Here is a 72,089-nt window from a genome sequence, read left to right on the forward strand (position 1 = left end):
TTAAAACTTCTGAAGAGCCTTGGGCCAAATTCAGCCCCTGGATAGACCAAATACACAACTCTTACTTCAGTGGGAATTTCATGCTTGTTCTACAGCAAAGACTTAAAGTTACTATTTAATAAGCCTTCTGACATTTTAGACTACTTTTTCCTGTAAGAGCAAGAGGATTCACACATCAGAGAGCATTCCCAGCACCGACATGCCCCAGTGACCACTGCCTGCCAAGTTCATTCACTGGTCGTCAGGGAGCAATCCACCTTCCTGGAGTAGGTAGATTTAATTTTCCAAAATAAAACCTTACAGATTCAGATGTGGGTAGAAATGAAGAGGCATTTCTAATTGATGACTTTTATTAAATATTTATGGAGACCATAACTTTGCTTGGTATTTAAGTAGAGTATTTAGAGATTTATTTCTCTTCTTCCACCTTTGGAGTACTAACACAGATGTACTTTCATGGGCTTTGAGTTAGCTGTCTTGGCTCCGCACTAGCATCAATCACAGTTCTCCAGAGAAAGCATTGGGGTGTGATTCAGCTGGACGTTTATGTCCTTTTGTAGCATGATGTGTTGTTCTGATGAGAGCTAATGAGCCTCTGGGTATTGCACATGTTTCTGGCTGGGCTAGGTCAAGGTTTCCAAAAAATACAGTTTCCCACATCTTCCTTTCATAAACAAATGTAATTATAATACCAAGTAATAAAAAGCAACGTGATAGAGAGTTTCAAACTCTTTTAAGCAGTGTCCTTTCCTGCTCCCCTGCCTCCATCCATTTGCCTATACAGGCATTGCAGCCTGGGGAATCTGGGAGATAATCAACTATCCAGATATAGGCGTCTGCTTTAGGGTGAGTTGAACTACTTTTCAGGCTCCAGTTGTCTTGATTAGGTCTCCATGGACTGTAATGGGAGCTTAGACACACAGCTCATATTTAGAAATTATACACTGCAAGCCAAATCCTACTCAAAGTGCTCCATGTTGCCTTTCAGAAGTGGATTGGGTGTCCACACATAGGTACAGGTGTCATGTGCAGTACTGCAGAGGATTCCACCTGGCACCCAGGGGCCATTCCAGAAAGTTGACTATTCCTAAGAGCTCCTATTTGATGTCACCCAGCTATTGGTTTTATGGCGTTAGGTACCTGCGTTCAGACACATGAATTCTGCTTTTAAATCCCATGCTGATTATGTGACTCTAGCAAAATATCTCCTTGAGGTAGATACTGCTTTTCGATTACTCAAGACAGAATAAATATGTACCTTATATTTGGCAGCTTTTTCATAATGCATACTTTACTACAAAAGCATATCTGATTTTTCAGTTTTTCTTCTGTCTCATTTTTAATAGTGAATTCACTTTGAACCCATTCCTGCCTTTGTGTGTGTGTGTTTTCCTTTGATTTTTCTGTGTTGTGGCTATGTGTTTTATAACTGCTAGCAGGAACACATTTCTAAAGCTAGTCATAAACTATCTTAATTTAATTTTATTTTATATAATTATTTATCTTTGAAATGTGTTTGGGTTTTGTGCTAATGTTATTGTAGCTGTTTACTTAAAATGACGCATTTGATTCCACTAACAGCAGCTCTCTTACATGATGAGCTAATTTTTCATGAGTGTGTAATTATAGGCTCCTTTAAGAAATAGGGAAAATCCCTTCACTGTAAAACAAGTTATGATTTTTATACACATGGTTATCTTCCCCATACCTGAGGTGACCAATACAAATTTTCCTGATGGGTCTGTATTTGTTGGATTATTTTTGCTGAAGTATAAAACGAGCTGCTACCACTGTGATGATCAGTTTCATGCATCACCTGTTGATTCAGTCAATCTAAAGCTCATACTGAAGTCACATTTTTTTTTGCATGACCTTGAAGGCTTTTTGAAGAATTCCACAGCTGACAGGCTGCCTGATCTGTACATGTGAGGCTTTTAACTTCAGTCACGAGAAGACTAACTCCCAAATACTCCTTGTGGATTTGCCTCTGCTTACGTCAGTGGACAAAAACCACTAGAGTCAATATTCATCTTTCTGGCAATGCTGATGACAACAAAAGGTTGAATTTCAAGTACTGTGATATTTTCCTCAGAGTTCATAAAACAAATTTGTTCAGGAACAACTTCTCCTATAAACTGAATTCAAACTCCTTTTCTTTAGAAAGAACTCCTAGTTGAATAGAAGATATCTCATCATCAAAACTACTGCTACTTCTTTAATGATCTAATTAGTTTTACCTGCCAGGGTCAGCTTCATTGATTTCAATTAAAAAGAAAAAGAAAAGACCTGTCAAGTGACCTACTTCTTAATGTATTCAGTAAGATCAAGGCTGGAGCAGCAAAATATTTTAATGAACAAAATCCCTGTTTGCTAAAAGTAAAGCTATTACTGATTTCATATTGATCTGAAAAGAAAGGACAAAGTAGGTTACAGGATATTTCATGTTTTGTCATTAAAAATCAATGAAACCAAGACTGACCTACTTTCACTCTCTTGTGTTTACACTCAAAACAGATTAGATCGTTAGGGAAACGGTAATGGTCTAATTATTTAGACCGCTCTTAATTCAAATTGTAGAAGTAGATGAATTTGCTTAACTATAAATAATAATATGCCTTTATCTACATAATAGGATCTGGGGAGATGGTGTGCTGGGAATCAGACTATGGCCGAGAAGAGTGTTATTAATTTATGTCATCACCTCGCAAGTACCATGTAATGCTAAGTTGAATGGAAACATCAGAGTTCAGAAGGAAAAAAAAAAAAAAAAGCTTTCAGATCAGACTTCAGCAACGAGTGAACATCACAGAACCTCTCTTTGAAGAGGGATAAGCCGATAAAGCCTTTCTGATAATGTTGTGTGATGTACATCACAGACTGTGAACTGGTTGTCTAACGGCCATCTTGAAGGTCTGTAAAGCAAATAGCATATACAGATCAGTCAGATATGGGACTTTGGAGTATTACAATGTCCATGTCTATGCAGTTAAATAAAAGTAGTTGAAAGGGTGACCCTGAGCACTGGATCTCTATCTGACTGTTACCTTGCTCTGTTTTGGAGCACTCCAACTGACTGAGAAATTCTGTACGTGTTGGCAGCATGGCTATGAGCTAGCCACTGCCACTTAGTGTTGTTGTCAGGGATTGCTCCTCAACTTTTTTGTTTGGCAGTAGGAACATGGCCAGCGGGGCTTAATTGCAACCCAGGTTTACTGACCCTTTCTTAGATATATCATGTTCTAGCTGCACTGTCATAGCAGTGTCAGTAAGGGGCTTGTCTCAGCAGCAAGGACTTTGTGAATAAAGAGCTTTGGGGCTAGGCGTATAGACTGTTTAAGGAGACCAGCTCAGTCACTACTGGGAACTCTCTGACCTTTCTGGTTTCTTTTACTTAAAGTTTGTTTTCCTAAGTGAGTTCACTGAAATAATATACATTAGTGAAATTCATGCTACAAGCTGTCTGTAATGACTCAAGTCATCTTCTTTAGGCAAACAATCAATCATGCCTCAAATGACTGATGTGCAGGAGAAATCCAATCTCTTTTTGCTGTGATATATGCTAGTAATTTTTCCATCATTTATTTTTACATGTGTAAAGTAGCATCTCTTGTCTGGCTATCCGCTTTAGGCCTTATATGTGGCTTTATGGGTCCCTAGTGGTTTTACACATTTTGTTAAGTCTTTTCCATTCAGTTCAGCTGCAAAAATCCCAAGCAAACTTCTAATAAAAACAATAGTTTTTATTAGAACATCTTCAGAAGCATGTTCAGTCACTGGTTTGAATACAAATCCTTCACACTCTTTTGTGAAGACACTACAGCCAGGATTAGATGGGTCATGTGATCATTGTTTCAATGGACATGAAAGAACTTTCCCGTTTCACAGTTTTTACACCAATAGTGACAAACAGTAGCCTACTGAAGCCTCCTTATTATTAATGTAAGGTCTATGAACTTATGTGCTTGACAGCAATGTCAGACACAAAATGGGCTGGGCAGGTGTTCTGCTCTTCATTTGTTGAAATGTGAGATCCAGTTAGGTTACTTTCACAACAGTCTTCTGGGAAATCAGTGCATCTTAAAACCAGATGGTTAATATCATTTGTCAGATACCTTGAGTTTCTGCCTAAATAAATGCAACTGCCCCCCCCCCCAAAACAAACAAACAAACAAATAAACAAACAAACACCAAACACAACAAACCAAACCAACAACGAACAAATAAGGGAACAAAAAACCCTGCACAAAACAGAGCCTAGCATGCAGAACACATAGGCTGGGGTTTCTACAGTAAAACAGATAGTTATATAGTAATGGATGCTATGGTTATCATGCCAGTGCAACAGTATGGGTTAACTCCTGGTGTAATTACTGAAGGTGTTTGGTAACCAAAGGCTGTTTCCTATCTGAAGTACTAGCAAGGAAATTGTCTCACTCTTTGCATGACTGAAGAACTCACATGGAAATTGGATAAAAAAACAACTACAATTAGTTGCAAAAGAAAAGGAACAATTAGCTTAAAATGGCCTGAAAGAGAATGCTGGTAATCTACTTAGTAATACAATGAAACATATGAATGGTACAATAACTGAAAACCAAGAAAAGTCTCTTCTACAATTGCTGTTCTAATGCTGGCAAACACATCCAGGAAGCCTTCTTCATTTCTTGTGAAGTACAAAAGATGCTATATTTATGCTTAGGAAAGAAGAGTGTAGGTAGTTTGAAATTTTTGACTTCATCATGACATTTTCCTGTTTACCATCAGCCTGACAATGAGTTAACTCAAGAAAGTAGCGTTAGTATCAAAGAGTATTTCATTTCACATTTAATGTTCACACTAAGTTCCTTCTGGGACTTCAAGGCTTAAAAAAATAGCCCCGTATGAAAGTATTTTAAGAGTTCAGGACCTATTTATTAACACAATAAAATGTCTTTATTGCTACTTCAGAAACTGAATACTACCATACAGTTCACTCTGTGGCCGTATATTGTTATTTTGCTGTGATTTAAATAGCAACTCCTCTTAGGACTTCATAGGGGTGTTAAACATGTAGAAAAATACAAATCATCTTGAATTAAGTGCCATGTAGTCATCTCATTTGCATAAGAAGACTTTGAACATTCCTTTCTCATTGTTTAATAGCTGCTTGGTGCCCTGTATATGAAAGCAAGAAATGTGCAGTGTACAACATGTAAAATGAACATTGTGGAGGCCAAAGCTGGAAACAACATAGATGGGCATGGAACAGGATAAAAATAAAGAACAGATCTTACATTGAGTTCACTTCTTACCTTCTGAACAATGAGAAGTGCAGCGTGCATAGGCATCAGGTCCTCAAGAACTACACAAGTCATTTCAGACTGCAGAGGTCCTTGGCCTTACCCCAACAAGCTGCATTGGTCATTATTAACTCACAGGAAGGGTGGTTTTAGGGTCCTTTTACCTCCCAGTTATCTTTCCAGGAAGTGGTGTGGGTTGACTAGAAATGAGGTTTATAACTGATTTCTAAATAATAAACTAATTCTCTTTATTCAAATATTGATACCAGCCAACTGCTAAATTATGAGAAGAATGTTGACAAAAGCACTTGAACATTATTTGTTCTTCATATTTACATAGAACAGAACAACAGGAAAAGAGATTAATAAAATCATAAGGAAACTATTTCAGCTTAGATTATGATCAAAGAGGTTATAAACTTCTTGTTATTTCTCTTATGGCTGTGTGATGCTTGAGACGAACTTGTGCCAGTGGCCAGGTAACATGCCAGTGTCAAGCCATTCCATTAACCTATTCTGGGAGTTGCTAACATTTACACTACCTTTCTAGCACCTTTATGAACTTTATTCCTCTGTTATCTGCCAGCATTAGCATTCACTGTATTAAAAAAAATAATCATTTTGCCTTTATGTAAACAACAATAGACATAAATGTAACTTTAATTACTGCCAGCTGAAAATCTGCAAAAGCCCTAAAGCCACTTACACCACTTTTGACTTTCAACGTTCTATTCAAGTACTGTGTTTTCTTTTTTATTCTCACCCTAAGGAAAACAATACTCCATCAAATGGTGGTTTTCAAAAACCAAAAATTACATTTCTATACATTTTAATTTCTACATTTTTAGTCTAGGGGGTTGATGTTGGCTTTTGGCAGAAGCCGAGTTCTCATTTAGGCAACTACACTTTGAATCAGTCTTTTTCCTGGGACAAGGTTTGTGCTATTGTGTTTTGTGTCATTGTTTCAGGTTCAGCTAGTTCTGGAATCTCCATTTTATGGTAACCCAGAAATTTCTTAACAAGCTCTGTCTATTATTCTCTGAGAGGGTAGTTGTTCATGACCAAATTGTAAACAAGGTTGTTAAAGCATTCAAAATGCCTACTCTGAAACCTAGCTCAGTTAGGTTAGTATTACTGATCTTTTTGACTATTACAACACAAGATGAATTTCCTGAAAAAATGAGGCCAAAACTAAGACAGTTTTTCCAGGCAGCATTTAGCAGCTCATAGGCTGGTTTTGCTACTGTACACTCAGAATTTTTACTTAATAAATAATGGTAATCTCCAGCTTTTAATTAACTGCATAAATTGACCATAATTTTTATTTGACTTATGAAGATGGAACAGGTGGTACCTAAAATTCTCAAGTGGATCATCTAAGCCAAGTCTTCTAGGTGATTTGTTTTTTATTTTACCAGATATACATGTACATTATGTCATTTTTGTGTTGTCTTTAAAGGTATGTTGACTTTTTTTTTTTTCCTAAACATGATGCCGACTCCATCTGGACAGAAGTTAATTACATTTTTGATAAACAGATTTAGCAAAATACACATTCAGACAAGCATGGAATTAACATTCTGAACATGTTTCACATGCCTTTATAGTCAGGAAAGTCCTTGCTGGCTTAGCTGCAGATGGGATCTAACACCATGAATAAATGACCAGAGTGATCTCTTTGGGCGTTTGTTGGGACCGTGTCAGTCATGGTACCTACTTTTGAGTCTCTTCTAACTTTGCATGGGAAAATGTGAAGTTTTAACGAGAACTGTTTAGAAATGCCAGTCATTGAAATTCACCAGTGGAGGTAGATAGGTACTGACACGAGTTCCATTTTTTGCAACTTGAATGGCATGTCAGTGTCAGACATAAGTCTCTCTCATGTTCCTAGACTGTACATGAGATTGAATAGATAAGTAAAGGAACAATAATTTCACAGTTTATGACATCAGTTGCAGAAGGCGGCACTTTTCTAGGCTCGTCAAAATCCTGATTTTTTTTTTTGTTTGATGCATGCTGCCAACAATAAGTGAATACTCTTTTCAGTTTTTCTTTCAGCAATTGCCTCTTGTGCCTCTTCAGAATTTGTACATGGAGGAATACACTTTTTAAGTCATGCAGTCAATAGACAAGTGAGCATGTCCATCCTTTTTAATTCTCCATGGTCACCTAGAAGAGGGCAAGCTTTAGAAACCAATCTTCTGTGTTTTATTGTCAGCCAGTCATGCTGCTATAAAAAAAATGTATATACACTGTTTTTCAGACCAACAAGTTGGGAGTTAACACAGTTTAAAGTATTGATTATAACGACATCTTCATTAACTAACCCTATACTTGGCCAAGTTAGGTCTTGATTTGTGCTTTGGTTTCTGCCTCCCTTTATTTTCTTGGCTTTATTTAAGCAGGATGAAGGTCAAGTGTATTAGGTCATAATGATTAATACAGATTTTATGTTTTTAATAGTTAAAACTACGCAAGAAACAGTCTTACTTGAGGCTTTTGGTAATCCCAGTGGGTTCTGTCTATGAACATTTTTATGTATGCTCAGAGGCGTGGATTTAGAGGGAGACCTTCTAGCATTATGTACATGAGGGCCTAGACCTGTTTTCCTATGCTAATACTCGGCAGGCCCATGAGATAACAGGATAGCTATAATGTGCAGTTCTTGTGAATGGCAAGTCTTAAGGTAGGTGTCATTTTCTGACCACTGCACATCTCTGCTGGCCTCTCTGACATTGGGAAGGAATTTGGTTATGCAGATGCACTTGCACATGTAGAACAGAGGTGTCTGATGCTGGGTTTGCGTGGGAAAATGACAGTGCAGGCAGAGGTGCATCTCTAACAGAGGATGAAACTTGCTGGAGGTAGTTTTAGGAACCAGGAGTGTTCCTAGTATTTCTCTGGAGGGGGTGGGATTACTTCCAGCTCATCTGTGACTACAGCTAAGGAGGTTATGGAGGCTACCTGTATCTCTCCTTTCTGAGGAGTTAGTCCTGATAATTTGGTTGGATGTTTACACTGCTACTGTTTCAACGTTACTTTGTATCTGGGGAAAGTTTCCATAAGCACTCTGGGTCTAACACTTGAAGTGCAGGACCTCTCCAGATGGCAACATGCTCTGGGGACAGGGAAAGTAGCTCAGTGCCTCAATTTATGCTGATAAATAAAGCAGACAGGGACCAATCCCTGATCCCAACACCATGCGGCATGAATTGCCTTACATTCTTGTAGCTTAGTTTGTCCCTGGTAGAACAAAGTGGCTGTAAATGTGCCTATCTTGGGATTCCTTTGGGACACATGGAGTGCCTCTGAGATATAATTAATCCTTTGTGTTTGGGGAAGTGGGTTTCAGTTGAAAATGTCTGAAATAGTCCGAAGTCTGTGTAGCAGTCTGCTAGAATGGTTGGTTTTCAGCATGAAACTGAAGGTGGCATGATTTGAGGTATGCCATCAGCTGGGGTGAGGGTATTTGAAGGTGTAGATTATGTTGAAAAAGTATTTGAGGAATTTGGAGGAACCCACACACAGAAGGACTGGAAAAATGCTCAGGAACAGCAGAGATAAATGACCCCTATTGTCCTCCTGCCCTCCTGCTGATTTCCCAGACCATACCACCCTCCTTGTTATGTCCCTTCTCATTCTCACTGCTAGAGATTTTTCTCAGTCCTTCCCAGTACACATTCACAAGTATTATTAAATATCTTCTTTAGAAGAATTTGAGCTCCTTCTGAATTTTCAGCTATGCTCTGCTTTTTTTTTTTTTTTTTTTTTTTTTTTCCATACAGCTTAAAACCTTTTCCCCAAAGCCCTTGCTAGAGAAGATTGCATCAAAACATTTGTCTTCCTTCCTTCAGCTTTCAAAGGCTGGGTGTGAATTGATGATAGCAGGATAAGAGGCAGTTGCACTGAATGCTGATCTGACTCACATACTAACCAGCTCTTATTAAAGGCCTCAAAGTCAAAAGTTTGAATGACCTTTCATCTTCTCAGTGTGCTTATAAAGTGTGATCACTTCCATTAGTGAGCACTGATGAAAATTGTGCTTTCTCTTTTCCCTCTGGGCGTGCACCCACTACCTTGCTGACATAAATGCCAAAAAGTCGGAATAGCTTTGGAGATAATGTGAGTCATGAGTTAATTTCAGGTTCAAGCAAAATAAATGGGTGAATTTTTCCAATTTTAAGAAAAGCTTTTTGGTTTTCCTTGACTTTTTGTTATGATTTTTTGTACTCCAGAATGCTGTTTGTCAAGTTTGACGTGTTCAGATACTCACAAATCTGAAATGCCGATCTTAATCACATGTCCTTGTAAATTTTAAAGCACTTACATGAGATGATGAGGACGAGCGAGTGTACTTTTAATTCCAGCACAAGTGGCATTAAGCTGTAATATTAAGCAGAAAAGAGAATTATTGGAAACATACCTTTCTTTTACTACAACCATACTAATTGCATCTCAGTCTGGGACAGCTCTAAACACTATTTTAGCAGCATTTCTTATCAAAATCATGACAACATTTTAATTAAGCAGCATTTGTTTAATCTCTGGGTCTTTTAAACTGATAAAACCCTCCTTAACATTTTTTTTTTGTGTGTGTGTGTTTTGTTGTTGCTGTTTTGTTTTGTTTTCTGGCTCAGAAGATCCTTGCTGGATTGTTTCAAGGAGGCAGACATGACCAGCACTAAGATAGGAGGCTGGGTCTCCCAGCACCTGTGGAGCTGCAGCACCTTCCAGCAGAGGCAGGCCCTGACCCTGCTGCAGGGAGCTGCCCTTCACAGCCATGCCTGCTGCTTCTGCCTTCCTCTCTGCTAAGGTAAATGATCTCCATATATTTATGTGTTCAGCGTTCCCTCACCTTGAATTTCTGGCCAGTGTAAACAAAGCCCAGGGAATTTGCTAGCACCTGTGGCAGCATTAAAACTCAGACTTAACGTTGTGGCAAAGCACCTGGTTTTATACTGTTCAGAGAGGTATCTGGTGACTCTAAGAACTAATTTCTAAACAGAAGAAATACTGCCTTGCTATTCCTTCAGCGTACAGCCACAAGTAAAAGAAATGGTCCAGTTTATAACCAGTTAAGCCAGCTACTTTTCCAATAATGTAAAACAGTGGTGGTGTTGGAATATGTATTCCAGGTTGCATTCTGTTCTCTTTACTTTTCTCATTTACCTGGAAACAAACAAAAAAACAAATACATTTGTTTATAATATGTCAATACACTTTGCTTGAAATATCTTGGTTAGTGATCAGTCATCCTACGGAAGAAGGGCTGCACACATTACATTCCTCTAGGGACCTTGCTACCCTCTACACATGATTAAGGGCTGCAATGCCAGGCCTTTGGGAGGAAAGTCTGGAGACAAGAGAGGAATATATTTGATAAATAAGACAAGCTATCAGAAATTGTTTTTTCATCCTGAATAGTACATGAGACTTGTTCTAGCATGGGCAGTGAAGGACACCATCTCATAGCCTCCCTAGTATTTTTCCTGTGTGTTGCTTTATATTACATTGTAATAGATTGCATTACTTCACATTCCTTTAGGAAATGACACGTTGGATTTCATTTGGCATGGTCCACTGAAAACTGTATCTGATGGGTGGCAGATCTCACATTCACAAATGGCCTCTAGGTTTTAGAAGATGACTTGTTATATTCAGGTTCAGAAGACTGATTACTCTTAGTATAATTCTGAAGACTTCAGGGTGAGTCACTTGTTTCCCTTAAAATCCTTGTTTATACCGTACCTTCCTGCTGTCATGCTGATGTTTATACTTCTGCCACGTTTTGGAGGGGCATTCAGGAGGTACATTACCATGTTGAACAGCCTAAGACCTCAGCTATCTGGCTTTATCCTTCTAAAGCTGATTTCTGGACATCATATAACTGGGTTATTGAAACATAGTTTCTGCAGCTGCTTGTGTATTTCTTCACAACTAAATCTATGTTGTTGCATAGAAAAAGGATTTTTTTTTGGCTTTCTTTATGTTTTCCCAGAAAACTTTATACAGAATCGGATGTAGATGCTATTAAGTTCTGAAGGAGGAGAAACACCACAGAACTAACTAACACTCAAACATTTATTGTCAATGCAACAAAATGCACTACAGAAAGCATGGGAATGCTTTCTAAGTCACTTTATATACAAAGAAACATAATAGAGACACCATTTTGAGAATCCTTACCACAAAGATAGTTTGGATGTATTGTGTGGAACAAACATCACCTGTGACATCTGTATTCCTAGTGTGGTTTTCAGAAGAGTATTTCAGTTCTTTTGTTTCCCCTCTGATTTCTGTGGTGATCATTCCATAGGCTGTGATGTGACCTAATGGATAATGTAAATCCCATGATTCTTCAAAAGTTGGAATGTGATTCCTTGCAGCCTGTAACAAATTTTGCTATATAAATATTCAAAACACCATATCTGTCTGCACACAGTAGAGCGACTCCTGTTAACCAGATGATCTGAATCTGCCTGCTCTTCAGGGCTCAACTCTTGGTTATGATATGAACAGCATGAATATGGTCTCCTTCTCCATCCATTCCCTCTTGTTTTTTTTGTGTTGCGTATGTAAAATACTTTTTCAAGTATCTAAACAGATGCTTGTTATTGGCTCTTAATTTTACTGATATTCATAGCTTTTTTATTTTTTCAGATGAGGTTGAAGGGAATTCTTTGTTACCCTCTGCGAATTGCCTTCTTCTAAGATGTCTACCACTTCTTCTGCTCAGAAGAAGCAGAAGCTCTCCTCATTTAACAAACAAGAAGGAAGGTGACATTTTTGAAAATGGTAGCTATCCATGTAGTTCTGGAAATGTCCGCGTTATTTTTTGATCTCCATCAAAAAACATACTTTGTGCTATAAGGGATAATGGGCAAAAACATATGCAGCCATACAGCCAAGTGACCTCAGAAAGCTTGGTGCCCTTAGAGAAGGGCAAAAAAACAAGGTGGTTGGAGTCTGCCTTGCTGCTTATGCTCGGGACCAATAAAGTCTGTAGCATCCAGGATAGAAATACTTGGGAAATAATTTCTCTGTGAAAATCAAATGAATTTGTGGATTGTTATAATTAAATCCTACCTCTGTTACATTAAAAAGATGAAAGCCTTGAGAGAGTGTAAAAAAAAATTACTAAAAGAAGACTGAGAAAACCTGCTCTACACCCAAACAGAAGGGAACTGACTTTTCTTCTAGTATTTTTTTTTATTTTCTCTCTCTGATTTGATTAGTGATTTTTTATTTTTTATTTTTATTTTTTTCTTAAATTGAATAATGATGAAAGCAGCCATCTATCCTAGGGACAGACAGCTGACAGTAGCACTCCCAATGTTCATGCAAAACCAGAACAAATTAGGCAACTCTATTGAATTCTGTGCCTTTGAGTTAACTTTGCTTGGACTTTAATTCTACTCCCACTTAGCATATTCAAATATGGCTCCCTCTCCCTCAGTCTCCCATTTCTAAAATGGGAGAACATCTGCCCCTGGATGCAGGCAATCCCACTGGCTTCAATAAAAACTGCCTGTGTACAATTCTGGGAAGCATTTGGCCCCTAATGAGAATGCAGGAACATAGTAAAACAGATTGTTCTCGTTCTCCTCTCTGACTCAGTGGCCAAAATGAACGGAGTCTTCCAATTTGCTAAATACCTTCCTAAGCCGTTTTCTGAGAATATGAACCAAAATCTCTCAAAAACAATCTTGTCTGTTTCTGTGAGTTGTTGCAATGAATGAATGAAAGTATTTCAGTTATCTTGAGTGGAAAAGCACTTCCCATTATTTCCAGATTTGATTAGATGGAAAATCCAGACAGCAAATTGACATACATTTTATTTTAACATATGAGTTTATCAGTGAAGAAGCTGTATGTGTTGGAAGAATGCAAAAGACCATTTGCCATGTCTGACTATTCGTATAATCACAGCCAGTTTAACTACTGTCTATGCTCAAGCAGTACCATCTGTCAGAGCACTGATGAGGCATGTGTTTATATCACAATAAAGATCTGATGATAGCTTCTCTTTTGTCTTAAACAAAATTGGGAGATAAAACAGTGCTTTGGCTTATCATTTATGTCTACCTATCATTTGGCCTGTCATTTATCATTTATGTTGCTTCACAGGTGCCAGACCTCGGTTTGGAGACTGTGTTCTGGGGCATCACCATTTCCATCTATTCCCACAGAAATTAGGGAAACCAAAGAATCCTTTACCTCCCAGGACAAGTAGGTATTCCATACAGTCTCCATTTTAAGTAACAGCTTCTGAGCTCTCCTTTCATTTGTGTGGTGAGAGCTAGGACCTGATGGGGGCAATGGGACCAGCCTTCCAGGTAGTTTCTGCCACTGCTTGGGATGTGGTGGGTGATCAACCTCTGATATATAACACTGAGCTTTCAAAGCCATAACTGAATTATGTCCTACATCTTCTGCACCCCTGATTTTCAGACCTGAGATTATTTGTCCATGTGAATTCCATAGTTTGAGTTTAATTTAATTTGTAACCAAATATGCATTTACTAAAGCTGTCAAGATATTTTCCTTTTCTTCCCCCTTTGCCTCCTGGAGAAAGACCATTTATGTCATAAGAAGCTGAAAAATTTTCTTCCTAGGGGTTTTTCCTAGCAGAGGAAGAGTTCTAAATTAGAGCTGGACTAAAACAATTTGCTAAAATCATCACTAGGATCACACTCTGTAAATAAAGAACAGAACTTTATGCTGAAATAACTCATGCCTGCTGAAACATCTTGTTAGTGCCATAAGCTTATACAAGCCTTTTATTCCTTAGGTTTCAGGGCCCCTTCCTTGTCTGCTTTAGAACTGCAAAGGGTGGGTTGCTGCAAAGAACAAAGGCATAGCTGCATCTACTCATACAGAGAGAAATGGCTCCAGGGTGGCTGGAAGGATAGGGCATGCATCAGGGCATTACCACATGAAATAGGTAAGATCCTACACAGATTTCTGTATTTAGGATCGTGAGGTTTTCTGATCCTCAGTTTGATGTATTTGTGACTGAGGTAAGAACACTTCCATGCCTTATCAGTCAGTAAAATATTACAAGGTATTTTGGAGAATAGTGAAGCACAAATGTTTTCTGCAAGGATATGATCTTAAATAAATCATCAAATCTTTTAGTAAATACTCTTGCCTACATTGACAGTGTTCATTTAAAATGTCTTTCGGTTTAAAATGTATGACATGCAAAGATAGTTTGGGGCATGCAAGACAACCACATGGTGTTCCAGGCAGACCATCCTCTTTTCCCTTGCCATTTGCTCCCTTCTGCTCTTTGCCTTGGGGCAGTCCTCTGGCTGGTATAGATGCAGATAGCATGCCCTTCTCCCTGAAAGCCATGATATCCCACCTCTCACCCCCCCATAGTAACACTGTGCAACAAGCCTTCAGTGCTCCCAGGAGAGTCATCAGTAACTTCCATGCTGGTGCTTACTCTCTCTCACGGGACTGTGAAATGGCACCAGTCAGCAGCCTTTTCCATGATAATGTTGAACACAGAGGCTAATTACCCCCTCAAGACTCCCTGTTTCTACAGCTGCATCTGTTTCCCAGTAAGTAACATGGTATCTGCATACTTTAGGAGACAACTTCCTTCTCAAGACATTTGAAAACGTTCTATGTTTCAGCTGAAATGCTTTTTACAAAGCTTTTTGGAACAAGCTAACCTTTAACAGAAGTTTGTTGACCTGTGTTAAGTTCTTTCATAATTAAATCTGGCACACTCCAGCTACAGATTCTGAGTCACCTCTTAACATTATAGTAAGGAGCTACTGAGACCTACAGCCCTTTAAAATTGCAAAAACATTTTGCAAGACCATTTTCTGTGTTGATTGAGTTGTAGCTACCTTGGGAAAAATCTCTGAAACCTTGAAAAGAAACAATTTCTTGTCAGCTCAACGTGACACTATAAAAAGACTGAGTATTAGGAAATGATTTCATTAAAAAGGAAAAGAAGTCTCACTGAAACTTTGAGATGTACCAAATCCCTATTGACAAGACCTTTCACTTCGCGCAAATGAGATAGATGAAAACATCAATGTCATATTAGGTAAGCAACTAAACTGAGAGTGAGTTTGAAGAGTCAAAGGACCCACTGGGAAAAGCAGAGCATCTCTTCAATGGGCTGGAGAAATGGAGACCGTTCTTCAAATGGCTGTTTTATCAGAATGTTAAAAGGCCAAGCCTTTATGCTGCTATAATTTATGGATATCTCCTGTTTGTAGGACAAAATGAAACAGAAAAACTTAATCATATTTCTGCTGGAGGAAGAAAAGATTCAGCCTCTCTTATGTGCAAAAACTCAAATTAATTTTACCTTGATTGCCTGCTGTAATGTTACCAAATATGAATAAGTAGAGACAGTTGCACAGTGTAACTTTGGAACCACGCTTGCCAAAGACAATAGCAGCAGGAGCTCAAAAAGCACTTCTAAAATTAGGGCATGGCACTGTATTTCTTAGCTTCCTGTAAAGTGGAAAGCATAAAGCCCAAATTCTCAAGCTCTTCCCTCCTATGAGGAGTCTGGAGTAATTGCAATCTGGTCTCTTCAGCTTTTTTTTTTTTTTTTTTTTTTTTTTTTTTTTTTTTTTTTTTTCCATTTTGGCTATCATATGTGTAGTATCATCATGATTAATGAAGACATCATCATGCACTAAAAATGTTACATTTGACAAGTGATTCAATTAATGCATCAAATGCTGTGCTCAGTTCAAATTCCCTGAACCTATGAAGTTCACTTGAAAGCAAAGTCTTCCTTCTGGGCAATGCTTCCAACTTTCATAGGACTTTTGTGGTTTCTTTAATGGTGTGGAGAAATAATCACCCCACAGATGATATTTCTGGGGCTTTATCATTAAACCACTTTTAGAATCAAAAAAAAAAAGCATATTTGGGTTTTATTTCTGTGCAATAGTGATGACTTTTGGTGGATGCCTAATCTAGACTCATTTCCCTGACTGATAACCCAAAGAATGAATGACTACTGAACTGTCTACAGACCACATTAAAAATTACCTTGGAGAACCAAGTTGCTGTTGGGATGCAGTATGAGTTCAGGCTTTTTTCCTCTTGGTACTGAGTTTTAAATTATGACTTTATGTGGTGGTAATAGAAACTGTGACCAATTCCTACTGCAAAGCAGTGATGGAAAATTTAAACCACATAATCTTGTTATTACCATTTAATAGCTTTTAAAATATGTAGAAGAATGAACGATGAAAAGGTGGCAATGTTAGTGCTTAGCTAGTATTTTTACAATATTATTATTATTTTTTCTTCTGTATTATATTATAAACGTGTGGTGGGTTTGTCATTGTCTTGCTGCCAGTCATCCACACGGCTGCTCTCTCACTATCGCCCTCAACAGGACATAGGGAGAAAATAATATGAAAAAGCTTGGGGGCCAAGATAAGGACAGGGAGATTGCTTACCAATTACCACCTCAGGCAAAAGAGACTTGACTTGGGGAAGATTAATTTAGTCTGCTGCCAGTCAAAAAACAGAGTGGAATGGTGAGAAACAAAGACAAAATTAAAAATACCTTCCCCTTACCTGCTTTCAAAGATCAACTTCACTTCTGAACTCCCTGCTCTTCTACCTCTCCTTTGTTGAGTGTCTCAGGGGGACGGGAAATGGTGGCTGTGGTCAGCTCATAACATTTTGTCTCTGATGTTCCTGCTTCACACTTTCCCTGCTCCAGTAGAGTTGCTCCAGTGACCTACAGTTCTTCATGAGCAGCTCTGATATGGGTCCTTTGCATGGGCTGCAGTTCTTCTAGAGTGAATCCTCTCCACAGAGCACAGTTCTTCAGAAGCACACTGCTCCAGCATGGGTACCCCACGGGATGCATGCAGTTCCTGCCAGAAATCCTTCTCTGCTGTGGGTTTTCCACAGGCTGCAGCCTCCTCCAGGCCACATCTACCTGCTCCACGGGGGGCTCCTCCACCATTGGGGAAGCTGCAGCGTGGAGATCTGCTCCGTGTGGGACCCATGGGCTGCAGGGGGACAGCCTGCTCCACCTGGGGCCTCTCCCTGCACAGGCTGCAGGGGAACTGCCGCTGCCTGCCTAGAGCACCTCCTGCCCTCCTGCTGCACTCACCTTGGGGACTGCAGGGCTGATTCTCTCACATTTTTTCTCACTCTTTTCTCTCCTTCCCATCTACTGCACAGCACTTTTTACCCTTTATTAGCAGTTTTCCCAGTGGTACCACCAGCACTGCTGATGGGCTCAGTTGCGTCCTGTTGTGGGTCCCTTTGGAGCCAGCTGGAACTGGCTCTGTCCAACATGAGGGCAAACCCTGGCCTCATCTCATAGAGGCCACCCCTGCAGCCTTCCCCTCACTGTTACCACAATCTTGCCAATATGCTATGTCAAATGCAATACAAGGTCTGAAAATCTTAGTGGATATTTAAGATATGCTGTACTCAAAAGGTGATGCTGTCAATACAAGCTTCTCCTTAATGTTAGTAGGACACATTGCTCATTTTCTCTTTGCTTATTTGACATCCTTTATTTATGTAGCATTTTGTTGTTCAGAACCATATTATCATTTGTGTACTCATAGTGCATGAAGTCACTTGTGGTTTGGAAGGGAACTAAATCCACGCTCCGTTATGTTCATATAAGAGGTAACAGTGGGGAGCTGGTATATACCTCCTACTGAAGGATACCTACAGATACTGGTGATAAGTATAAGCAAAGTAGATGGTGATTTATGGCCTTTTTTTTTTTTTTTTTTTTTTTTTTTTTTTTTTTTTCCTGCAGATGCTGCCAATTAGATGGACTTTGCTCAGTTGTATCTGGCTGTAGCTCAGAGAAATGTATTTTGGTTCTGATGGGCATTGAAAGTATTTAATTCTGGGGGGTTCATAAATGTTGTGGAACTCTTCAAGTCTGTGCTGGCTATCAGCTGCCAAAAGGGATTTCTTTTGACAGCATGACTGTCAGCATTCCCAGCTCCAAACAGGCCTTTGTAAAGGAGCGTGAAATGTGTGCCCCAATTTTCTAGGCTTTCTCAGTGTTTGCTGAATGAAAAACCCTCTGTGAATTTGCCTATTCACTCTGTTCAACTCACTGCTCAGAATAATGGGGGACCTTTTTGCTTGTCACCTCATTCAGAGTTGGCTTTTTCAATAGATGACACTTAGGGATAAAAGAAATCTGTTTGCTTTACTCCATCAAAGAGAAAATAAGGTTTTACATTTTTGAAAACAAAGTACAGGACAATGAAATGAATTATTGACAGTGCCCTTGTATTTTGACCCATAATCTTTCCACTCCAGTCAGGTTTCCTTTTAGAGACATAATTTTTCAGCTGGACCTTGGGAAAACTTCCTTTCATCCTTTCCATCTGTGCAAGCCTTTGAAAATCATTTGCTTTAGTCTTTGACCTTTATTTCCCTCATTCCTTCCTTGGGTTCTCTCACCTGTCCCTACTCCCTCATCTCCATTTTTAATCAATAGGAATACATTTTATTGTTGTTGTTGTTGTTTTTGTTTGTTTTATAAAAAGAAACTGGGAGGTGGGGAATACATTTCTTGCTACTCTCAGCTGCCCTGCCTGGCTCATTCTGAACATATATGTTAAACCAGGTGACTTTTCACATGAGTTTCACAGATCTAGTTTTCCCATTGTCATTTCAAGCTAATGCATTTGCCCATTCCACCTACCAGCCACAATATAAGCTAGTGCAACAGGTTTTCATTCACCCAGTATGTCAAACTCACTTCTGTTCAGTGCAGATAGCATGCTAAGACATGTGCTAATGCAGTAAAGCTTCCCTTTGTCTAGCTGCACTAATATTATGCTCTACAATCCTTTATGAATAGTATAAATAAGAAACAAACAACTATACAGAGACATCCACACACTAAGCCTGAGAGTTCTCCCCCTACCCCCATATTTTCACTTATCATATAACACAACACAGGATAATTTGTCAAAGAGGTTGATTTCAATGCTTTCTTTTTCTGTTCTAGAAATAACAGGATAGTGTTTGTTCCTCATATGCTCAAAGCCCAGCATTTTCTTGATCTTAATTTACATCCACTGTGCAGAACGTATCTGGCTAGCACTAACAGTTATTTATATTCCAGTTACGATCAAAGAGGCACAGCGGAGTTTCTTTCCTTACTGCTTCTAACATAGCTGTATAGATTGTCACTAGAAACAGCACTTCAGCAGCTATCAGACAAGCTTCTTCATATTCTTATGAGTTTCCTGTTACAAGTAAAAATCCTGTGGAAAAAGAACTGCATATGCAAAGGACAGCACTAGACACAACGATTTTAGTATTTACTGCTCTGCCTGAAGGGAAACTGGATTCAGGTCTATATTTTGGGTATTTTCAGCAGCTGTGAATTAGTGACCAAGGGTGGAGGTCAAGATGTTGCTATTGTTTCTGATACAGGCCTCGGATGTCCTGCTTATGTCTATAGTAGCATGTATAATTGGCCTGGCCTTTCTCTGACCCTGGGACCAACGGGAGGTCTTGTGCTCATGTGAGAAACTCCCCTCTCCTCTGAAATGCAGTGGTCTCATCCATGTGGTGTGCTGGCTATGATGTGGGTATGAGCTCTGCTGGGTCCTTGCTCTCCTCTGAAGGATGCTCGGGGTGCTTGCTCTGGGTGGCAGCTAAGAGCAATGAATGTGTTACCATAGTCCTCCCTTGAATACAGACTGAAGATTATTGAAAAGGTTTCCTTCCACCCTAGTTCACTTTGAATATTCTCTTACTGGAGAGAACAGTATGAAATACAAAGCCTGCAGGAAACCTCAACAGCTCGCGCGTATCTTGGTGAAGCCAGGACATGGCAGTGTGGCCCCCCCATGGTGCAAAGGGTGGTGAATGAGCTGGCCACAAGAAGACAGGTTACACTTGGCCACTTAGTCAGCCTTTCTCCTTCCTGCTGCCCTGAGTGGCAGTGGGCTGATCCTGGTTTGTTTGCCATTGGGAGATAGCTCATTTAATGCAGAGAGATCTGCAGAGCCTTTTCTCTAGCAGGGTTGTGTAAGTAAATGTTTAGTTTTCTTTGTTTGGAAATATGAATTTGTATTCCCAGCCACCTTGGTGGTTAGCTTCCTCTATAATTAACAAGTGTTTATGCTTTCCCCATGGGGTACAAGTACAAGTCAATCTTGACTGCCTTTCCAGTACATGCAGTATATTTTTGCCAAGGCTCAAATGCTTTCTAATGTAGCACACTCCATCTCTTTCCTAAAATCAATGTTTCAAAACACAATTAGCAGTGCTGTAATAGATCACAAAATATCTTGAAAGAGCTGTGAGCTAGAGGGCTCCAAGATACCACTAATAGCCTAGATAAGAATATGTCAGCTCTACTGCTGAAGAAAGAAGCTGAATTTTGAGCTTTCCCTCGTTCAGTCAGATTCATTCATTCAGGGTTTCAAATATTATATGTTATATAAATCATTTACATAATTACTACTGCCATTAACCTAAACCGATTTTCCACATTGTTGAAAGGAAATATGTTGACCTCAAAGACATAAAATAGCTTTTCTTTACCTTCTAAAAGGAGTATTTGTCAGTTTTACTTGAATGCAACAAACTTAAGATGTTTCAGAATTTTTAACTCTATCTTCTAAACTTTTATGACCTTTAGAAAGTAATAAGACATTCAAAAATAGGTACTGCTGATTGCAGAAAAGGTTTCTGTCACCTGTCAAAAAGATGTGCTAGTACATTTAATCTGATGACATTATAGGCTATTTGCTTTCCAGTCTCTTCCATAAGCCCTACATCACAGGTTTGGCAGTAAGTCTAATAAAAATGCTAGTATGATAGAGATGGCAAGCGAACTGCAAACCTCCTTCTAGGCCATGTGGAAACACCTATCATTTGCCACTTCTTTCTTTCAGAAAGGGATGTAGGGCATCTTAGGAGTTGCATAGTGAAGGATCTGTCCAAGTTTACTCATGGGGTGCTGAAAGAGGGACTGGGACTGTACGGTTCTAGATAGAAGAAGTATGTATACTTTGCTAATGCAACCAGTCTTCCTTTTTCTGCTGCTCTTTGTTAGCTCCTAAATCCATATGTAGGCATTCTTGGTACCAGTATGCCTTGACTTAAAATAATAAAGAAACCCAACATTTTGTACCTCCCTTTTTGTTTTGCAGAAGCTGCAGGTTAGGCAGACCTCTCATTAGCAAAGTAATGCATCAGAATATAATTATAACAGCACAGAACTGGCATCTGTTTGAAAAAAAAAAACAAATTGTAGTGAGAAAGCTCTGTGCATATTTTGCTAGATTTGCTAAGCACCCCTGCCAATGTAATAAGCCTCCAAAATAATCCTGACAATTCACTGAAGAGGCCAAGAGTCTAAGTCATTATTGATTTCCTCCTTTAAATAACATTCATAATATTTCAAATTTGCTGTGAGCAATGAAATGCAATCACCATGTTGCAAAAGCAGAAAGCTCCCACTGTTTTAGCTAGCATATTTCTAAAAGCAAAAGAATTGTAACAATCCATTGATTTTGCTGGAGCTTAGAAAAACTTGTGATCGTAGTTAGGTAAATTAATGCCAGGCAGTTCATAAATTTTCTCAACTTCATGGCATCAACATTTCAAACATAAGCCTCTAGCACAGTTCTGAAAAAAAACAGGAAGTCAACTAATTCAGGAACTTGTGCATGCGCATGCGAATATTTGCAAGTGCAATTTAGAAACACTGATTTGTACATATGGGAAGGAAAGACTGCATTTATTAGTAGCTTGCTGTTCTAAAGCTGATCATTCATTAATTTATCTATGGAACTAAATATATAGCTTTTTCATTGTGTAAGGAATGTTTCAGCAATTTGTGTCAATAGAGGGCTTGAAGGGTAAACCTTGAGTCTCTGATATCTGGGGATAAGAGAACAAAGGGGTTCAGAATAACTGCTAACTATTGTGACTATTGCATGGGACACTACGCAAGTCTCTGATATCCACCCAAGAGATTAAGGAGAAGAAGAAAGCTGAAGGATGATTAAAAGACAAAGCTTGCATGGGATGCTGCGCAAGTCTCTGATATCTGGCCAAGATGGACAAAGGAGAAGGACAAGGATTAAGCCTGGGAGGAAGACTACAAGCCTTCAGCACAAGAGACCCCTAGAGGGACCACTGGAGACTGATACGCATGTGCTAGTGGGAGGGTTCAGATTCTGGGAACTAGTTATAATAACCCTGCCTTTTCTAGAAGTAGTAATGAGTATGTATTAGCCTAGGAGCATAAAAAACAGCTGCCTGATGTAACTTGTGTGTGTGTTGGAGGAGCCCAGTCTCCCCGCACACCCAGTGCTCTTTACTTGCCTTTTATTGACCCCATAAATAAATCTTATAAAGCTAAATTGACTCAGAATTTATAACAATTGTGTCTGTGTTTGACAAGGTTCTATCTTTTAGTTATGTTGGTTATGTATGATAAGTAGCTCTTCTGACCCTGCTAAGGAACCTCCATGTGCCCCTGCAATTCAAATGGATCACTGTATCTTGGTATGCATCTTGCTTGCATCAGTGCTAGATGAAAACTTTTGCTTTGAATTTCAGTCAGCCATAAGAAAAACCAGTGAGTAGTTCACATGTCACATCAAGTAGTGATGCGAATAACGTATATTCACTTTCAAAAAATGTCCCTGTAAGGTCCCCCAGATACTGCTGTAGACTTCTAAAATATGTGTATCATTTTGAACCTTAGGCCTTTTTTTTTTTTCTTCTTTTCTTTCTCCTGAGTGTTTTAAACTGTTGTAGAGTTTCTCAAGTCCCTGAACCTTTGCAGTGCCCAGGTGCTTCCCTCTGCAACTCTACAGCCCTTCTCCTGTAATATTGCTGTCTGCCTTTCACTTGTAGCTGTGCGAGACGTCACATGGGCAAGCTGAAACTACTGTGGCAGTTCTTTTCTAGCTCTGCTCTTTGCTCATGTCCATCATGTTGGACCTGCAGATTCTGAGGTGTTGTTACTGATTGTCACTGGGATGAGAATTTTTCTGTTCTTCCCTGAAAACAACTTCAACCGCTGGAGTCTATGCACACCATCAACTATGGACCTTGCAAATAAATCTTTATGCACTTAAGTTTCTCTCAACATTTTTTTAAGAAAAACAAACTAAATCAAAGTAGATATTGTTCTTTCACAAGTCATAATTAACTGGTAGAGTTTTTGGATAAAATATTGTTTAGATCAAGTTTTGAAGGTCTATATAGAAGACATATAAAATAATGCTGTCAATTAGGTACCCACTTTTGAAACAAGATTAACATAAAATCATAGTTGTCAATGTAGGTTTAGGCAGGGGTTTCCTCTGTGATTTTTTTCTTTCTTTTTCTATTACTACTCATTTTGAAGTTTCTCTGAATGCTTTGTTCTTGGGTAGTACAAGAGACATAACACCAAAACATTCATTTTGTATGGAGTGTTGCTATAGAAAACAATGACGAAACTGAATTGCAAAGTTCAGAATGGGATTCAAACTTACAGAGCATGGGTGTTTACGTGGACTTCACTAAACAGCAATTGCAGGAGTGAATGTTCTAATAAGCAGATGAAATTGGCATGGTCTCTTGGGTCCAGAGAGCCTTGAATTACACTTTGAAGGAGGGTTAACATTGCCAGATTGTACTGGGTTTACGTGCCAAGATTTTGGTAGTGGGGGGCTGCAAGGGTGGCCTCTGTGAGAAGAATCCAGAAGCTGCCCCATGTTAGAAAAGGGCCAGTTGCAGCCGCCTCCAAAAGGACCTACTGCTGCCCAGAGCCGAGCCAAAACACGATGTTGTTTGTGCCTCTGTGAGTGCAGATTTAAGAAAGGGGAAAAAAAAAAAGCTGGGAAATGGCAGCTGGGAGAGCGAGGAGTGAGAAACAACCCTGCAGACACAAAGGTGAATGCAGCAGTAGGGCAGGAGGTGCTCCAGGCAGGCAGCAGCAGTTCCCCTGCAGCCTGTGGAGAGGCCCCTGGTGGAGCAGGCTGTCCCCCTGCAGCCCATGGGTCCCACATGGAGCAGATCTCCACGCTGCAGCCCCCCCATGGGTGGAGGAGCCCCCGGTGGAGCAGGTGGATGTGGCCTGGAGGAGGCTGCGGCCCATGGAGAGCCCCCGCAGGAGCAGGCCCCAGGCTGGAGCTGCAGCCCGTGGAGAGGAGCCCACGCAGGAGCAGGGGGGCTGGGGGGAGCTGCCGCCCACCCATGGGGGACCCGTGCTGGAGCAGTTTGCTCCTGGGGGATGGACCCCGTGGTACGGAGCCGTGTGGGAGCAATGCTTGAAGAGCTGCTGTCTGTGGGTAGCCCCCACAGGCTCATTTCGGGAAGGACGGCATCCCGTGGGAGGGACCCCACGGGGAGTAGGGGCAGGGAGTGACCATGAAGGAGTGGCGGAGACAAAGCATCATGGACTGACTGCAGTCCTCATTACCTGTTCCGCTGTGCTGCTTGGGGGGAGGAGGTGGACGATGGTGAATGGGGAGAAGGTGTCTTTAGTTCTTTTTGTTGTTGTTGTTTCTCACTGCTCTAGCTTGTTAGTAATAGGTAATAAATTTCTCTAACCTCCCTACACTGAGTCTGTTTTGCCCATGATGATAATTTCTGAGTGATCTCCCTGTCCTTATCTTAGCCCTTGAGCCCTTTCCATTGTATATTCTCCTACTTTTCCTTTGAGAAGGGGGAGCGAGAGAGCAGTTATGGTGGAGCTTAGCAGTCCAGCTGTGTAACACCACCACACATGTCAAGAGAGACCCACTTCACAACAGCAATTAAAAGCATACCTGTGTAAGTAATGTAAGACCGTTCTTAAAATCTTTGTTCTAACGTACAGGAGGGCTTTCAACCTAGGTATCACACTACCAGTAGAAATGTTGATAACATGAGGAGAATTATAAAGCTATAGTTAGATATTAAAGCAGTGGGGAGGGAGAGATACATCCCATTGCTTCTCACCTGTTTTTTTTTTTTTTTTTTTTTTTTTTTCTGGACTGGGTCCTACAATGCTGAAACTTCTAGTTATAGATTCCTGCTGCAAAGTAGCTCAGCTTACTTATGACATGGGCGCCGATCTCCTTTTTCAAGTGATTAAGTCTTCCATGTGAATGTGGTCCTGAAATCTTCCTGAGAAGTACAGAGTGCTTTCAATTACCCGTAACTTCAGCAGGGTTTGGTGATACCGAATGCCTCACAGGAGCTGTTTCTACTACTGCATCAGTTCTCAGAGTTACAGAGCACAGGAAGCTGTGACAGAGTGCTGTGAAGTTCCTACAGCTCGGTCAATTATATACTAACATTTGAGTGTGCAAGAGATGAGGCCCACTTGTTTTTACTAAATAACAAGAAAGAAATGGATGAAAAGCACTGCCTCTACAAAGTGACCCATTTATGTTACAAGGGAGAATTGCTTAGCTTTGGGGTTATATATATTTATGTACAGTTTTGCATATCAACAAAAATAAAATAGTTGTTAGAGTGATGTTCTGTAAAGCCTGTGGGAATGCAGGAGAGGAGGTATTAACAAACAACAATCTATTACTTGTTGAAATATAAAAGCTAATAGATGAGCAAAATGCAAACCAAGATTGAATCATTTTAACTTCTCTTTAAGTTAGATTTTTACAAATTACTAGAGTGAAGATAGCATAGCCAATTATTTCTGAAGAAGCTAGATCTTTAGTGGTTATAATAGTAATAAAAGGTAATTTGGCACCATCACATTATGAAGCTTTAACAGTAATGTGGGCTTTCCAGTAATAAAGCACAGATGATAATAAGCATTGGTGTTACAGCTGCTGTCTTCCATTTCTATCCAATTCATCTGCCTCAGTGCCTGAAGCTGTTCAGCAAGACCAAGAGAAACAACATTAGCCTCTTTATTATTTATAACTTTTTTTTTTCACCCCCAATAACACTGCAATACCATAAATACTGTTTCCATGGAAACTCAAACAAGAGACAATTACCATGGATTTTTGTGGTTTATACCTCTAGGAATACAGGTATCTAAAATTTCAGCCTGTCCCTGCATAACAAGAAAACACAGAAGTGACTGTTATTTTAAATTTCTGGATAACACTGCATAAGTTGGGGAATTTCTTGAATTGTGTAGTGTGCCACAATCATGCTATGCAATCACATGTCATGATTTTCGCTAAATTTATTTACTCTGAAATCTGTTCTTTTACAAATACAATTAAAAGGAGTTCCTTGTTTCTATAGACTTTGGTGATGCTAAATTTTGCATTACATTTATGTGTTAAAGAGTAATAGACTTTAAGGACTGAAAAACCAAAAATGTCTGAGGATTTTATAATGCAGATGGATAAACCTGAGGCTATGTGAGAAATACAACAAATTAAGTCGTGTGAACTGTGAAGGTCATCCACAGGTTACCTAAGGCATAAATGAAAAGGAAAATATTTCCTTTGAGTTAATAGCTGGATGGGATGGTGAAGAACTTCGTAGTAAAGTCAATAACCCTTTACCTGCTGTTGAATTACTTGATAAAACCATAGGTTCTATAATTTTATATTAGAATATAGAAATATAAAAAAGAGCCAAAAGAACAGTTTTAGCAATACCATAATGTAGTAGGTAAGTAAGTACTTATGCTTTTATTTCACGCAGAATATCACACAACTCCAGCATTACCCTTCTCCAGTCATGCAAAAATAATTTCTGTAGAACTGGATGATCCACTCAGATCACTCATATGATAGAAAGGGGTGCTTTTTACTTTTTTTTCTATTAAAAATGACCTTGGTGCAGGTTAATAGGTAAAACAAACAAGCTGTTCTTCAAAAAGCAGAACACAAAGAACAGGAATGTGTCAATGCCTGTTGCACTCAACCTTTAACTATTTATGCAAGGTAGAAGATTATTAGAAAGGCAGGCTCAGAGCAAGTTCCCTCTCCTGTCAGTATCAAGCCTGGTGTTCTGAGCCCTGCTCAGTGAAATGAAGTCAAAAGTACTCCTGGAGAGGGGAACCAAAGGAAAGATCCTTGGTGAAGAGGTGAGTCAAAACTGATGCATTTTGGAGAAAGGTCCGAGACAAAGATAAGAAAGATTGAGACAACAGCAGCTTTGTGAATTTAGTCCTTTCTTTCCTTAATTTATTAACAAGTGATTAAAACCAAAGCATTTTATTTTGGAGTTTAATAGAACATGTCATTAGATGTGAGAGAATTTTTTACAGTGTCTGCTTTGGCAAGAATCTGAATTAGTTTGTTTTCACCTGAACTAAACCTGTCTTGTAATCATTTGCTTCACTTACAGATCATTTATTGACAAATCCTAACTGCAGAGTAATATAATAAATATCTTAGCTTCTCAGCCAGAATGGCCACTGCTTCCTGCTCAAGGAAACTGGAATAGCTCTTCCCTCCTTGGGACAGCAAAACCTTTAAAGGAAGGTACTTCTTAAGTTTAAAAGTTTATTTTGTGGGACAGCACAGGAGAACTTTGCTAGGTTAGTATGTTGGCTAATAAAACATTTTTCTGTCTAGAATAAGAAGACTCAATAAAGGTATTGCTCTGTTCTAATGGGATGTTATGGTATCACAACATCAATATTTTTTTTCTACCATCAAAGAACTGAGATATATTCTTTGTTCTTCATAGCTGTAGAGCCAAAGAGAGGTATATCCATCTGAGTAGTTCTTCATACAGTTTCATTTTAGATTACCTTATGTTTTACACAACATGTTTCCCATTCTGCTCTGTCTTTTGGAACCAAATTTCTCTAAGTAAGATGGGGATCCAGTTGCTTAAACAGGGCAGTCTAGCATCATTTCGGTTACTCTAGGATATCTGAGGTATCCTCATAAAGTTGGCAGATGTACTGCAGGGCTTATAGGTGGCCTGTGCCCTTCTTAAATAGGAACTGAGTCTGTAATGCTTGCATGATGCTAGTCTGAAGTGTGATGTGTGCCAGCTTTTCTGAGCCTCTCACTAAACAAGAGGCACAGGGTGTTTACTCAGAGAAGAAAAGAGGCAATGTATCTATGGTCTGTGACATCCTGTGAGAAGCTACAGAAAAATCTCTGTATTGTAGATAAAGACTGCAGTACCACTTATAAGTTTTGGGAATGACTCATATTAATATCTGTATAATACCCACACTGGAATTGCTCTATTATTACTAAACAAATGTGCCTAGGACTCTCCTCTGGCCCTTAGGCCAGATGGGATGTGAAAACTCCTGTTCAAGCTACTGAAGCCTTTCATCTGCTACCAAAAGGTGCAACAGTTTGCAAAATATGCAAACTGTTCACTGACAGTGTGTGCAGGTATGTGCTATCTCCCCAGATGTGCCTATGAATGATTTGGCAGACTGCTGGCTGGAACAGTCCAAAACTATTCCAAGGACTGTTCTAATAACTGACATGACTTAAGCTCTCCAGAAATATTCCTTGCAATTGTATTGCTTAATAGTGTAGATGTAGCCTTGAACTTCACCAGCCCATTTCTATGTTCAAGGTAATTAGAAAGTAATTCAGAAGGAAAGGGATCTCTGAAGTCCACATGGTCCAATGCCCCCTGCTCAGAGTCACGTCCAACATTGGAGCAGTGTGCTTTGGACCTTCTTCATCCAACTTCTGAAAATCTCTGAGGGTGGAGATTTCACAGTCTGTCTGGGTAACCTGTTCCAGGAACTGACAGCTCACCAAGAACATTTTTGTTCTTGCATCCAAATAGATATGTGCCACTTCTGACTGTTATTCATTGTACTGATCCTTTGGGATATCCCTCTTTAGGCAACTTATTCTTGCAAATTATTGATGGATTTTGCAGTGTGCAGGCACAGGTATGATTTACTGCAGATTCATGTTATCCTTCATTAAATTATACAGATGATACAGAGGAATGGGCTGTGTGTTCATTCTCAGCCCTGCTCAGCAACAAGGTGAGACCCAACAGGCATAGCCACCACTGATGGGGAATAGCACAGTAATGAAGCAAAGCAAAGAGCTGGGGACTCCCCCAAACCCTTCTGCTTCCTTCCTGTGTTATAAAGCGTGTGTGTGTGTATATATATATATATATATAATTTATCTTATAGCACTTTGCATTACATACCTTTGGCGTTTTTTCATGGCTTCTCAGGCACAGGGAAAGACATTTGCTAAGGTCTGGGAGAAAGCAGTCATTCTGAAACAAATAACCTGACAAAGTAATGAAGCAGAGTGGATGTGGGTCTCCTTTCTTCATGCTACAGCAGTGCCAAGGAGAACAGCCTCTGTACCTATCATTTTGTGTTCAGCTGACGAGTTGTGGCAGGTTATTCCAGCAAGCCTTGAATTCTGTTTTTTTTTTTTTTTTTTTTTTTTTTCCTTTCTTTTCTCCCTATTCTCACTTTTAATTGTGTGTGCTTTAATGTCATCTAGCTACCAAATCAGGAGCCGAATACCTCACAGAGGGTGTCTTCCATTACTCTTGGTGAAAACATGCTATTTCTAGTTGTTATTTTCTTATCAAATGTTAGCGTGGCTTCAGTTATTATTTCCTTTAGAGGAAGTAGTTTCATAAACATCAGGCTGTGTAATAAACTGGATTGCATTGTTCTGAGCAAGCATGGACAGAGGATTTTAATCACTTATCCCTTTAATTATGTTGGAAAATAGACTAACAAAGGAAATCTCAGCCCAGCCTCGTCACTTCAGCTCCTCTTATTCCTTCCACTTCATACTTGCCTTCCATCCCTGAGTTAGCAGCCCCACCAAGGCTCCATGAGCGGCAGGGGTAGGCCATGTTGAGGTAGATCCAGGTGTTGGGTAAAGGGTCATGTCTGCTGGATGTTGGCAGGGCCCAGGCTTGGGCTGGTGCTGATTTTATGGCTCCTGGTGGTGGCAGAGGGACCCTGAGGTGTGGTTTGGAGTACTGCTTGCTGTCTGTCTGCTGTGTTCTTTGATGTTCTCCATCCTCTGCCCTAGATCACCTCACAAGCACACATAGTGCTGAGTCTCTTCCAAAGAAACAGCTGCATCCAGGAAAACAAAAAGAAATCAAAAGAAAAATTCCTACACACAAAAAAAAACGTATTTGTGAAGTGCCCGCTTTCCTTGGTCTTCATGATACATCACGTTTTCATTCCCTAAGTTTATCAGTTTATCTTATAACATAAGCAGTTTTTTTTTAATATTTTTTTGTTAGTATGATTTAAAATATCTCTGTGGAAATTATTTAAGTGATTTTTTATCTATAGAGAAGGTTGAAGACTAGCTTTGTTTTCACTATGCAGCAAAGCTTTATGTTACAAGATTAAATCATAGCGGAGATTATGATACCTCATTGCATTAGCCTTCATTATTCAGATTAAATAAAATATGTGACATGGGATTGCTTTGTTTTCCACAAATTGATTTTCATTTATGTTGTGTACCCTCCAAATTGTCATATTTCAATACTTTGCTATTTAGATACAGTGAATAGTGTGATACTTCCTATGGGAGAATGAAGATGGAGGTGGGAAAGTAAAAGTCATTTCAGAATATTTTGAGTTATTCAATGAAGTTATAATCACAGAGAAAACAAAATGTAAGTTCTTTCCCATAATATTGCTTAATCCTCAAAATTTTATGGAATTCTGGGACAATCATGACAAATTAAGATATGAATATTATAATTTTCTTATTGCCGTCATGGTACCATATCACAGACAAAGCAAAACATGGTTTTCAATGAAGAGGCACCTGATCAGTTTAATATATGTGTTTTAAAACCTGTCAAAATGTCATAATTTCTTTTAAGTCACTAACCATTTTTTTCATAGCTTTCAGAATCATTATTGTAACTATAAATGTTCCTGAATAGATAGCATAGCAATTCCAAAAAGATACAATACAACTGGAAAAGATTTAGAGAAGAGACATAGATCTGTTCAAAATAAAGGAATGTCTTCCACCTAAAGAATGCCTTAGAAAACAAGGTCTTCCCAGCAAGCAAAATAGAAAACTGTTATATGATTTTCAGTGCCAAACATAGGAGCCCTCAAAACAAGGTAGGAGGAGCATTGTTCAAAATAAATCAGATGAGGTGTCTCTTTAGGCAACAGATAGTCATCTTGGAGAACAACTTGTCAAGGGATACTACCATTTTGAACAGTTTGCATGGGTCCAAAGGAAAATGATGATTAATAAATGAATAGCTATCATACACAACTGAGGAAATGCCTGGTCTGAATGAAGTTGGAGGCTGGTGGATTAGGAGAAATTATGATATGTTCTTGACCTGTTCCTACTCTCCTACAGGCACTTGTTACAACTACTGTAGAAGACGTTATATATGGTTAGGTAAGTCTTGGGTCTGTTCATTACAGGCATTCTTCCCAGTTCTGCCTCTTGTGAATTGTTCATCCTCTATCTTCTCAGATGTCGTTGTATGGCAGTATGAATCAACGGGGCTACTTTGGACATAGTATCTCAAGATTATTGAATACATGGTTCCATTGTTTTCTGAGCATGATTGAAAATGACTGACTTTATTTTACCCCTGACTAAATTTTGTCTCACATGACTTTTGCCTCTGCTACTGATACATTTCTGAGACCTGAAATGAACTTTTGGGATGCTTTCTCCATGACAATGAAAGGAGCTTTATATTTAGGGCAGCATTATGGTCAGAGGAAAGCTGTCCTGACATTATTTTTCCATAATTTCCTCTCCTTGTTGTTTTAAAAAATATTTTCTCCCAGCTTGTAGTGGGTTTACGTGGCAAGGTTTTGGTAGCAGGGAGCCATAGGGGTGGTTTCTGTGAGAAAGATCTAGAAGCTGCCCCATGTTTGGGAAGGGCCCCATTGTTTTCCAGATCCGAGCCAATAAGCGATGTTGTTTTGCGCCTCTGTGAGAGCATATTTAAGACAGGGAAAAAACGCTGCGCCACACAGCAGCCAGGAGAGTCAGTGGAGCGAGAGAACAGCCTTGCACCAAGGTCAGGGTAGAAGGAGGGGGAGAGGTGCTCCAGGCGCCGGAGCAGAAGTCCCCTGCGGCCTGTGGTGAGGACCATGGTGAAGCAGGATGTCCCCCTGCAGCCCATGGAGTACCACGGTGGAGCAGGGTTCCACGCTGCAGCCCGTGGAGGAGACCACGGTGGAGCAGGTGGCCCTGCACCGACGGAGGCTGCCGCCTGTGGAAGACCCCTGCCGGAGCAGATTCCGGGCCGGACCTGTAGCCCGTGGAGAGGAGCCCACGCAGGAGCAGGTGACCCGGCAGGAGCTGCTGCCCGTAGGGGAGCCAGGTTGGAGCAGTTTTCTCCTGAGGGATGGACCCCGTGGTACGGACCCATATCTGGGGCAGTTCTGGAAGAGCTGCTGCCTGTGGGAAGCCCACGCCGGATCAGTTCATCAAGGACTGCATCCCGTGGGTGGGACCCCACAGCACAGGGGACGAGAGTGACCGAGAAGGAGCGGCAGAGAAGAAGTGCTGTAGACTGACCATAACCCCCATTCCCCGTTCCCCTGCGCCGCTCGGGGGGAGGAGGTGGAAGAGGGTGGATGGGGGGGGAAGGTGCTTTTGTTTTTTTTTTCTTTGTTTTCTCACTTCTCTCGCTTGTTAGTTGTAGGCAATAAATCTTACTATCTCCTTATGCCGAGTCTGTTTTGCCCGTTACAATAATTATTGCGTGATTCTCTCGTCCTTATCTCAATCCTTGAGCCCTTTTCACATATTTTCTCCCCATTCCTCTTTGAGGAGGGGGAGTGAGAGAGCGGCTGTGGTGGAGCTCGGCTGCCCACTCGAGCGGAACCACGACACAGCTCTCCCCTTATTTAGGCTCCTTGAGGTGGCTAAAGGTCTTTTAAATTATGTGTGAGAAGTCACCCCTCTTTATCCCATTCCACCCTGGTGTGTATTCCTTGACTTTATGAGGCTCTTCCCAGCTGCCTTGCAATACATTGCATACACTGTCACTGTACACCTATGTGTTTGGTGTGAGATGAGTCCAAGATGCTGGGCAGTGCTGCCACTAACTATTGTATAGGCTTTACATGGTATGAGTGATAAATGGTAAGCCTTTTTTCAGTGACCCCTAACACACCCAGGAGAGCAACAGGTCTAATATGAGCTCTGTAAATGGCGGTGATTTTTCCACCTGTGGTCTGTGTATCCCTAGAGGTGAATGAAAAATTGCAGAAGAAGGTGTAAATTCACAGCATGGGAAATAATGTCACTTTTAGAAAAAAAAAAAAAAAAAAAAAAGTATAGGGCTACTCAGCTTCCAGACAGGTTGAAAATCTTTGAAGTGGTCTGTCTGGAAGAGAGTTCCTTCAGCCCTGCCAAGCAGGCGTTCTTCTAGGATTCTTTCACAGCAGTCCATCACCCTGTCATAACTTCTGAGCACTGCTTTGGGAGGAAATGTGAAAAGGACCAGAAAATACTGAAGGAAATGAGTGTAAAGAATTAGTGGAAGTGGAGATCTTTGTTAAAAATGGAAATGTACATCTTGTTGATCTATGCTCCTTCAGGATATCTTTAACGATGTCTGGTTATTCAAAATTCAGTTGAGTAGAATTTGGAATAAAATGTGTTTTATATTCATTATCATGACATCTCTCCTCCCCTCTCTGCTTCCCCTTTGAGGCTGTATGCACTTTGTTTAATAATAGAAATTCTGATAGGTTTTCTAGGAGAACAAAGCCACAGAGAGCACAGTTCATTCATAGCTATAACTGCTCTCTACGTGCAGTGCTTTTTATTAATTCTTTGAAGCAGCAATCAATTATTGAGTCCTCAGATGTCTTTCCTCCTTGTTGAAGGGCCACTGGAAGGAAGTATATTAAGCATCCCCTCTAACAATAAAGATATCTCAGCCACTCTGTCAGAAGGGTTCTGTATCCAATTATTTGCAACCTTCTCGAAGATATGATTCTGTGGAGTAAATGGAAAACATACTTCAGTCTTTCTCTGCACTGATAGTAATTTAATAAAAATAAAAAGCTATTGATTTTTTTTTTTTTTTTGTTAACTGTACTAAAAGGCCACTGTAATCTTGGCTTCACTCTGCAGTTGGCAGAACATTCACCAAAATGTAGATTTTTTACTTTTCCCAGGGCACCATTTATTAAATGCTGTCTTAATGTGTACAGATGATTAGTTCAGCTGAAGTGAGGGAAGATTTATAATACCTTCTTTTTATTTAACTTCTCTTGGTCAATTCAGATATTAGCAGCATTTGCAGAGATTCATCTCCTGTACTTTGCAATTTTGTTTCTTCCATTTCTTAAGCCAAATACTTCCCTGAGCTTCCTGAGCCAAGACTTTGTGGGCATTACTACTTTTGACAGATTTAGCAAACAGGATGCTATTTTCTATCTGTTACTGCAGTAACCACTCTGTGATGGTAACACCTGTTCTATGAATGGATCCTAAGAATGTCACTTAGGCTACATTTTAAAACTCAACTTTCATAAGGGGTTAAATCAGTAAAGGTGGACGCATGTTACCTGCTTTTATCTGTCTGAAAGTGTGGATCTACTACAAACTACCTGTTTAGAGATATGCCTGCTTGAATATCATTTGTATCATCCATTCCCTTTGGACATTCCTATTTGTCTACATGAGTCTGAACAATTCTTTAAATTAGTGACGAATTTCAGTTTATGAAAAACAGGTTATAGGCATTCATTCAGTTTTAGGTACAGTTTCCTCTATTTTGTTCTGATGGTGAATCATCAGAATTTGAAATCCATTTGTAGAGTATAATTAATGCTGATACAGTCCAAGGATCTAACTACTAACTTATATGCAGAGGCATATCTTCTCATATAATTCCTTCAAAGATTTGGTATTGTTAGTCAGGATCAGAGAGTCCGTCTCTATTTCCATCCAAGGCATATTTTTTAAAGCTAAAATTAGAGAGGAAGTCAGCCTGCAGATTAAGATATCTAACCTTAAATGTTCACACATGGGTGGTCTGGGTGTTTAGACTCCCATTATAGTCAACGAAAGTTTAGCTGCTACCATCAATGAAGAACAAACCAATAACTGTTTATGTCAGAGTGGGTTAAATTCTTCTCCAGGCTCCACTGACCAGATCTGCATGACTATAATGGGAACCTAGACACCTAACTGTCTTGTAAATATATACAGTGTGATTCTGTTCTGTATGTAGCAACATTTTACACATCTGTCACATCCACATGGAGCTGGCAGATAACACAGGACGTGTATCATTTTGTAAATGCAGTAGGAGAACAGATGGATGTCCCAGGGTACCATAAATAGCAACAGCTATGTATGGTTAGGCTGATGAGTTATACCTACATTGCAACTCTTTAAATTTAACATTTTGCAGGCTGAGGTTGAATCCAACCCCTGCTTACATTGGAGGAGAAGAAGTTTTCAATGGGTATATGATTAAGTTGCATAAATACATCTGTGCACTGGTATGTGAGATTGATGTCTTATCCAAAGGACATCCTTCTTGGTTTTCACCTGTAGAAGGTGCAGGTGTGCCAGCTCCACGAAAGTGTCTTGTGTGACTTCAAACTTCTTAAATGTCATGACAGTGCTCATGCTCAATTGAATTAACTCCTGGATTGAGACTAATTTCAGTGGGGAAAAAAAAAATCATGTCAGAAAAAGACCTTGCTTGTGTACTTTGAGAATCACTAATCTGTACATTTTTCCTGGCAATGATCTAAGGTTTTCTGAACCATCACTGTAGCACTAGGAACATTTGTTACCAAAGCAACACAGTAATAATCTGATACAGTTTGCCGGTCCTTGGCAGATGGATTTTGGCTGTGCAGCTCTGGTGGCAGAGGTGGAGACATTTGGAGTAAACCCTTGGCCTCCAAATTCCCATCAATTTCAGTAGGGCCAGAATTTCACCTTCTTCTCCAGAAGCAGATGACTTTTTGGTGTTTGTGTCTCAGTGAGATCCTGTCTGGGGGTGTGGTAAAGTAATACAGGTATGATAAAGCTACAAGAGCAATAGTAATGCTAGACCCCACCTCATGATTAAGAGGATAACAGCCCTACTGTAAATGAAGAAGAAAGAAAGATGCCGAGAGTATGTAGCTGTATTTCTCAATACATAATGTTAAAACTGGGAGTAGTGACAAGTCTTAGCATTGCTCTGCACAACTCCTGCAGAGACAGGCTATGTAGTCCCTTTTACTGTTCAGAAAGTGAAGAAATAGGTCTAGTTATAATAGCTGATTCACAGTTGACATTTCTATCTGTCTTCTTGCACATGTGTAAGGAAGTGTATATACTTGTTGGGGAACTGCATTGTTCACTGAGGCAGAAAGAAGTCTCTCAACTGTAACTAAAAATGTGCCAGTAAATCCTACATAGTAGCTATAAAATTATTTTGTGTTGATACTGAAGCCAGCAGCAAATGGCAAAAGTCACCTATACAGTGTTGTGTGAGAGGTCTGAAGCCAGACCTTCCAAACTGGGAGTACCTCAGTGCAGCCAGTGCCCTCACAGGGCTGTCTGACACATTTCAACTGTCCAGGGAGTTTCAAGCAAAGGGGGAGGTACATTAGCAAGATTGATGCAAGGTACTCAGTTCATCTGAAGGGCAATACTCTCCTGAGAAGCATCACTCACAGTTTGTGTACATCTAAATACACATACATCAGAGAAATCACTTGATTACATCAGCCTTGTGTTCAGACCAACTGCATATTGATGATATTTTTTTTTTATAAATCCTGGCCAGTTGATGATAGGACCATACAGTCTCCAAATGCGAATGACTTGCAGTAGGCTAATAATGTATGAGTACAGATGATGACCTTCCTGACCATACACTAGGAAGTGGTACAGGTGCTTAAGGAGTGGGACATGCAGTCATCCTATTGTAGTCAGGAAGCAGCTACATGGAAGCTGCTCCACTATCTTGCTGTCCAGCTCTAGCATAGCAGTTTTGGTACAAAAAGCTTGTTGTGACAATCACTTTGATGAGTTATGCAGACTTCTGTATGTGTGGTCAGTCTTGAACTGGCACCACCAATGAAGCCCTTCATATATACTTCAGTCTAGAAGTGGGGTATGCCCAGTAACATATAGGCATTAAAAATCCCATTCGGTATTCTCTGAAAGAAGCCAAGATTATTGTAATCATAAAGAGTACCTTCCTGTCTGTGTTTGGGACATCAGTGATCCTGCTATGCAATTTATACATGCAGACACAGGACACATTTACCACATATATTATGTCTGTGCATTTCAGAAGCTGGGCATTTTCCTTCAGAAACTTATGAGCACCCTTTTTTAGCCACGTTATTCATGTCAGTGGAGCAAAGGCATGTATTTCTATCAGGATGTACATATCCTATGCTGACTGCATCCCCAGTGAAAAAAAAAAAATCAGGTACAGCCCAGTTCCAGGCAGTTATCCATTAATAAACCTCACAACTTCACTTTTCTTATACCAGTGGAACTACTGGTATGACACACTGAAGGCAGTCCAAGGGCTAATTGCTGTGGCTGTTGCTAGAGAGGAACCAGTAGGATCAGATAAATATAGTCAAAAAAAGTCCAAAGAGATGAGTATCGTTTGATCTGAAAGTAAAATGATATGAGTGTAAAGAGCTCTCCTGTATTCATCCCCAAAAGAACATTATAAAGTAGGGGTTAGAACCTTTCCTACAACATTTTAAATAGAAAGTGAAACTTTCTTTTAATTCACCTGTGTCTGCTGGCTATTTACTTCATCGAGGCAGGGAATAATTTTTATTAATGGTGGCATATAAACCAGTTTTCTAGGAATACTTTGGATTCACCATATAACATCAGTGTCCCTAGGTAACTAATACAAAGCAATGGTATGAGATATTTTTTTTTCTTCTTACTGTGGGAGAAGCTGTTAGACCCATCACATCGATATTGTGACATTCTTTCCACCAGCCTCTAACTGTGAAAATAGGACCTTTCCAATTACTGTTCAAATTCACTGCCTTCCTCTACTTTAACCTAATTTTCTTACTACTCTGATTTTTTTTTTTTTTTTTTTTTTTTTGGTAGTGCAATGTATTTTTATAGCACATTCTCAGCTAAGAGAGAGTACTTGTGGCTTACCCTGGCCTTCTTTCTTGTTCAGTGTTTTTCTCCATGATTTGGCTTTGAATGTAGCCAATAATAAGCCAGCAGCACCTTGCTTCAGTCCATTCTAGTGATTTCATTGTGTACACCTATTATGTAGCCAAAGGACTTTAAAATAATAATAATAAAAGTTATGATGTTGTTCAGACTTCTTTCAAGTTCTAAATAGTAGCTTGAGCTGCATCTAGGATAGATTGCTACTGCAGCACTTCTGACTCAAAAGTAAATGCTGTAGCTTGATAACCAGTCACCAAAAGCAAGTTGTAATGCTTTAGAAAACAAAATAAAAATGTTTGCTTTGTCTAGAGGATATCTTTTTTTATTTATATATATATATATTCTCTGGTGAACATTGTTTTTCCACTGTTAATGAAACAATTTTTGCTACTTTTATACCTTTCTACTCATTCTGAGTAGGCAGCAGTATTAGACACTTCTGATGAGATCCAGCTCACCTGAATTTAGACCTCAAAAATATAGTTAACTAAATCAAAGGTAGCCCTCCACAGCTCCCATCAAAGTCTGTGGTGAGAAATAGGCATTTCTGGGGCATGACTCACCTGACTTATTTTAGACTTTTCCTTTGGGATGAGGTGAATCACACTGAAGTGGCTCTTTCTCTGTGTTGATTACAAAAGACGCTTAAGGTGACTGAATCAGTCAAATCTCATCTTCCCTGTCCACATTGAGCTTCATGGCTGATTGGCATGGTTGCAATTCAGCATCAACTTGACAACTGAACTTGGCATTTGACTGCCAGTGTCCGAAATTGAAGATTGGAGGAAAGTTTTGATTTTGTTTTTGTTCCTAAATTCACTGAGAAGACAATTAGCTCCAATGTGGGTAATTATATTTTTAAACATAAATTATATGCTCTTGTAGATGCATTGGGCTGCTATATGTCCCTCAGGAATCACGGGGAAGTACAAATGTTCATTACCTTTGATGATCAAGTCAACATTTGTAGGTATAAATGTTAGAATTGTAAATGTACTAAATACTGTCCCTTGAAAAGGATAGGAGAAGCTTGCAATGAAACAAAACAACAAACAACAAATTGTTTTGAGGCTGCTTGATAGGGATGATAGGAAAGAGTATATTTCCTTTCAGGAACAGTTCCAAAGTATGCTGGTTTGCATGTAGGAAGATATTAGTGGAAAGTTTTTGATAGTCAAAGTTCTGATATATTTTTTTCCCCAGTGAAATTTAGTGGTTGTTTGAGCTTCAAGAAAGTATGTGGACAGAAAATGCCTGTAGTTTAGTGCTGCTGCTTATAAGTAGCAAAATATGCAAGAGTGAATTATATTTTCTTTAGTATGGGCAACTTTAGCAACCTTTTACCTGCCTGAGCTGAAAGAAAACATATAATATGCATTTCTGTGGAGTTAAATGTGTGTATGCAATTATGGAGTCTGTCTTTCTTTCTCCCCCCCCCCCCTTTTTTTTTTAAGGATGAATCATAAATGGAGGGAGCATCACCCAAATCATATGTGATTACCATTAGTTCAGAGATTATTGTGATATTGTGATGGTCTCCTTGAAAGACAAAGAACATAACCCCGAACTTTACAGTCCAGAGGATATATCGGTGCTCAGTATATTCCATAAATATTTCTCAAAATGCATGAAGAATCTTTGAGCAGAGCAGTAACAAATCTGAAGGGTTTATTATGCAATCCTCCAGCCTCAGGCACTGACATACTGGCCAATTTACTTAGAAAAGCATTTCTACACATAGACAGGTTATAGATGTGACAAATTCATTTGGAAAAGGATTTGCGTTGGTTAAAGTACCTGCAGTTGTCCCATACAGACATAAATCTTTTCTGTTGTTGCCATATTCAGTCTTTATGCCATTCTATGAAACAGCGACACTTCATATGAACCTAAGTCTGCCTTCAACTGGTCAAGTACGCTTCTTGTGGATATTTCCACTGTGTAAATTGAGATACCAAAGACTCAGCTCTTCAAGACTATTGCTCTCCTGCCTCCACATTGTTTCTCCTGCCTCCACCCAGGTTTTCACAGATTTCTATGAAGAGAAGACAGACAAAACCATTACAGATACTCATAGCTTTGATTTCTCTCTCTTCCTATTACTCCTCCTTCTTTCCTTCTGTCACAAATATGAACTTCTCATTTGGGTTTCTTCATTCAGCTTCCAAGTTATCTTCCAGTACCTTTGGTTGCCTTTCTTGCACTCTGCTTGTTTAGTGTATTTCCCCATTTTCCACACTTAAAAAGCCCACCCATGATACTTCTACCTTTCTAACTCCTGCCCAGGCCTTCCTTTCTTTCCATTCCTAAACTCATTGGTATTCTAAACTCTCCTCTAACTTCATCACATCTCTAATCCATCCTCCATCCCCGACATATCTCTAAAACTTCTCTCACTAAAGCTCTGATGACTACAGCTGAATCTCAGATCCAGATCAGTAGGCTTATCTTTTTTAAATTATCAGGCACCTGCAGTACATTTAACCAAGTTTTTATTACTGAATTCTTGCCCTTCGTCAGGAACTTTGTTCTCTGTGGCTTTCTCTCCTGGCTCTAATATATTGTTTTTTCTTTTTTTTTTTCTTTTTTTTTTTTTTATTTTTTTTATTTTCAGATTTTTGAGGGGGCGAGAGAATTCCTTTAACTTCATCTAGGTTTTGGGTAGATGTTTTATGTCTCTATCTTTATGCATTGTCTTTGAGTAATTTTGTCAGAAAACAAACTCAGCCCCAGTCTCTAAGAAGACATAAACAGAGAAGCAGATTTTTCTGTTCTCCAAATTAAAATCTTGCTTTCTCTCTTTGGTGCTCCTTTCCAAATGCTTAATGATCCACTCTACTTGCCTGTGACTAAAGGCAAATTCATTTTTTCTGGGCCACTTGGCAGTTTTGTATCCTGTTTGCTCAGTCCTTGGTGACTGGGGTCATGGCCCATGACTAGAGGGTTGAAGCAGTGTGGCAATTCAAGTAGCAAATAACCACAGAGTTGAACTAGATGGAAATGAGACAGCATTGGAATGAATGTCATGTTATCAGAGAGAACATTTACATGAAGAATATTTATTGGCATTAAAAACCAAATGTTTTGACTAAGTTGTTTGGCACTTCCCTGCTGCAAAGTCTGAATTCAGTGCTGTGTAAGAGCCTCTGTTTTTTGGTATAGAAGAGGGTCTTGGTTCTGTTCCTTGCTACCCTGGTACACCTCTAATGCCTAGAGCTGGCTGTTCATCTAGCTGAGTCAACATTTTTAACACTTAAAAAGAACAACAACAAACACACACACACACACAAACAAACAAACAACAACAAAAACAAGCTTAAAGAAAATAGATCTAGGTGATATGTTATGAAGATAAATTATACAAATATAGACCAAAAAACAGGAAAACATGCATACTAGGTGTTAAAGATAATTTGGAAACCAAGCCATTGATTTTTTTTTGTTTTGTTTTGTTTGTTTTTTTGTTTGCTAATCTCCTGGAGGATGATATAGTCTCTAGTTGTAAAATAGAGATACATTCTAGAGATTTTGAATCAAGATGATGCAAGATAGAACTGATGATTTTTTGATAATCACAGTAATTAATTGATATTGAAGTGGCAATTACTCCCTTCCTAGTTCAATGTTATTAATGAATTTGAAAATGGCATACTAATAAATAGTGAGGGCTTGTAAAGGGCTTTGTTGGTCAAACTGTGCCTCTATTGATTTGTTTTTCACTACAAGATCAGTAAATTCAAAACATTTGCATGTGATCAAGTAAGTAATTGTGAGGCAATAAAACAACATATGTGCTTGCAATGATCATGCTAGGTAAAACCAGGTGTTATCAGTCTCAATTGTTCCTTTTTTTCCCCAATAACTTGATAGTCTAGGAAAACTTTTACAGTGGAGCCACCATGTTTTCTTCACAAGTTAGAAATGAGATTGGCATATTTATGTCCATACTCACCCATGCAGGAAAGTACAGGAAGAAGAATAGCATTATTTCATTGTACTCTTCTGAGTCTCTATTATTCACCATCTAAGAAGAGCTTCTATGTAATGTCTCCTCTGTAGAAAAATGACATATTCATCTTCATTGCCAACCTTTGATTTCCAATGTATGTTGAAAATACTTGATGGGTGAAGGAATGCTGGCTGGTTTTATGTCAAGAAAAAAAGCCTCTATTCTTTCACATTTAGTGAAGTACTTTTATTTATTTATTTATTTATTTTTTATAAGTGGTCTGTTGGTTTCTTAAGTCTTGTTATGTAACATAGGGGAACACTTTGTTGCTGAAATTTGCGTAACTGCTTAGCTTTTGTGTTCAAAGGGATAGATTTCCTTACATCTGGGGCATTTTTAACTGGATAACGTAACTCAGCATAGTAACTAATAAAGACAAACTTACATGTTGGTGGTTTAAAATTAAAATGTTTATTCATTAGAAATGCAATAAGCTTATTTGGTATTCAGTCCTTCATCTGAAAATTAAATACTGAGTAGAAAAGAAACTAGCACTTATGCTTAATTGCATGTTTAAAACCAATTTTAATAATATAAACTACTTTTAATATCACTCAACAGTGCATACTTTTCTTATCCTTAGAGCCACTGGATGTTCTTGTTTCTCTGATTCAAAAAAATATGAAAAAAAAACCCACAACTTTATCTCCAAGAACACAATGACTAAGTTTCTTTATTTTTTTTTATTTGTATACAGTGATGCATTAATAAATTATATCACCTTTAATTAACTTAATGTCAGAATTCACTGATGAATTAAAAAAAAAAAAAAACAACAAAAAAAACCCAACAAACAAAACAAAACAGCAACACACTCAGGTCTTTATATAAAGATTGCTGAGGCGATGCTTTCATGGCTGAAGTTTCAAATAGAGTAAGTTGTGTTGCTTGAAGAAATTATTGCAGATACTTACTTTTGAGGGTCTAGCTTTTGGCTTCCTTCTTACAAAGTCATTGCTTTCTGTGGGCTTCCTGACAGTAACTTTAATCAAGAGCTGATGAGGAATGAAAGTACTTGGCTGATCTTATGTCTGTGCTTATATGGCTTTCTGCAGTACAGTTTCATATCTGTAGTAAATATAATCTGTAGCCTAATGTTATCAAAAAATTAGTTTAATACATATTGATATAAAGATGCAAAATCATGTCAACTCCTACATATTTTTTGCCCAGAGAAGCTGTGGATGCCCCATTCCTGGAAATGTTCAAGGCCAGGCTGGATGGGGCTTTGGGCAGCCTGGTTTGGTGGGAGGTGTCCCTGCCCATGGAAGGGGGGTTGGAACTGGGTGGGCTTTAAGGTCCTTTCTGACCCAAATCATTCTGTAATTCTGTGACCTGTGGCAAAACATTTAGGTAATGTAGTTCACATTGTCCCCACTAATGTTAACCAAATGTATGCCATCTGAAGATTTGGATGCTAATATTACACGTGTAAAAATTAATTTGCTACAAACAACAATTTTGAGCATCATGTTTCTCTGAAGTTGCTTTACTTTTCAGTGTTTTTATGTTCCACCCAGTTTGTTTGTGAGATTAATGTAACAATATGAAGCTGCAAAGCACAGAGGACATATTCTTTCAGCAGTCTGCTGTTGACTTACACCACCCTTTATCTCTCAGGGTCCTAAATCTAGAACTATTTTCTTGTGACATCAGGCAAAATCATGGTATGATCATCAGACCTCGAATGCTTTTTTTTTTTTTTTTTTTTTTTTTTTTTAAATCTGGTAGTGATATTTTGAAGAGCTGGTAGCCATAGCAACCAAGTAGGTTTTAAAGGCTGCAAACAGTTCAACCGTCTGTTGAACTGACAAAATGGCACGCTGCAGACAGCAGCAAAATGAATTGTATGCCTTTTGGGACTGCTACAGGAAAGGATAGACTAGTTTGAGCTACTTTTGAGATTGAATACAGAAATATTTTTCCTTCCAGATGTGGGTATAATATGAAGTGTCTTTAAACAGTAAATAAAAATGAAAATACATGACTGCTGCTGTGAATGGCATTGTAGTCAGTATTGTGAGTCCTGGTTGTATATTGCTGCAATCTTTGCCACGGATATGTTTGAGCAGGCAGGGTGCTGTGGGGTGGTTGGGGGCCACCCAGAGGACAGCTTGTTCTCCCACTCTGCAGTAGCACTATAAGCAGGGTGTGAGGGGTTGTGCTGATGAGCTGTCCACAGCATCACACCCTGAGCCCCAGCACAGTCTTGCTAGGATGAGGCAGCTCAGTGGCTGCCACAGGGCCAGGGCAGCGTGGCAGCCTCCAGGCCCTGGGGGACTGGGCATCCAAAATGGTGCTGCTGCCGTGGCTCCTGAAAGGCTCAGTTACGGACATCCAACGCTTCTTGTATTCTTTATCCGGTACCGGAGGAGCTGAGTACAATTTTTGTTTTTCTTCCACTTTCCCTGTAGTATATTCAGATGTGTTATGAGTGCAGGTGGTCATTTAAAAACAAGCTTTTTGGGTGACCATGATCCTAGGATTCTCTGGTCTGCAAATCTCTGATTGCTTTTTTTTTTTTTTTTTTTTTTTTTTTTTACTTGAATGTGAGTATTTCAGATAGGGTCGTAAGTCTAACTATTTTTTTATTAATTTTATTATTTTCTAATTCTTTTTCATGCCTAATATATATACATTTCTTCACATCTGGTAACTAAAATCCAGTATTTCCACCATTTTTCTCCTTTACCTTATGTAGGATTAACTCCTTTCTAATCCTAGTTCATCAGTGAAGGCTGTCCTGGGAGCACAGAGGAGGGTTTAATTGCTGGGCTGCTGAGCCTGCTTAGTTTCCAGAGAAGTAGCCTGTGGTAAATGCAGTGATGCAATCAGAAGATTTTTAATAAAAAAATAATAAAAAAAAAAAAATCTGTTGGGTTGATTGCTTTCATCCCCATAGGGAATTTCATTCTCTTTCTTTTACTTTATATCTCATGCTAAAGATCAGATCCTCTTCTTGCCTGCAGAAACAGAAATGGAAGTAGAGGTGCAAGGAAATTAATATTATACCTACATTGCCAGTTAATCCTCTTGAGCCTTTTCTCAAGTCCACTCTTGCCCTGTACACATTTTTCCTTGGAGGTAACTTGTTCTCAAGGGTGGGAGGCTGAGTGTCCCACCAGATCTGTGTTCATACGTGATGGGTAGATGAGACCTGGATGAGCTGAACGTGCAACAGTCTAGGTTCCCAGCAGATGTTTGGAGGTCAGCCCTTCTCCAGCCTGTTAGGGATGCAACGGACCCGAGGTCAGGTTGGACTAAACCCAACATCCCGGCTAGAAAGTGCCCAGGCAATGGAAACAGCATGCTTACCTGTACTTCTAAAGCTGTTTGCTTTTCATGATACATATATCTAAGATTTTCTAATAGATGTTTTCTATAGTTGGGAAATAACTGAGACAAGATAAAAGCCTTTAACATTTTGGAATAAAGAGAAGTCCTGCACTAGAATAACCAGAACAGAGACATCTAAGCAAAGAACTGACCAATAAATGGTACTTTTCTATCATTTACTTTCTTGAAAGCAAGAAGAAAAAGCTGGAGAAGAGAAGTAAGGGTGAATGTCTTTCAAACATCACTAAGAAATGCTGACCTAAGGTGGTAAGCTAGAGAAGGTGTCTGTAAGTACTTAAAGTGGAGGAATATGGAGTTCTGTTCCAATTATTTCCTCTTGAGTTCTTAGATTCAACAGTTTATTTAAATAGGAGATTGACATAATCTGTATGTTTATCTTTCCGTGTACACAGCAGTATATTTGGAGGTGCTCAGATAGAAAATGGTGGATAGGTAACTCAGTCTTCTCTTAGAGGAAGAAAGTATTTAAAACACCCCTATAATATTACAGAAATAGCTGCTATTCAAAAAATAGAATTTTCTTTTGTCCCCAGGCCTACCATATATTCATTTAAATGTCTGTATACGTATATATACAAATATATAGTTGCAGGTACGTTTGTCTAAATTTAGAATCAAGGTCTTACAGACAAGTGACTCTGTCTGTAAAGTCTCAAAAAATTAATTATAGCGCACACCAGGACCCTTCCTTGTCTCTTCTGTTATGCTTCTGCCTGTGCCTCCCCAGGGATGCAGCTCCATTCCACCCTCTGGACGTGAGTGTACATTCACAGACTTGGTGCTCAACTGAAAAAGTTATGCTGGAGCATAAACTTGAGACCCACGCTAACATAACACAAGAGGAACAGCAAGTACAATCTATGCAAATACATTCCTGTTGTATTCTCAGCAGTGCTATTCCTTCATTCTTGTCTGCTCATTTTGCTTCAGCCGTGTCTGCAATTGCTGTATACCAGCTATTTCCCATGCAGCTCGCTCCTTGCAAAATACCCTAGTGTCCTGATTGTACTGATGAAATTAAGGCCATTCTCAGAAGACAGATCAATTACCTGTCACCTATTCATAATTAGTTCTTGAGACCGCAACAACTGCCTGCATGCACACTGAGAGTGCTAGCGGGCATAAACAAGTGATGGGTTGTAACAGCCACAGACAGAGCAATACATTTCTCTGGTCTGGTGTCAGCAGATGGATCATTCATTACAACCTGAAGAAAGTCTTGCAAAAATCTGTAGTGTGAGCTGAGGGTACAGCAAAGTGAATGGATGAGGCAGTACTAGAGGGACGTATGTATTTCTCAGAATATCCTTCTTTTTATATAACAAAATAGATGGTTATGCTTATCTTGTCTTTAGTGCATTTCAAATACTTTGCTTCCAAACTGTTCTGACTTCCCTGTCAGTGCCAACTGGGAGTACAAATCACCTCACTTGACTTTAAAGCCATAACAGCTAGGTATGAAGTTTAAGCTGGCTGAAGATCAGGCTTGGCTCCTATGGATACTTTAAATACATCTATAGAGGAAGCTTAATTTTGCCTTTCCCTGGTAACTGTCTTAAAAAGGGATGGATTACTATCCTGAATCACTCCTCTCTCTCTTTGCTGAATCTATAGGGAGCCTAAATATTGATTTAAGAAAGTATATCTAATTTTTAGATGGCTGATTTTAGAGAAGAATTTCTGTCTTAAAGAGGCACATGAAACCTTCCATTCAGTACTGTTCTCATAAATAGCTTGTAGTTAACAAAGGCAGAGCTTAACTGTCCTGGGTCTCTGGGATGTAGGTATCTTATGTATTTTGGGGAACATAGCAATTTAACATCTCTGTCTTGTACTCCAGGTGGATCTGTTATGTGTTGGGAGGTGATGGTTCTTTATGATCCCAGTATGAAAGGTACTCAAACTCTGTAAGGTGTCACGTAAAATGTTATTTATTAGAACTAACGCTTCAGAGTGAGAGTAATATAGATAACCTAATGTAACTTTAAACTCTGGGAACACCAAGTTGTGTAGCACTGAAGAGGCCTCTAATCCATGTACAACATACTGTGCAGACCCTGTCCATAGAAGAAGTTCTGTTTTGATCATTTGATCTGCTACAGGATTTTCTTACAAGAAAACAACTCAATTCACCAGCTCAACTGTCAAGCTTGGGAAATTTTTGCTGTACTTTTAGTTAAAAGCAAGGTAACACAGGTGGCACAATCCCAGGTACCAAATTGAAACTGCCTTCAGGCTCTTCTGGTACAACGAGAAGGCTGAGTTTATCCTATGTCTAAGGGATTTGTGCAGAGCAACACAGACTGAAGGCCGGGCTGGATGTGCAGCATAGTTCAGCACAGCACAGGCAAGTGCTTGCACAAGGTAACTGTTGTGTGGATCACTAACTTCTCAATGTATCCTCAAAGCATTTTCTGAAGAGGTAGCTCCATCTGCTTTTTGTGGAAGCCTTGTAAGGTTAATTAGGTATACACACACTGTATTTAAGGACATTTCTGCTAAAATTCCTTGTTCCTCTGCTGTTATGTCCTAGGCTCTTTACTGAACAGCTGCCTTTCTGCAATGTTAGTGCACACTACTCTTCTGAAGCATTACACAAACCTCACACATGGCACCTTTGTGAAGGAAACTTAAACCACTACAGTATCAAATCAACAGGTGAGACATGCATAGAGCAGAGGTCCAGGCTGGCATAGGAGCCTGGCATTTTCACACATAACCTTTGTCAGGACATGAGTTCTGCGCTAAGCAACATATGCTCTGTTTTTCTGGGATTCTTATTGTGACTTATTGAGCCAAACTGACATCTTTCTGGGAGGCAGGATCTATTTAGGGTGTTTTTGTGGCTTACACACTCTAAATTACAGACACGCACACTTAAAGGTTGTGGATGAATGGCTCTGGGACTTTTGAAATGCTTCTTTCCTGCCTAACGACTTCAACAAGTAAATAGTTTTGCTTCCAGTGAAAGATCAGATTGTATTATTGTACATGATAGTATTTGTACCTTGGAGACAATCATTGTGGCAGATAGTCTTCTCTGAAGAGTACTGCTACGTCATTTAGCTAGAAAAAAGAAATTTTACTGAACAGACAAGCCTCTTCTCTTACAGAGGCAATTTGAAGATGTGCTTTTTTGGAAGAGCAACTTGAAGGAAAGCATCCTAAAGGCCTCAGGATATTTCTAACTGTAGACAGAGCTGTGGGGATTTGTTTCTGCTCATCACACAGATCACACAGAATTTCTAGGTTGGAAGAGACCTCAAGGTCATCGAGTCCAACCTCCAACCTAACGCTAACAGTCCCCACTAAACCATATCCCTAAGCTCTACAAATCACAGTGCAAACAAGGTCACATCTGTGCCTCTGAAGGGGTCTCATGACACTGATGATGGGGCAAGGCTAGGAGGTGCTGCAGCTAGGGGCCTTCACTTGTTGCCCAGCCTCTTAGGAGAAGAGGAAAAGAGTTCCTACCTGTGTCTTCAAGAAGAGGTGGTGTCCCGCAGCAAAGTGTGGTGTCTTAGGGCTAACCTGTCCCTAAGTAAAAGTGAAGAAAAAATCATCTGGGTGTAAATATTGCCTTGAGGACTTGCAATTCCCTTATTGCATCTGTTTGCAGAAGGACTGGGCTTTTTGTTGTTGGCTTCTAAACTTAGGAAGAGGATTCAGTGTGGATCAAATGATTAAATTGGAGATGAAAGGTCTCAGCAGCAGTGGGAAGGGCCTGGACGGTGTCATCTTATGAACTCAGAAGGCACGGGGTACTGCATGGTCATGCAAACATGTGCAGAGGACAAGAAAACCTTTTTTTTTTTTTTTTTTTTTAAAGCTTGGAAGAGAATCTTGGTGCACACCACAGCAAAATACACCTGAATTAAAGGATGTTCATTCTTATTATTGGCTTAAGGTTGTTCTCTCTTCTCTGAGGATCTCCCCTGCTAAGGCTTGTGAGTTATTGGAGGGCTGAGGTGAACACAGGTGTAGCTTGCCTATGCTCCTTAGCTGCTGGAGTGCAGGAGCCCATGCAAGGCAGTAGCATGTGTAGCTACTGTTTAATAGTTCTGTAGCTGAAGACTATGGCCTTTGTCTCAAAGCCCTGGGCATCTCCTGCCTTTATAACTTGTTTCTGGTTTCTCATCTGGTATTTTTGCCCTTGGCTTTAGATTCTTTTCCCCATGTACTCAGCTCTGGTGAGGCCACACCTTGAGTACTGTGTTCAGTTTTGGGCCCCTCGCTACAAGAAGGACATGGAGGTGCTTGAGCGGGTGCAGAGAAGGGCAACGAAGCTGGTGAGGGGCCTGGAGAACAAGTCCTACGAGGAGCGGCTGAGGGAGCTGGGCTTGTTCAGCCTGGAGAAGAGGAGGCTCAGGGGCGACCTTATCGCTCTCTATGGGTACCTCAAGGGAGGCTGTAGCGAGGTGGGGGTTGGCCTGTTCTCCCACGTGCCTGGTGACAGGACGAGGGGGAATGGGCTTAAGTTGAGCCAGGGGAGTTTTAGGTTAGATGTTAGGAAGAACTTCTTCGCTGAAAGGGTTGTGAGGCACTGGAACAGGCTGCCCAGGGAGGTGATGGAGTCACCATCCCTGGAAGTCTTCAAAAGACGTTTAGACGTAGAGCTTAGGGAAATGGTTTAGTGGGGACTGTTAGCGTTAGGTCAGAGGTTGGACTCGATGATCTTGAGGTCTCTTCCAACCTAGAAAATTCTGTGATTCTGTGATTCTGTGATTCTTGATTGCACCTTGGTAATCGGTTTTGGCTTGAAACATTATACTGGCTTATGTGTACTTTGATCTCTAGGCTAACAAGAAAGAAAGCATGATTTTAGGGTTTCTCAGAGAGAGCTTCACAGTGATTATGCAGGGAAACATTAGAACCCTAATTTTTATTTTCAGTTATGATTCTTTTCTCTGTATCTTCAGACACCCCTTTCTTGACTTTTCATGGCATAATTAACCTCATCTCCCCAGAGTCACCTATTCATTTATAATTGTATTGTTTGGCTGAATCTCAGCTCTGTTCACTCCTTTCTATGCTTTATCCTCAGGCTTGATCATTTCCTCCTCCTTTTCTCTGAGTATTTATTAAATTGCAGTCTCTTCTATGTAGTCCTCCTTTTTCCTAGCCTTAGTGTCCAGAGAGTACTACCTCCTCCTCATACTGAGTTGATGAGCTTTCTTTGCCACGTTGATTCTACCTGATCAGGCATTCAAGATTTTTTTTTTTTTGTCTGTTCTGGAAATTCTAACTTTTTCCCAAGTCTGCTTTTCAAGTGTTTTCTTTCTCTCAAGCTTTCTTTCACAAGGTCCTGCAGTTTTGTTTCTGGCCATTTTCCATGGAAGTTGCCTTAACAGATGGGCTTGCTTAAGTAAAGCAGTCTTTGTTATTCTATGGAGAACGCCTTTCAGAATTGAGGGAGGGTCTGTGAAAAGGAAACATGTAAAATTTGGGGTTTCTTTAGCTATAGGATAGTGAGAACAACTTACCAATTATAGTTTGCATGTAAGTAATGTGAAACAAGATGAATTTTGTTTTTGAATCTCAAGTTTCCAAAACCTCAAAAAAGTGATATAGATTTTATACAGATTAATTATAGTGATTACAGATGACATGCCTTTTTAGCCATATAAATAAGCAGGAAAAAAAAAAAAAAAAGCTGTTTTGTATTTGGAATATTTCAAATGGAATGAGGAAAAATGTTTTATATAACCAAGAATGAATTTACTATTCCAAGCATTAACATTTATTATAGAAAATCCTTAGACCTCATGAATCATACAAATTTACTAGGGTACTTACAAATACGTACACTCAGGTACGAGACAGAAGAATAATATTTGCAAACTAATGAAGATCAAAATAGATCAGACACTGAAAACTAGGAAAAGCTATTTAATAAAACTTAAGTAAAAAACTTAATAAAATAAAAATAAAAACAAAACACTATTATAATCCATGTTAGGATTCTAATAAAATCAACATAGGATTTTATAACAAATCTTTAGCTTGGATACTAAAAATATCTTTGGACAAGGTAGAGCAGAGATTATCTGATAGATTTTGTGACACAGTCAAAATGTGCTATGAAAAATGTGCATGAGGATCTTCCTCATGTATGACCAGGTGCATTGAAGTCCAAGCTGCACCTCATTTCAGCTGTATTGCTAAGCTTGTGAATGGCAATTTCTGGGACAGCTTTTCATTATTGGAAACCATTCATTAATGATATAAATTGTCCTCACAAGAATTTGTTATCATTTTCAAATACCTGCATATTGAGCAAACTTAATTATGTAAATATTTCAGATTTTCTTTAGTTCTTAGAAAGAATTTGTTAGGAAAATTCTGGAGTTAGCTAAAATGACATTCCAATGCCATAGTGTGGTTTTCTCCATTCACATTTCTTCCACATTTCTTAGATACTCACAAACTTCTGGAAATTACATGCTTTTTTTGTTTCTTTTTTTGTTTGTTTGTTTGTTTTTTTTAAAGATATTTGGGAAAAGACAGCTACCACATCATTCCTCCAGCTAGCTCAAGTTGCATAGAATACCTACCTGTCTTTCAAACATTGTCTATGCCTCTGCTGAAAATACTTTCATATCTTCAAGAGTAACTTTCCATTGGGTACAGTAATACCATTGTTTTCATATTGCTTTACCTCAGTCTATGCAAATCTGATCACTGCATTGGGTCCTTTCTTGTGTAGGTTTGATTTCATACATCTGTATCTAGCTGTATTAATATTAAACAAAACATTTTGCTTAGAGAGTAATAAATAACTTTATGTCAGTGTGGTGAAGGAACAGAAATTTTCCTCCACTCCTTCCCTTCCTTACTGCTGTGGTTGATGTGGAAACCCCAAACTAACAGAGATCTTATTTAAAATGTTTCCAACCTTTTCTAGAATACTTGTTAATTTATGTTATTGCTTTTTTGTCCACATTCTATTTATTATAAAAGGCTGACCTCAGCATGAACCTTAAAAGATTGCCATTCAGGGACATTAAAGAGATTTAAATCCCTTAATGTTCAATGCTTTAAAAACTATTTTATGACATAGCAATTAAAGGTGACATGCTGCAAATTTTTAATCCTGAGTGGCTACCTAGAGTAACACTATCCCACTGAGTACATTACACGTATGGCTCAGCAGAAAATGGGCAGTATGTTCTAATTCTCCCCTTGTGTACCCCTCATCCAACAATAAATGTAACTTTCAAAAGGTAAAGGGTGCGATACAGATTGCTACTGGGTTGAAGGATGCTATTTTATTACAGGAGGGAAAGTTACAAGTTATTAGAAAACAAAGGTCATTCAAAGTGGGCAATTCCTGGTACAGGAAATTTAATTCCTGGGATTGGTGTGTGTGTAGTTCTTATGTACAGACATTTTCCAGAGAAAAGAATTGGAAATCACAAACTCAGGCAGGAGTTGTAGAACTGCCATAATTAGTTCCAAAAGTTTGGGTGTCCTTTCTGGCCTGTTTTTATAGTCTGCTTGAAATGTTTGAAGCCATGGTCATGGCATATTTAGTCTGGGAGAGAGGATGGCAACTGCAGCATTTGGAGGACAAGAGAAAATGAAAACAGCTTCTGCATACTTGCTACCTTGTGCTCGACCCCTTTGAAAATTGCTTGATGCTTCTTCTATACTATTCAGCCTACAACTCTGATTAAATGGAATGAAATTATGAAGGAAAATGTAGAAGCTGATGTACTCTGCACAAACCTGCATAACAAATCTACCTCTAGTGGAAAGAGATGCAATTTCTCAGAAGTCAGGAGAGCTGTACACTAATACATTACAGGCATACTTGATGAGCTTGCATTCCCCTTCTGTTTAATCAAATGGATGGATTAAGAGGAGACTTTATATGTAGGGAAAGGAAGAAGACAGAACTGGTTCCTGTTACTGCTCACCTGGGAAATTCTAGTTCCTCTAAGGACACCATTCAGCCAAGGCCCTTCTTGGCCAAAAAAAGCACAAAAAAATGCCACTGCAGAACTGAATATTCTCCATACGTTAATTCATATCCATTGTCTGAACTAAAATATAGCAATTGTCTTTAAGACCACCTCATCTATATACACTTAAGAAGTGAGCAGCTGACTGTTGTTAACAGACTGAAGGAGACACAAATGTATCTTCCTATTTTGAAATATGCTGCTTGCATTACCTCTAATTTATCACTATAAATTCCTTCTCTCTTTAATCATCATCAGGGAATACTATAGCTATTGCAAACTGGCCTCCTTAACCCTAAACTAACAGCTTTTTCAGAGATGCTCTTTGTAGGCAGATCGTATTTTTTCCATGGCTGTTTTTTGTTTGTTTGTTTGTTTTAACCTGAACTGCATATTATGCTTTCATTTTATGTATCTCTTATTTTTGCTTTGCTTCATGCTGGAAGGCTTTTTAACAAAACAGTATAAAAAACCCTCTATATCTGTATATAGTATGAACTTGCACCTCACTGTGAATTGTGGTGTATATATGTATCTTTGATTCATCTCTTGTGTGGCATAACACGACAGTATGGCTTTGCTATTTTCAAACACAGTATATCCTTTCAGAAAGCTCTTCATTGACAAGCAAAGTTTTTCCTATTTTCTGAAATATAAGGGAGCTAAAAAAATGTTACTTGGAAGAAACAGCTGTGCTGCTTACAGCTCCTCTGTTGTCTGGGGGAACTGATAATCAGCATGCCCATCTTGCACCTTATCTGTGGCTCCACTGGAATGTGTAGTAAGGTAAAAGCAAAAGTCTTGAATTTTGCAGTTGGGAAAAAACAAGACAATAACTCACAGACTGAGATAAAAGTGGCAGATGTGAATAATACGAAAGTCCTCATAATATTGAACTTTTTTCCTCAAGCCAGAGATTCCCTGTCAGACATGCTGCTTCAGACACTGATCTCATAGCATCTCACAACTGAAACAAAGACTGCATTTGGAGACTGCTTAAAGGGAGACCTTTGGGGTAAATACCCACACAGGTATAGAAGCAGTGTCAGCAGGTGTCACTTTTCTTCATGAATTGGAACTCTTCTTCTGAATCTGTAGAGAGAAAGTAAAATTCAGCTCCGAATAGCCCCAGATCTGAGAAAGGGCCATCTACCCCAGGCAGATTTCACTGAGGTGCCACTCAGCATAGAGTTGTCTCATGCTCACCAGTGAGAAAATATCAACAGGAGCAAAGCTGTGAAGCTTCATGGTCAGGGACTTTCCCTGGAAAGGAGATAAATGTGACTCCAATTCTTAGTCTAAAATTTTTTTCATCATTTTTTTTTTTCATTGATTATTTATAGTAAAAGTAACTACACAGGCATACAACCTGTACAGTCTCCAGGAAAGCTCTAAAAAATGGTGTCAGTTTTTTATATGCACATATTCTTTTTCTTGATCTTTGAATGTGTACTTTATTTGTTCACATAAAAAAAAAAAAAAAGAAAAAAAGAAAGCTGTAGTAATAAGGGGTGAATGGAGTGCTTGTATGTACTTGTACATCCCTTTCCTGCCTTTCTCAAAGACCTTTGCTTAGCGTGCTCTATAGAAAGGTAGGTGACTTGTATGTAAACACTCTAAGGCTGCTGGAGAAGCACAACCAAGTCCCTACTCCCCGGGCAATTACTCCATCGGTAGATTTTGCAGTAAGAATAACAAATAATAAACATTGTCTTTAGGGGTAATATTTCAAACATCTCTTGATATTGCCATGGCTTTTGGTTGTAGCTGAAATCAGGGGAAAAAAATATTATTGGTAGAACATAAATGCAATGAATTGAATGAAATCAAATGAAAGAGTTTTCTGCTAGGGAACTGAACACTAAAAATCTTCTTGCAGAGGACTGCTTCAAATATCTTGAGCTGGCAGTATTCTCATATCTGCTTAGTTTTATAGTAATTAATTTTTCTAAGTTCCCAAATATCATTAGATTCTGACCAAGGATGCTACTAAAATTCAGTGTAGGTGACAGCTGTACATTGCAGTAGGACCTACTTGAAAATAAATCTAGATTTTTCTCTTAAAAGAATAGAAGAGACAAATGCATTTAATAGAAAATAATTCAGAAAATTTTAAACTGTATATATAATGAATGTGAAGCCAGAGTGCATTTTAACATCCAATTCTCCAAATTTTACTGTTTACACAATTAGTCCCTAGGCTAACGTTACTAGAATGCTAACCATACTAATTACAGTCCTGTACTACAGGTGAGGCAACTAGGTGTATTGATTCATCTACCAGAAGGTTCTCTTATACCAGAGGTTGGCTACGTTCTACCTTTAAGAAAAGAAGAGATATTAAGTTTGCTATTTTAATCAGCCTAACAGAGGTTAAAAAGATGTTTTTAAGATTTCCTTGAACATATCTGTGATTGGGATATATATTTATACCATTTTTTTTTTCGTTGAGAATATAAGTGATCCACCTGTTACCACTAAAATGGAATGTCTATTTTCTCTTGTTGTCATGTTGGGACAAACTAAAACTAAACTTCAACATTTCACTGCAAACTGTAATGTCAGAACCTTGAGAAATATGTAAGGACTCAACAAATCAATCAACAGAATTATGTTCTCCTTTTAACATAGCTCTCCCTCCTCCTTGATGATAGCACAGAAGGGACAGTTTAGATTAGTGTTTAATCAGCAGATTTTTGGACTTGGTCTTGAAATGTCACTTCTTAATCTTCCTTACCATGAAAAATGAAGATATTGGAATTTTATATAATAGTTTTGTCTGAGAGGTATAGTCTTTCTGTCAATATTCACAGAGAAGCTTACTCATAACCCATAGTGAACTGCATTTCCATTGTCCTGGCAGCACACTCCATTTCTTGGGACTCAATGGTGAATTCAAAAGTTTTGTCTGTGTATCTTCTTCAGCTTTAAACACATTAATTTTCAGTCATTTAATTTAAACCTGGATTTAAAGAAAAGGTTAGCAATAAAAGCCTAGTTGGGACAGGGGGTATATTTAGTAACAGTGCATGAAGAAATTATTCATATGTCTCTTCTGAAAGTTATTAAATCATAAATGTGAATTAAAACCCATATTTTTAATTTTCTATTAATAATATCCAAGCAGTTTCCTCCCTGCCCCAGTATATCTTAACTTAGAGGTGGCAATTAAGAACTTGATTTCATGGAGAAGGAGGTCACTTAAGAACTAAAGATCTTTCAATTTCTAATGACTTTTCTGTAAGCTTTTCTGTAAGCTTTGTGGTGAAAGCGGTAAAGCCAGATAAAAAGTGAGTAGGTTGGCATATTAAGTGATTATTTTTCACATCAAGTAGCAGTTTCATGCATTTTGAATCCAAATATTAGTGCCTCTGGCTGTTTAATAGCTTGGTCATATCACAATAATTCCTAAACTAATTTCTTAAAGGCTCTTCTGTAGTCTCAGCTGATTGTCCTGTCACAGTGAATTTTTCTGTTTGGAAAATGGCAGCAAATATAGATCACTGGGTTTTGGTTTCACTCCTTGGATCAGTGCTGGTGTTGCTGCAACTGCCTTTCTAAGGAGGTCTTTACAACTAATCCTGTTTTCCGTGAGTTCAAGCTAGAGTAAACCTTTGCCCCGCAGCTGTACTAAATGTAATTATCTGAAAGGTTTTTAAGTGTATCAGTAGTTAAAAGAGTGAGTGCTCTATTCAAAGTCAAGTCACAGAAGGCAAGGAAAGATTCATAGATTACATCCAGAGTGCAAGACAGGTGGCTTTATGGGCATGTAGCATCCCTCAGGCATCCATGCTGGTGGACTGCCAAAGTTCCCTGTGGCTCCCTTCCATCCTCTCCGCTTTGCTTTCCTTCTCAGAGCATCAGAGTTAGGGATGAAAGGTGGAGACTAGATGCAAGGTATTTTGTTTGCTTAGATCTTCTGGGTGAGAAATACCTTCATATCTCTTAGCATGAATCTGTCCCTAATGGTTTCAGTAGATTTTGTATGTGTCTGTAGACCAGCACTGAAGGCTAAGTTTGAACACGCAACATAAGGTTAGTATAGGTAACACAACTGAGATTATTTTCATAACAATCCTCATATACTGGCTTCAACACCTAAAAATGTAGTTAATCTGGAAATCATTAAGGCTAAATAAAAATATGAAATAGTTAAAAAGCACATCCCTACTTTCTTTATGTTCCTGCATTTACCCCAGGTAACAGAAGCAACCTTATTTTCTGCAGAACAATTCTATACTCAATTTCTTCAAAACAACCAACTTTTTTTAAATTATTTTTTTTTCCTTTCAATTTCTGTTAAGAACCAAGCAAGCTTTGTGTATCAATGAGATAGTAGTGATAGGAGAACATGTGGACTCAGCAATGTGCCCTAATGTTGCCAGCAGAGCCCAAGGTGATTTCAAAAGTAGCACAGAGGACAACTCCTGGAGAATGGAGCATAGGGCACAGTGGAAACAACTGATCCTGCCAAAGGGCCATTACCAGGAGCATGAGCTGTCCTAAACCATAGGTAACAGGTAAAGGAGTTTATGCTAGACAATGGGAGTTTATTTGAGCATGAACTCAGTAAGAGTTATGCGGAATACCTCATCATGGCAACCTAGCTTCACCTCATCTCTCTTCCTAGCATTGTAAGCACTTGCTGTTTGCTGGTGGGACTCAACAGCAAACAGCTGTTTGTCAGGAACTGGAGGGATGGACCATATCCTCTCAGCCCACCTGGAGGGCATGATCTGGGAGTGTCTGGGGGTGATGCAAGTGAAAAAACTAAGGACTAATTTTTTTGTCCTGGAATTTCAATTAGTGTGCAGGTGTGGCTTTTGAACTCCCAGGAGTAGATTAGATGGTGTTCGGGAAAAGCAGCATTACCTTTAGAGTGAGTCTTGAACCACTGATGTAATGTGGTTCTGAAGAATGGACTAACTTCTAAAATTAAGCTCCAAATTGAAGAAATGTAGCCACTCATAATACAAGCAAGCAAAACACACACACATATCAATTAATTGCTTAATTGCTTACTACATGACAACCTTGAAAAATAAAGCTCTCTTGAAGTTAGTTTCTATTAGGGGGACAAATTGTGTGATTAGTAATGATTTGATGTTGGAACATCCATTATTTTTTTTCTTGGCAAGGTATGAAAAGAGGAATTTTAGACATTTTCAGTTGGAATTATAGAATCATTGAGGTTGGAAGGGCAACCTAGAAGGTTATTGACCTTCTGTGCTGTGAAAACACATTGCTGACTTGTTGTGAACTTTTTGTCTTCTAGAACCCATAGATTTTTTTTTTTCTGCAGTGCTGCTTCCCAACTTGCTGTCACCAGCATGTACAGGTGCCTGGGGTTATTTCCTGTCAGATGCAGGACTTTATATTTCTCCTTGCTGAATTTCACAAAATTGCTTTCAGCCCAGTTCCCCAGCCAGTCCAGGTTCCTTTGAATGGCAGCACTCCCAGCTGGTGTATCAGCCACTCATCCCAGTTTAGTGTCATCTGAAAATGTGCTGAAAGTGCACTCTGTCCAAGCATCCAGGTCATTAATGAAGATAGACAATATTAGCCCTAGTATTGATCCCTGGCATATTCTATCTAAATAAGTATGTAAAAGGCACTAAGTGCACTGAGTAGGACCATACACCATACATTTCACCATACATTTTCCTCAAGTTTGTAATAATTATACAATTCTATGATTCTAATATAGTGCAGCGCATACTGAAATAAAACTCAATCATAACTTTCCTAAAATCAGAAGTCTGTTGCTACAATGCTGTAATGTCACAGTGCCCAAGGATGTTCATTATATATTTCCCATAAATTTGTATCTAATCTAATGATCTAGTGTTACTGGATCCTAACTGATTTTTTCTATATATATATATATATATTTTTTTTTCTTTTTCTTTCTTTAAAAATGGTTGAGTGAGAAAATGGGAAATTAATTGTACCCTTGTAATTTTTTTTTTCTGGACTGATGGAAAAAAATATAGAGAAGACAGACAAGGTCCTTGCAGATCTGAAATGGAAGTAGTGGGGTAGAATAGTTAGTATTGACCTTCAAAGGTAAATACAGACTAAGAACAATTGCTCTGACTGTAACTGCACAAAGTTAGACAGTTAGGAAAAGTTAGATGTGATGTAGAGGAGCAAGTGGGAAAGAAATGAAGTGTTTAGCATTCAGATCTCATATACTGAGCCAATAATTTCCGTACATCACGTGTAAGATGCTTCTGCCAAGTGAGAAAGTACCATTGATTTTACCCACACAGACTAATGGCAGAAGTGAGAGGAAGCACCATAAATCTCTACCAGACACTGTAAGTGAGGTCTGTTCATCTACTTTTTCTCCATGACAAGTGGGGCAAGAGTCAAAAACGAAAAAAGTGGGGCAAAAGTACTAAAAGAAACAATGCGAGGAAATAGCGAAAAGAAGTTGTGTAGTGTGCCTACTAGAGTGGATATGATGATGCCCTGTGTAACTGGAAACAAGTTGCAGGTGTTAACACAAGTAAATGGTGGACTTCATGTTGGACGCTGGCAGCAATGTTTTCTTTGTGTCACACTCCCTGCTCCAAGGTACCTTGGTGTAAGGGGGACTCAGAAAGGCCACCTGGTGGCCTGCTCAGTGGGAATCACATTGGTCATCTATATCAATGGAGAAAAAGTTGGGCAATATTCGCTGAGGGCTGATAGCCAGTTTGGGCATGTAGTTTTGTGGACAAAGGATGATGGGACTGATGAGACAACTAGTCTTTGGTTAACCTGGCCTAGTTGTTCCACAGAATCACACAGAATCACAGAATTTTCTAGGTTGGAAGAGACCTCAAGATCATCGAGTCCAACCTCTGACCTAACGCTAACAGTCCCCACTAAACCATTTCCCTAAGCTCTACATCTAAACGTCTTTTGAAGACTTCCAGGGATGGTGACTCCACCACTTCCCTGGGCAGCCTGTTCCAGTGCCTCACAACCCTTTCAGTGAAGAAGTTCTTCCTAACATCTAACCTAAAACTCCCCTGGCTCAACTTAAGCCCATTCCCCCTCGTCCTGTCACCAGGCACGTGGGAGAACAGGCCAACCCCCACCTCGCTACAGCCTCCCTTGAGGTACCTAAAAAGAGCGATAAGGTCACCCCTGAGCCTCCTCTTCTCCAGGCTGAACAAGCCCAGCTCCCTCAGCCACTCCTCATAGGACTTGTTCTCCAGGCCCCTCACCAGCTTCGTTGCCCTTCTCTGCACCCGCTCAAGCACCTCCATGTCCTTCTTGTAGCGAGGGGCCCAAAACTGAACACAGTACTCGAGGTGCGGCCTCACCAGAGCTGAGTACAGGGGGACGATCACCTCCCTAGCCCTGCTGGTCACACCGTTCCTGATACAAGCCAGGATGCCGTTGGCCTTCTTGGCCACCTGAGCACACTGCTGGCTCATATTCAGCCGACTATCCACCATCACTCCCAGGTCCTTCTCTGCCTGGCAGCTCTCCAACCATTCCTCTCCCAGCCTGTAGCTCTGCTTGGGATTATTGCGCCCCAGGTGCAGGACCCGGCACTTGGCCTTGTTGAACTTCATGCAGTTGACCTCAGCCCATCGGTGCAGCCTATCCAGATCCTCCTGCAGAGCTTTCCTACCCTCAAGCAGATTGACACACGCACCTAACTTGGTGTCATCTGCAAACTTACTGAGCGTGCACTCAATGCCCTCGTCCAGATCATCGATGAAGATATTAAAGAGGAGTGGCCCCAGCACCGAGCCCTGGGGGAGAAAGCTCCTGAAAAGGAGCTTCCCCTATAGCAAGTCCATCACTCAAATATCTGTGATAAAACACTCTGGAAATGTAGAATCTTGCATATTTGCTTTTCCGACTTTCATTGACCTTATGCTGGTCAGAGCTCCGGGGAATATTTATTCATCACGTACCCCCCTCCTCCTCCTTCTCCTCCTTCTTCTCTTCCTCCCCCCTCCCCAAACATGCTCTGATGTGATCTTGTTGTATTATAAAATTAAGCTTCTGCTTCCTGTTTTGATTCCTTAGAACTGTAGTTGGACACTCATTGAAATGTCACTGCAATTTATATTACACATATCTACTCAACGCTTAAAGATCAAAGGCAGCCCTTTCATGCAGTCAAGTGGTCTCATGGGGGGAAGAGGTAACAACATCATGCAGGGGAGGGAGGAGGAGTACAAGGACAGAAATAATTTCAGTGCCTAGGACAGGAACCCTAGAGTTAGACATCTCAAAGGTGGGGCAGATGTCCTTATGAAGATTGGAAGAAAATGGACAGAAGGAGAAAATACTGACAGGTACACAGAATGGGTATAGTAACACTAGCAGTGGCTGTCAGGAGGCAAAGGAGAGAAAAAGAGAGACAAACACCTGAGAAAATACAGCATAGAGAACTCTAAAAAAGTTGAGAGATTATTATTATTTTTTTTTTCCTGTCAGTATGTTTCTGGCAGGATGTACTGCTTCAGTGGTCACTTATATCTTTTAATGTCAATCTCAGGAAAGCAGCAGCAGAACACCAAGCTATGCTGACATTGAAGCTCCTGTGAGAAGGAGAGTCATCCTGCTATATTTTCACAGCAGTTCTTCATAAGGGAGGCCTAGAGCAGGTGGGAAAGTGGTGCTATGTAGGGTGTACAATAGCAAAAAAATTCACTGGCAATGTGAGGACATTGGATGAGGTCTCAACGCTTGTGCTAGAGAGAAGACCCAAAATTGCATATCCTGTCAGAGGTTAGCTGCATGTGGTGCAAGCTCTGAAGCACCAACAGAGGCTCTCAAGGACAGATATGGAATTCCCTGAGCACCTTTCACACTCAAACCATGTGCAACTGGCCTGAGCAATGTCTCTGTATAGATGCCAGGGCACCACTCTTTCAAACACAAGACCAAGAACATCCTGATATACAGAAGGATATCAAAGGCACTCACCAAGACTCTGGCAGGCAGGTGGTGGTGACTGCACCCCAGGAGACCCTTCCTGGTGGCTCTGGACATTCTTGGTAGAGACCACCTCACTCAGCTCAGCAGCTCTTCTGCTACTCTCAGACAGAACATTAAAAGTGTGGGCAAATGATAATATAGCACATCAGCTGATGTTAGTACTGCTGCTAAAACCGATAGAGCTAAATGACTGGATGAAAGAAAAAGATGAGGGATTAGAAGGCCTATAGTAAATACTCCTAAAATATTTGCTAACAAGGGGTTTTAATTACATAAGTGTTCCTATGTATTAAAATGGGATTATTCACATGAACACATCTTTGAAGCAGATGCATCTTAAATAAAGTTTTTTTTTTTTGTTTTTTGTTTTTTTTTTCAGTTTATAAGATTTAAGGTGATTATTGTCTTTTCTTAAAAAGATAGAAGATTTTTACTGTAGTATTCATTACTTTTACATCTTTCTAGTTATTTTACATATACTGCTTTGCACATATATTTTTTGATAACTTGTTTGCCTCTATTACTCCATCATTGTCAATTTCTGTATTTGTTCAAATTAAAGATTCAACAAAAACATTAATACATTGTATTGATTATATTGGAATGAGTCACAAATGTGTTTCATGCTCAATTTCCTCTTGCATCAGCAAGTTTTTATTCCTTTTGATCACTCTGTATGATAGATTTCTCAGTGCTGGTGTAATTTCTTTAAAGTTTTTGTCTTTTTCTATTGTAGATATTGCTGACCTTCACACAACCCTGCATCGATACTCTGTTCTCATAAACATTAATACAACCACAAGTTTTAAGCTTCTTCTCAGCTTTACCCTTTCTCACCTCTCATGGATGAGCTCCATTTAGGCTATAGCCAACAGCATCTCCTTCCAGATTCATTCACTGGAGATAATAGTGGGTGTTTCTGTGCCTAAGGTAAGTGAGATACAAGTGAAGGAAGAAGCTGAAAGAAAAAGTGCAATAAGAGAGCCTGGCAAACTTTTTTTTTTTTTTTTTTCTCCCCACAGGTCAATGATTTATCCATTTGCTCTCTTCTATTTATGAATGATCTGACAATGAGCTTTGCCACAGTGTTTGCTAAGACTTTCAGTTGCTTTGGAATTAATTTCTGTGACTATCAGCCTTACTATTAATGTGTACCGTGTATAGTGTAATAATCCAAATTACCTGCATTGCATCTATTTATTGGTTTAAGGACTCTTTAAATCCACAAAGGGCTTTCAAGATAAATGTGAATACATGCTTATATCATAGAATCATAATATAGAAAAATAGAATGGCTGGGGTTGGAAAGGACCTTAAGTATCCTCTAGTTCCAACCCCCCCCCCCCGCAATAGGTAGGGATGCCACCCACTAGATGAGGTTGCCCAATGCCCCATCCAGCCTTGTCTTGAACACCTTCAGGGATGGGGCATCCACAGCTTCTCTGGGCAACCTGTGCCAGGGCCTCACCACCTTCTGAAGAGTTTCCTCCAAACTTTTAATCTAAATTTCCCCTCTTTTAGTTTAAAACAATTTCCCCTTGTCCTGTTATTATCTGATTGAGCAAAAAGTTGCTCTTTATCCTTTTCATAAGCTCCCTTTAAGTACTGAAAAGCTGCAATGAGGTCATCCCAGAACCTTCTTTCCTTCAGGCTGAATATCCCCAGCTGTCTCAGCCTTTCTTCATCGGTGAGGTGCTCCAGCCTTCTGATCAGCTTTGTAGCCCTCCTCTGGACCTGTTTTCACACATTTTTCTTGTACTGGGTGCCCCAGACCTGGACACAGTACTCTAAGTAGGGCAACACAAGGGCAGAGCATGTGGGGACAATCACCTCCCTTGACCTCCTGGCCACTCCTCTGGTGATGCAGACCAGGATGCAGTTGGCCTTTGGAGCTGCAAGCACACACTGCTGGCTCATGTCGAGCTTTTGATCCACCAGGACCCCCAAGTCCTTCTTCACAGAGCTGCTGTCAGTGAGTTCTCCGAGTCTGTACTCATGTCTGGGATTGCCCCAAACCAGGTGCAGCACCTTACACTTAGAACTATTGAACCTTATTAGGTTCACATGGGCCCACTTCTCCAACTTTTCCAGGTCCCTTTGGATGGCATCCCTTCCTTCTGTTGTATCAACTGCATCACTCAGCTTGGTGTCATCTGCAAACTTGCTAAGGGTGCACTAGATCCAGTTGTCCGTGTTGCTAATAAAAATATTAAACAGCACTGGTCCCAAGACAGACCCTGGAGGAACACCTCTTGTCACCGGCCTCCTCTTGGACACAGAGCCATTGACCACCACTCTCTGTGTGTGACCTTCAAGCCAACTCCTTATCCACTAAATGGTTCACCCATCAAATCTATATTTCTCCAATTTGGAGATCAGGATGTCATGTGGGACTGTGTCAAAGGTCTTACAGAAATCCAGATAGATTACATCACTCTGTCTTTCCTTGTCAACTGATGCAGTCACTTCATCTCAGAAGACCACCAGATTGGTCAGGCATGATTTACCCTTTTTGAAGCTGTGCTGGCTGTCTCAGATCACCTCTTGTCTTGCATGTACCTTGATATTGCCTACAGGAGGATCTATTACATGATCTTGCTAGGCAGAGAGGTGAGGCTCACTGGTCTGTAATTCTCCATGTCCTTCTTCCTACCTTTTTTTAAAATGGATGTGATGTTTCCCTTTCTCCAGTCACCAGGGACTTCACCTGGCTGCCAGGACTTTTCAGATATGATAGAGAGAAGCTTGGCAACTACATCAGCCAAATGTAGCTCATATAATTCTCTCTTTGCAAACACATGTTCAGAGAATGTACATAGCCCTATCTTCAAATTATTTTATTTATTTATTTTTTTTCTCACTACCTGCCATGGAATGCACTTTCAAATTTATATGAAAACAAAGTGAACAATTTATTGAATCACCATTTACAGATATACAGATATTGTTCTGCAATATTTGCCCATGTTTAAGGTGTTTATAGAAGTATCATATGTGGAAAGAAGGAATCAGAAACACATGAACAGAATTTTATGTACAAATAATGTAAACATTGCCTAACAAAGACTCCAGACAGCACAGCATAATATGATTAATGTATCTGACTCAGCTGAATCACGGTGTTTAAGTCATTATGACTAAGTAATGGATGGGTTTTGGGAAATGAATTGAGAGTCTCAGACTTGCTCCTGCTGGACAGCTATCACCATCATACAAATGAAATTATTATCCTATTGTTTTATAAGCTCAGGAGAGAGATAATGAACAGAATAGATAAAGTAGCTGAACTATGCCTTGTCCTTAAAACAAGGTGGCAACTAATTAACAAGATGCTATGGTGGAAACTTTTATTCCCATTGCCCTTGCATGACTTCTTCAGCCTGATAAATAAAACTCCTAAGGTCTCTACAAGTTCCTTATCAGTGATATCTCAGATGCAAAAGCTCCACACAGGTACCTGTAATTCCTACATGAAGTTGCTGGTTTTACTAAATGTCAGAATTTTATACAGAATATTTTCTAAGGACTTGACTAATTGATTGGGGAATGAGTCCTCACTTAAAAATAACCTGTCCCTTGAAAAATAAAAGATGGCTAAAGAAAAGCAAAATAATGATTTGCAACAATGCAGCATTAATTAAAAACTTCTCAGGGGGAAAGATTTCATAAGATACTTTTCATCAGCTCACAGATGTTTAAGAAAAGTTCATTCTGATAAAAAGAGCTCCAATACATTCAGTACCTAAAAACGAAGATGTACATCATACAGCTGAAAGGCCAGGAGATGCCTGAAGATATCATTTACTCCATCAGTGCCTAGCAAGACAGGATCAACCATAGATATATCTTTCTTGACTATAATCCTTTTACTTTTTTTTTTTTTTTTTTTTCTTCCAGGGCAAGAGATCAACTTTCTGCTTTCTCCTCTTTAAAGTATAAACTATTTGTGAAGATTCTTATTAAATCACAATGATTATTTTTTATATCCTTAGTCCTTATTTTTATGGCAATCTTCAAGGAACTGAGAAAATGAGAACATGGCATATGAAAAGGAGTTTAAACTGCCTTCAAAGAGCTGTCAATAAACCAGTCGACTCAAGTGTACAGTGTAAATCAACCTGTAAGAATTCCTAAAGATTGATCTTTCTCTCCTGCTCTTGTCTTAGAAGAGATGGTGGTTGTACCAAGAGACACAAAGGACTCTGAGCACCTGTGTCAAGCATGGGGGAAACAAAACTCACTCCCAGATGGGCCCTATGAATTCTGCAAGGCAAAAAACTATTGCTATCCCAAAGGCCCTTTGTTGGGCACACCATCGATGACACATCAAATGTTCAGTGTGGAAACATGCAAACAGATATTGATAAGGCATGCCAAGTAATAGAATAACAAGGTAATTTTTTCTTATTCATAATAACCCATTAATTACCTCTTAATACAAGACAGGAATCATCCAAGCATCCTAATCATCTGAGTTTCATATAGTAGTTTTCCCTCTAAAGATTTTCTTCCTAATGGGTCTGTCCTCATGGGTTGTTATAAAACCACATCTACTGCCTTTCATAGCCCTTCAGCTTCCACTCGTTTTTATAGCCTTGTCCCCAGATGTCTCTTCTGAGAATGTAAGTAGACAAAATGAAGCTACAATAAAGCCAACAAGACTTTTTGCTTCCTATGAAAAACAAAGAATAACAACAGATGTAGAGGATCCCTCTTGGTTCTCTGCAGAATAAAACTAACAGACATGAAGTTGGATGAGGGACTGCTCTCCTCAGTTCCTCTTAAGAAAATGAAATACACAGAACATTAGTAGTAGAGTCTTGCTTTGCCATTTAGTGCATTCTCAAAAACATGCCATTGTTGCTAAGAATTGTATAGAATAAAAGATGGATGGCAATAAGCAAGCCCTTATGGGTTTTGGCACGACTTCATCCTTGAGAAGACTCCTCCAGGAGGGTCCCAAGCAGACATTCTTGCAAAGAATAGGAGTGCTTGAGATGGACTATCACATGCACTGCAGAGTTTACACACTGCATAGCTCTACAGGCTAAGAGGCACAAAGAAGGAGATATGCAGAACAGAAGTGGAAACTTCATGTAAGATTTTTTTCCCCCAACAGGATAGGGGAATTCAGATGTCATTTTGGGCCTCCCTGCGGATGCATATTGTCTGGCAATCATGTATTCCTGCAGAGCAAAAATGTCAGGCTCTTATATTTGCCTATGCATGTAAAAGCCTGTCTTGATACAGAAACAAGGATCTTGCTGCAGAGGTGATATAAGGCCACTGTAATCCTCATCTTCCCTTCCACCAGACCACCCTAGATTAATTCTGATGTCTTTTGCTGACAGGTTTACAAATTACCTCATTAGTTCCTGTGAGCCTACATTCCTCCACTCAGTGTGTGAGAACAAATAAGCAAAGACAAAAGCAAAGACAAAAATCACAGCAGGCTGGAATTCGCACACTAGGTACTTGTCAGGCAACACAACAGCATGATATAAGGAATTCATGCAACAAAACCAAACTAAAACAAAAAAAAGCCTTGGTCAAAACAATTATGTTTTATTCTGTGCCAGGCACAGAAAGGAGTATCTGGTTCAACGGGTTATTGGAATAATATATTGACAAGTCTTATCTCATTTTCCTGGAGTTCATTCACTCACTTTACCTACAGGCATTGTATGCATACTGTGCTACTGCTAGTTACCATTAATATATATATATATATATATATTTGTAATTTTCTTACAGCATTATGTTTGTACTAACAAAGTCCAGTCTTATATAAATACTGTCATAAGTAACATATATTCCAGAAATGTATATCATAATGCAAAACAATAGCTACAACTATGCATATGTTTTCAAAATGATAAAATGGAACTTTTTCCTTTATTGGAATGTTTAAATACTATCTATTTATTGTCTACCTACTAATCTTCTCACTTCTAGATGAGCAAAACTATTTTGGGAAGGTGATGTTTCACATCTCTATTATAAATCTGGAAACTACATAATGCTTCATAAAGTCTTACAACCCAGACTTATGGTATCTAGTTTTGAGTCCTATGGTTTATAAAGCCCATCTCCTTATACTCTGTGGGATGCCAAGTTTACAGCTTAGCTTCAAGAGTGGGACACTGCAATGTGCACAAAAACTCCATTTGTTCATTATTTTTATTTTTTTTGATAAGTTTTCTTTGTTCTGCCAAATATCAGAATTTATTTTCAATAGAATAATCAGCTGCTCACATGGATGTCAATGAGCTATTTTGACATTTGTGAAATACACAGACTACATTTTAGAGCTTATTTGTTATTATTATTTTATTTATTTTTATTTTTATTTTTTTACTTTAAGGTTACAGACTGGAAGTCTAAAAGCTAAAATGAGTGGAGTAGAATTCCTGGATTAGAAAAGATTCTGTAGGCATGTTAGAAAGTAGGTGGAAGGCAGATTTTCAGAAGAACGCTACTAACAGTAGCATACAAAAGACTGAGTAAATATTTCTACTGGAAAAGAACCTGAATAAATTACAGAAAGTATCAGATATTATAACTGAATTAAGATTCCTATGAGTGGAAATTCCACACTTATAGAGGTAGAGCAGAGCATGGAGGAGACTTATAACCCCTGTATCTAAGTGTAGAGCCAGTGCCCATGAAATGCTACCTATGTATGCTAACCCAGATGGAAAGGGGTATCAGGGAGTCCCACACAGGCCAGTCCAGATTGCTCAGGGCAACCTGCTCCATTTCAGTCTTTAAAACTGCAAATGCTGTCATTTGCAGATTGCAATGCCTGTCAGGGCAACACTGTCCACCATTCCAAGATAATTGAGTGGCCTTGCAATGACCTTTTAATTGCAGTGACCTTGCAGCTACTCCCTTAGCTGGGTGTATCCCATCAAGTCCCATGGACTCATGTAAGTCCAGTTTGTTCAAAGGCACCCTAACCTGATCAACCTCTACTAAGGGTAAGTCTTTGCTTCAGACCTCCCCCCTGGTCTCAGGGGCCTGGGACTCCTAAAAACCAGTCTTACCAGGAAACAGTGAGGGGAAGAATGCACTGAGTACCTTGGTCTTTTATGTTTTCATTGACAGCATCCCTGTGCCATTCAGCAGTGGGCTCATATTTTCTCTAGTTTTCCATTTAATGCTTGGTACCTGTAGAAATGCTTATTGTCGTCTTTCATATTCCTCACCAGATTTACCTCCAGATGGGTTTTGGCTTTCCTAATCCCATCCTTGCACACTTGGACAGTGACTTCATGTTTCTTCTGGGTTACCTGCCACTGTCTCCACTTCCTGTTTATGCTTGTATTCAGTCAGGAGCTCCTTATTCATTCAGGGTGTCTTCACTTGACTACTTGATCACCTGTGTTGGGATGTTATCATCAATACACTCCAGAAATCTGTGCCGTACTATATTGTCCCTTCAGCAGATATCGGGGTCTGTAAACATGAGATTTCTTCCAGTTATCTGGAGGACTCTAGTTGTATGAGCTATCCCGTCACATCTTGATGAGGTTGTAGTCATGTAACTGCATGCAGATCTTCATTTCCTTCTTTTGTTCCCATGCTGTAAGCATTAGTGTTCACTTCAGAGAGTCATCTGGGTGTGCTGCTTTCCCAGAAAGGCTGTGAGAGCTTTCTCTATATGCTAAGGAATCCTTGTCTGTAGACTGGGGCAAAGAAGGAAACAGATGATTAATATCAGATGCTGTAGCTTCCCCAGTCCATTTAAGATTCAGAGGAGTTACATTACTATGATACAGTGGTTATATATTCAAACACTATTGCCTCCAATCCTTAGAGCACATAGGCAGGCAGAAAAACAGCTCATTATTTAGTTTTGACCAACGTATAGACTGGTTCAAGACATAATTATCAGCCATCTATAGCAGTGTAGTCAGATTCAATATCCTAGTAAGAGGAAAAAAAAAAAAAAAAAAAAAAGCAAAAAATGGCATAATAGCAAAGCTGCCTTAAGTGAGAAAACTAACTAGAAACAGTTGCTAAAAGCATAAAAACATTGGAGACAGCATGGAGGCTGTTGATGGCTCAGACTAATTTTTTCTGTGTCAGAGTTAATATGCACTGCAAATCAATGTTTTAGGTTCAAAGTAAGTGTATCATAAATAAGAAAGGACTTGAAGTGGATCTTAAAAAAGAAAAAAGACTAAGTTGAAAGAACAGAAAGGAGGGTCTTGAAAGTGAGAATGCATCTTTAAAATTCTGCTTAAAAGAGGAAAGTGGAATTAGACATGAACTCTGGGAAGTTAAAAGTTAATTTATAGCAAGGAAAGCCAAAAAGATTTTGATGAGAAAATTGGTAAAAGCATATAAACTAGTCATAAAAATAGATTTGAAGAACACATCAGAAGCAGAAAACCTGCCAGAAAGCCCATGGTGCTGATACCTGGCTGAAGCTTTGAAAGATAACTCAAGGACAGTAAGGCCAGGGGAAGAAATAAATAAATAAATAAATAAATACATAAATAAATAAAGTAATGAATACTAAGCATAAGTGTTTGTTATAGGAAAAATCAGCTGACAAATCTAAGCTATTTATATTCTTTATTGGGAAAGGAGTTTAAAGAACTAATATCAGTAGCATATGCCTTAGCAAAAAAAAATAAAAAGTATTAAGATGTTTCTTGGACAACAGGATATTTACTCAGGGTTTTGAAAGGATTTCAAAGATAGAATGGCTGGATTTCAATGGATAGCAGTATTATTTCTTGTCAAAACAGCATCTGTATCAGACAAATAGGAGGGAACAAAAATAGTACTAATATGCTTAAAAAGCGTCTAAGGATGTTCTAGAGAACTATTTATTAGAAAGGATTTAAATCTGTCAGTTTTATAAAAATAACAGGAAAAGAATGAAATGAATAAGCACACAGAAAAATATTAATGCAATGGCAAGGATTTTGTTAGAATATTGTAGAAGTAATACATTTCAAAATTTATACAGTTTAGAAACACTCAAAATGTGCAACAAAAAAGATCTACTGTAGGTGAATTTTGAAAAAGCTTTGGCAAGATCTGTCTGTAAAATCTCCTAAAGAAATGGAACAGAAAATGAACAAGGAAGGTGCTCTCATGAATTAATAACTGCTTAAAAGTCAGAAAACAATGAAAAGAAATAAATGGATAGCTTTCAGAGCAGAAAGAAAGGTGAAGCATGAGGTCCCACTCTGATCTGTGCCACTTAACAATTTTATAAATGAAAAGGCCATGAATGAAGAGGTGACAAAATCTGATGACAGTATAAAACTTTTCAACATAATGAAAATTATTGCTGCTGAAGGATCTTGCAATACTGAGATTTGCAAAAGTACAATGGCAGATGTTTTGATGGTATGAAGAGGTTGATATGAATGGCAGTCCTATTAGTGGTTTCTTTATGCTACTTTTTCACCTAGTTAATTTAACTTGATCTAAAATGAAAGATGAATCAAACTGAAGACATATA

This window comes from Netta rufina, assembly GCF_964035555.1.
Source record: "Netta rufina genome assembly, chromosome: 1".
Classification (NCBI taxonomy): Eukaryota; Metazoa; Chordata; class Aves; order Anseriformes; family Anatidae; genus Netta; species Netta rufina.